This window comes from Salmo salar, chromosome ssa07 (genome assembly GCF_905237065.1).
Source record: "Salmo salar chromosome ssa07, Ssal_v3.1, whole genome shotgun sequence".
Taxonomy (NCBI): domain Eukaryota; kingdom Metazoa; phylum Chordata; class Actinopteri; order Salmoniformes; family Salmonidae; genus Salmo; species Salmo salar.
In genome coordinates this window covers 45,920,380-45,981,327 of record NC_059448.1, presented here as the reverse complement: position 1 = coordinate 45,981,327, position 60,948 = coordinate 45,920,380, and the positions used below count along the sequence as shown (strand labels likewise).

Sequence of the window (60,948 nt, the reverse complement as noted above, 5' to 3'; positions counted from 1 at the left end):
AACTGCTGACACACTCCAGCCACATGAGGTCAAGCATTGTCTTGCATTAGGAGGAACCCAGGGCCAACCGCACCAGCATATGGTCTCACAAGGGGTCTGAGGATCTCATCTCGGTACCTAATGGCAGTCAGGCTACCTCTGGCGAGCACATGGAGGGCTGTGCGGCCCCCCAAAGAAATGCCACCCCACACCATGACTGACCCACCGCCAAACCGGTCATAATGGAGGATGTTGCAGGCAGCAGAACGTTCTCCACGGCGTCTCCAGACTGTCACGTCTGTCACATGTGCTCAGTGTGAACCTGCTTTCATCTGTGAAGAGCACAGGGCGCCAGTGGCGAATTTGCCAATCTTGGTGTTCTCTGGCAAATGCCAAACGTCCTGCACGGTGTTGGGCTGTAAGCACAACCCCCACCTGTGGACGTCGGGCCCTCATACCACCCTCATGGAGTCTGTTTCTGACTGTTTGAGCAGACACATGCACATTTGTGGCCTGCTGGAGGTCATTTTGCAGGGCTCTGGCAGTGCTCCTCCTGCTCCTCCTTGCACAAAGGTGGAGGTAGCGGTCCTGCTGCTGGGTTGTTGCCCTCCTACGGCCTCCTCCACGTCTCCTGATGTACTGGCCTGTCTCCTGGTAGCGCCTCCATGCTCTGGACACTACGCTGACAGACACAGCAAATCTTCTTGCCACAGCTCGCATTGATGTGCCATCCTGGAAAAGCTGCACTACCTGAGCCACTAGTGCGGGTTGTAGACTCCGTCTCATGCTACCACTAGAGTGAAAGCACCGCCAGCATTCAAAAGTGACCAAAACATCAGCCAAGAAGCATAGGAACTGGGAAATGGTCTGTGGTTACCACCTGCAGAACCACTCCTTTATTGGGGGTGTCTTGCTAATTGCCTATAATTTCAAACCTGTTGTCTATTCCATTTGCACAACAGCATGTGAAATGTATTGTCAATCAGTGTTGCTTCCTAAGTGGACAGTTTGATTTCACAGAAGTGTGATTGACTTGGAGTTGCATTGTGTTGTTTAAGTGTTCCCTTTATTTTTTTGAGCAGTATATTTTTTAGCTAAACAGATTTTCAAAGCATGATGATAATGCTGTGTTCATAACAAAGTGGGAAGGTGGTAATTACCAGCTGTGAAATCATAAATACCAGTTGGATGCATTCACGTGCTTCGAACTCATTGAGAAACGTTGATTGGCTAATGGCCAACAAGTTGCGTCAACCATAAGCTATGAGTACAGCTATCATGTTTGTTAAATTATAGTGTTCAAAAACAGATTAATAGATAGATTTTTGTAAAGAATGTTTTGTTGTTGCATTTAACTGCTGAAAATGCTGTTAAAAATGTAATTTCCTTAGTAGGTGAAGTGAGAGGTCAGCATGTGGGAGAAGTCGGAGCTCAGAGAAGATAGACGAGTTTCCCACTAGTAATTACCAGTTGGAGGGGCGTACAAGTGGACTTTTACCAGTCGTATGTGGTAAATACCACCTTCCCACTTGTATTGTCTCTGGTAGGCCTATCTCAGTGTATCAGAAGTCTTTAATCAGATTCTGTATGTTCCAGTGCTGCCCACTGCACTCCTGAATGATGAGCTGGTAGTAAGTGTCCTCCCCTGGGGCAATCTCCAGACATCTCTTTGTCTGTCTGTTCTGGATGGCTTTTCCCTGTAAAATACAGCAAACATTCTACTGTACAGTATCACAATAATTAAAAACAAGAGTCAGACATCTCCGTTGTTTCCAACAATTTATAAGCATCAACTTCCCTAAATCATGTTAGAGTGCTTACCTGTTGAAATTCCCAGAGCATGTGGAATCCCTTCTGCTTGGCCACCTTGCACTCATAAAGTCCTGGGGTTCGACTGCCAGTGTCCACCAGACAGCGATTACTGTTGTACTTGTGAGACTTGATGCCTCCAATGTAGATCTCCCCACTGGCTCGATAATAACAGTTCTGGACAGAGAGTATAGATATTTAGGCTTTCTGAGTCTGTGGTATTGACAGTACATTGCATTGTGGCATGGATTGAATCCCAAGTCTGCCATGGGATGAACCATATTATACATGTAGTTAAATTCTAAGATATTAAGCAATGTTTCTACAAACCTGTGGACCAAAATAATGGCATCCATATAAAACAGGTGTGTTCCCCGGAACTGGGCCTTGATCTATACAAAGATCCGTCTTCTGGTCATTGACCAGCTGTTGATTTTATGTAGAGAGATTAACCGGTTATAAAAGTGCAGATTCCTATCCAGATTTATGACCCTGTATCCTATTGCAAATAGGATGCCATGCATGCCACTAAACACAGTTGGTGAGGAAAAAGTTCCAGAACAACTGTAACATTTTAGCATCACTCACAGCTCCATAACCAAGCAAGTCACCCAGGGGGTCTAACATGGGATACACGTTATCCAGATACCACTGGAAGGGTTTGCAGTTCAGTCTCTCTCTCAACTTCTTCCTCTCTGAAACATCCCCAATGTCTATGCCATGATCCTGTGGTGAGAAAGAGGAAGATTTCTAAATCAGAAACACAGACCATGTGAGCAATCCACCTATTATCCACTTTTGCTTACCGCCATAATTTTATATAGATCCTATGATCTTTATTATGGCATTGAGAAATAGACAATTTTTTGTATAATATTGACTGTCTAGTCAACTTATTTTCAAACTCAAGGCATGCAAAACAGCAATCATTGCTATTCTATATGAGCAGCTGAACTAAACCTACTTTTTTGAATGGTTTGTTGTGTACAGTACCTTCAGTGGGATGTTCCAGGCAATGTTGACATTATGTTTGTAGTCATCCATCCAGACCTCAGCCACTCTCAGAGCATTCCTCTTCATTGTAATGCTCAGGTCGGGGAGATAGGGTTTATGGGCCCTCTCGATGTGGGCTATTTTAGAACAAGGTATGACCTCGACACTTCCACCACAAAGCCACACCTAGACACACCAAACACCAAGAGAGAAGAGAAGGAAGAGTTTATAGATATGTACTGAAGTGTCTGGATGTTGGATGTAGATTGGTTTGTTCAAACTGAATAACTCAAGAACAAAAAGTCTGCTTTGATTTCAAACTTTCATTTAGAAACTGTAGCAGAGGGGCTTACCCGGATACCCAGTTCAACATTTTCGCCTCCATAGATCTTCATACCACCATCCAGAGCACCAATTTCCCCAAAGAACAGGCGATCAACCACTAGTATGCCCATAATGGAGGGGCTCCTGACAAACATACAGTACAAATCATGGTCAATTCCACATTGGGAGAAGTGACATTCATTTTAATGAGTAGATAATGCAAAATAATAATCCAGGTGTAAATATTAGGTAAGATTTTCCTCCGAATGCTGTGCTTTCCTTATCGCCTATTCAAACAGATTTGTGAAACTGGACTACCATCCTATGATGAAATCACGACCAACTCACTTTCCTGGCTGTGTCTCGTCTTTCAAGGCATACCACTCAGGTCTGAAGGACTCATACATACACCACAGGGCCCAGTCAAAGGCATCTGCAGAAGGCCCATAACGTGTGACGGTCAAGTCATCGAAGTGGACTTTGTCAAACACCGGTGTCAACACCAACGTGCGGTCCTCCTTTATCCGCGTTAACAGAGGCTCCGCCCTGTTCACACAAACACAGAGTCAAAACACCATGTTGGGGGGGATTCAAAAAGTCTCACTGAGATATTTCATTTAGACTACCATTCCACATGGACCTCTATGTGGGCATCCAAGATGGCCACCACATCTCCTGTAGCTTCCCTCCACCCTGAGAGGCGGGCCTGTGTGAGACCGAGCTGCTCTTTGTGTCTCACTCTCTTCACCAGGCCCGGACGCTCTTCATGGATGAAGCTGATGTAAGCATCCAACTTCTCCTTTAGATCCTCTGTGAAAGCAGACACTTGCAAATCAGTGGTACCCAACGAAAGTTGAAAGCCACACCTACGTTCAATCTAAATGTTTACAAATGTAATTGCAAATGTTTCTATGTTGAGAGCATTGACCAATTAGGCAAACCATTGGAGCTGTGGTCATCCACCAGTATAATGTCTTTGAGCAGGTGTTGGGGGGTCTTGTCTATGATGCTGCGGACGGCTCTCTTGATGATTGACAGGGCCTCGTCCAAGTAGATCAGCACCACGCTGATGGTGGGCAGGTCATGGGGATACTGGTGCTTAGCACACCTAACAAGCACAACAAACACATTTGGTCCACCTCATATCATTCATTCACTTTACCAAAACTGCTGTTTCACTCTTCAAGTTATTGTCAACTTCAATGTCATTGCGAGAGCTTTGAATTGTAGGTTCTATCTGCATTTTTGTCAAAATGTATTTATTGACATAGCCTTGTTCTGTTCAATGTTTTCTACCTATATAGCACTCTAGACACCCCAATCCATGTTGTTGAGTTTAAAAGAATACATGATACAAATTGCTAGAATCATCGTTTTACAGGTAGAACCTTCTAGTTCTAAGGTCACAATTGCTCAAATTGAATTCACAGTGCTGGAGATGGAATTGACCTCGGATGGCCACAATGCAACAGACTGTGGTTAGAATTCAGAAGTTTTTAGCGGATCCATAATTTGCTGTGTTGAGGTGGCGGAGAGATGAGGAAAATTATTTACTTCGGATCGCGAGTATCAGGGATTTCCCTGTTCAGGGGTAGTCTGTCACTTAGGAAGGCGTTGTATCCATACATCTGAAACAGCCCCTCTGCTTCTTTCTGCTCCTTCTCTGAGAGCTCATCACCCCAGCTTGTAAACAGAGCTGAGTTGGGGTACACCTTCTTCACCACCTTCCTCTCCTTCTTGACCTCGGGAGCCTTCACAGCCTGCCCCTCTTTCAGACTGCTCCCGTCGTTGATTGTCTTCACTGTGGACACACATGACAGCTGTTCATCACATTGTAATAAATGTGTTATGGCTGACAGAATCAACATGTGTCACTCCTTTTTATACAAACAGAGTATGATCTCATTTAAAATCAAATCAAATCAAACTTTATTTGTCACATGCGCCGAATACAACAGGTATGAATACAACAGGTACAGTGAGGGAAAAAAGTATTTGATCCCCTGCTAATTTTGTACGTTTGCCCAATGACAAAGAAATGATCAGTCTATAATTTTAATGGTAGGTTTATTTGAACAGTGAGAGACAGAATAACAACAATAAAATCCAGAAAAACGCATGTCAAAAATGTTAGAAATTGATTTGGGAAAGAAGTATTTGACCCCCCTCTCAATCAGAAAGATTTCTGGCTCCCAGGTGTCTTTTATACAGGTAACGAGCTGAGATTAGGAGCACACTCTTAAAGGGAGTGCTCCTAATCTTAGCTTGTTACCTGTATAAAAGACACCTGTCCACAGAAGCAATCAATCAATCAGATTCCAAACTCTCCACCATGGCCATGACCAAAGAGCTCTCCAAGGATGTCAGGGACAAGATTGTAGACCTACACAAGGCTGGAATGGGCTACAAGACCATCGCCAAGCAGCTTGGTGAGAAGGTGACAACAGTTGGTGCGATTATTCGCAAATGGAAGAAACGCAAAAGAACTGTCAATCTCCTTCCGCCTGGGGCTCAATGCAAGACCTCACGTCGTGGAGTTGCAGTGATCATGAGAACGGTAAGGAATCAGCCCAGAACTACACGGGAGGATCTTGTCAATGATCTCAAGGCAGCTGGGACCATAGCCACCAAGAAAACAATTGGTAACACACTACACCGTGAAGGACTGAAATCCTGCAGTGCCCGCACGTTCCCCCTGCTCAAGAAAGCACATATACATGCCTGTCTGAAGTTTGCCAATGAACATCTGAATGATTCAGAGGACAACTGGGTGAAAGTGTTGTGGTCAGATGAGACCAAAATGGAGCTCTTTTGCATCAACTCAACTCGCCGTGTTTGGAGGAGGAGGAATGCTGCCTATGACCCCAAGAGTACCATCCCCACCGTCAAACATGGAGGTGGAAACATTATGCTTTGGGGGTGTTTTTCTGCTAAGGGGACAGGACAACTTCACCGCATCAAAGGGACGATGGACGGGGCCATGTACCGTCAAATCTTGGGTGAGAACCTCCTTCCCTCAGCCAGGGCATTGAAAATGGGTCGTGGATGGGTATTCCAGCATGACAATAACCCAAAACACACGGCCAAGGCAACAAAGGAGTGGCTCAAGATGAAGCACATTAACCTGTCTGGGCTAGGGGGCAGTATATTCACGGCCGGATGAAAAGCTTATTAAGGTTATTACTCTGGCCCAGAAACTAGAATATGAATTTTATTAGTAGATTTGGATATAAAACCTCTGAAGTTTCTAAAACTGTTTGAATGGTGTCTGTGAGTATAACAGAACTCATATGGCAGGCAAAAACCTGAGAAGATTTCAAGCAGGAAGTGGAAAGTCTGAGAATTGTAGTTCTTCTTTTGGTTCTCTATCGAAGCTACAGTGTCTGTGGGGTGACGTTGCACTTCCTAAGGCTTCCATTGGCTGTCTAAAGCCTTCAGAAAGTGGTTTGAGCATTTTCCGGTCACTGGGCAGATAATAGGAGCTCAGTTACTGAGTGGTCTGCCTGGCAACATAGGGATTGGATATGCTCGGTCCCGCGAGCACGCCCCTCCTTCTTTTTCTTCTTGAATGAATATGCTATTGTCCGGTTGGAATATTATCTCAATTTTACGTAAAAAATACCATAAAGATTGATTTTAAACAGCGTTGGACATGCTTCTAAGTACGGTAATGGAACATTTTGACTTTTTGTCTCTTGTTCCGCGCTCGCGCGTTATGCCTTTGGATAAGTGATCTGTACGCACGAACAAAACTGAGGTATTTGTACATAAATATGGATTATTTCGAACAAAAATAACATTTCTTGAGGAAGTAGGAGTCCTGGGAGTGCATTCTGACGAAGATCAGCAAAGGTAAGAGAATATTTCTAATACTAATTCTGAGTTTAGGTTGCCCCGAACTTGGCGGGTGTCTGAATAGCTCACCGTGATGGCTGAGCTATGTACTCAGAATATTGAAAAATGTGCTTTCTCCGTAAAGCTATTTTAAAATATGACACAGCGGTTGCATCCAGGGGTAGTCTATCTATAATTCTTAAAATAATTGTTATATATTTTGTAAATGTTTATGATGAGTATTTTGGTAAATTGATGTGCGCATTCACCGGACGTTTTGGTGGGAATACATTTTCTGAACATCATGCGCCAATGTAAAATGCTGTTTTTGGATATAAATATGAACTTTATCGAACAAAACATACATGTATTGTGTAACATAATGTCCTAGGAGTGTCATCTGATGAAGATCGTCAAAGGTTAGTGCTTCATTTAGCTGTGTTTTGGGTTTTATTGACACATGTCCTTGCTTGGAAAATGGCTGTGTGATTATTTTTGTCTTTGTACTCTCCTAACATAATCTAATGTTTTGCTTTCACTGTAAAGCCTTTTTGAAATCAGACAATGTGGTTAGATTAACGAGAAGTTTATCTTTAAAATGGTGTAAAATAGTTGTATGTTTGAGAAAGTTGAATTATGACATTTTGTTGTTTTTGAATTTTCCGCCCTGATATTTCACTGGCTGTGTCCCGCATGTGGGACGGTAGCGTCCCACCTAGCCCATAGAAGTTAAAATTATAGACTGATCATTTCTTTGTCAGTGGGCAAACGTACAAAATCAGCAGGGGATCAAATACTTTTTTGCCTCTGTCGTGTCTTTGGGCATCATTAACTTGAAGACATGTTTTTCAAATAACTCTCTGTAATTATTATTACGTGATTAACTGATTAATCGTGTAACTGTAATTAACTAGGAGGTCAGGGCACCAAGGAAAATATTCAGATTACACAGTTATAATTTTCCTAATATAACTGTCAGATATTATAACATTATATATTATATTATAAGATCTGATCTATTATCTTCTTGTTTTAATGATGTGTTATTACCTCGTGTCCAGTCTCATTCCAAACGTCGTAAATTGTTGTTATCTGCACGAACCCAGTCTTCATTAAGTCATCCATACATCAATTGTCTTAAAATCATTTATTTACTAAACTAAGTAATTCACAGAAAGCATACAAAACAGTAGGTATCGTTACAAAGCAATGATAAAGGAATGTTCCCTAGTGGGCTAAACCGGCATGGCGGCTTGTTAAACAAAGGGTGATAAAGGGCAGCTGAGGAGGCACAACAGAGTTGATAAATATTAACAATTGATATGCTAAGCCTTTGCACATGAACGCTCACTCATTCAGAAACAATTGCAATCAATATATATATTTACGCTCAGTGTGTCGTCGTGATCTTTGTTGGAGAGTTTCGTCCTCTCTCTCACTCTCTCTCTTGGTTAGTATGGATCTTTCAAAGTGACATTCATTAATGTCGTTATAGAATGGATGTTTCGTCGGTCTTCACGTTCAATGACACCGAATTTCTAGCTGCAGACTAGTAATTAATATCAAAGACTTGTTGTTATTCTGTCGGTATCGATAGTCTAAAAGTTTAACCACGTGGTATGGTTAAAGTTCAGTAGAGGGATGCATGGTCAAACCTATTGGCCAACTCGTAATGGAGTGGAGGCCTGGTCTGCAGAAAGAAATTCTGGGTGGGGCTTATATACTGAACATAGAAAAGGCTGTCACATGACGCCTTGTCCTGTCTGTGTCCCTGGGGGCGTGCCGATGACTTAGTTAAGCTTTGAACAGACATACAATTCTCTCACATTAACATAAGTACATAGCATCTCAACATATTCCAAATAGCTTTATCCTTATTCATACATTTTATACAACCATTAGATGTAAGTCTCATCGCTGAGGCTAGTATTTAAACCTTAGTATGGTAATATGGCCATATTGTCTCTAATGAGTTTCACAAAATTGTACCAAACGGACCAGTTCGTAGCTGGATTCTTCACCGATCTTTTATACCTTCTCCAGAACCTAAATGTCGTTCGGTTCTCCAATCCTGTGAGGTGGAAGAATCCTTTGTTCTCTATACGAAACCCACTCTGTCTCAAAACTGTGGCCTGTGAGGCAGGACATTCCCTTTGGAATTTACGACCGCCTTCACACAGCCCTGTGTCAGAAGTATAGAGGTCGGGGGATGGTGCATAGTGAACCCAGAGAGCAACGCCATGACACCTCACTGTACTTTAGCGCCTTACGGTCAGATGCCGAGAATATGCGATACCAGGTGGCGATGCAACCGGTCAGGATGCTCGCGATGGTGCAGCTGTAGACATTTTTGATGATCTGGGGACCTATGCCAATGTGACAATCTTTTCAGTCTCCTGAGGGGGAAACAGTGTTGTCGTGCCCTCTTCACGACTGTCTTGGTGTGTTTGGACAATGATAGTTCGTTGGTGATGTGGACACCAAGAAACTTGAAACTCTCGCTCCACTACAGCCCTGTTGATGTAGTCCACGATCAGCTCTTTTGTATTGCTCACATTGAGGGAGAGGTTGTTGTACTGTCACCACACTGCCAGGTCTCTGACCTCCTCCCTATAGGCTGTCTCATCATTGTCGGTAATTAGGCCTACCACTGTTGTATCGTCAGCAAACTTAATGATGGTGTTGGAGTTGTGTTTGGCCACGCAGTTGTGGGTGAACAGGGAGTACAGTAGGGGACGAGGCACACACCCCTGAGAGGCTCCTATATTGAGGATCAGCATGGCAGACGTGTTGTTGCCTACCCTTACCACCTGGGGGCGGCCCATCAGAAAGTCCAGGATCCAGTTGCAGAGGGAGGTGTTTAGTCCCAGGGTCCTTAGCTTAGTGATGAGCTTTGTGAGCACTATGGTGTTGAACGCTGAGTTGTAGTCAATGAACAGCATTCTCACATAGGTCTTCCTTTTGTCCAGATGGGAAAGGGCAGTGTGGAGTGCGATTGAGATTGCGTCATCTGTGGATTTGTTGGGGCGGTATGCAAATTATATTGGGTCTAGGGTATCCGGGATGAGGCTGTTGATGTGAGCTATGACCAGCCTTTCAAAGCACTTCATGGCTACGGACGTGAGTCGATTATAAAAGGCATTTAGCTCGTCTGGTAGGCTCACGGCTGGGTTTCCCTTTGTAGTCCGTAATAGTTTTCAAGCCCTGCCATATCTGACGAGCGTCAGAGCTGGTGTAGTAGGATTCAATCTTAATCCTGTATCGACACTTTGCCTGTTTGATGGTTCGTCTTATTAGTGTCCCGCTCCTTGAAAGTGGCAGCTCTAGCCTTTTGCTCGATGCAGATGTTGCCTTTAAAACCTGTTGGGGATAGGGGGCAGTATTTGCACGGCCGGATAAAAAACGTACCCGATTTAATCTGGTTATTACTACTGCCCAGAAACTAGAATATGCATATAATTATTGGCTTTGGATAGAAAACACCCTAAAGTTTCTAAAACAGTTTGAATGGTGTCTGTGAGTATAACAGAACTCATATGGCAGGCAAAAACCTGAGAAGATTCCTTACAGGAAGTGGCCGGTCTGACCATTTCTTGGGCTTCTACACTCTCTTTATTGAAAACTGAGGATCTCTGCTGTAACGTGACACTTCCTACGGCTCCCATAGGCTCTCAGAAGGCGGCAAACCGGTGAATGATGTCTTTGGAGCCCCTGGCTGAAAAACATTAGCGCATTTGGATGGTGGTCGATCAGAGGACAATGAGACTGAGGCGCGTGCACGAGGCGACACCATGTTTTTATTTTCTCTCTCTTTGAACTTAAACAGGGTTTCCCGGTCAGAATATTATCGTTTTTTTACGAGAAAAATTGCATAAAAATTGTTTTTAAACAGCGGTTGACATGCTTCGAAGTACGGTAATGGAATATTTAGATTTTTTTTGTCACGAAACGCGTCGGGCGCGTCACCCTTCGTCACCCTTCGGATAGTGTCTTGAACGCACGAACAAAACAGAGGATATTTGAACATAACTATGGATTATTTTGAACCAAACCAACATTTGTTATTGAAGTAGAAGTCCTGGGAGTGCATTCTGACGAAGAACAGCAAAGGTAATCCAATTTTTCTTATAGTAAATCTGACTTTGGTGAGGGCTAAACTTGGTGGGTGTCTAAATAGCTAGCCCGTGATGGCTGGGCTATCTACTCAGAATATTGCAAAATGTGCTTTCACCGAAAAGCTATTTTAAAATCGGACATAGCGATTGCATATAGGAGTTCTGTATCTATAATTCTTAAAATAATTGTTATGTTTTTTGTGAACGTTTATCGTGAGTAATCTAGTAAATTCACCGGAAGTTTGCGGTGGGTATGCTAGTTCTGAACGTCACATGCTAATGTAAAAAGCTGGTTTTTGATATAAATATGAACTTGATTGAACAAAACATGCATGTATTGTATAACATAATGTCCTAGGATTGTCATCTGATGAAGATCATCAAAGGTTAGTGCTGCATTTAGCTGTGGTTTGGGTTTATGTGACATATATGCTAGCTTGAAAAATGGGTGTCTGATTATTTCTGGCTGGGTACTCTGCTGACATAATCTAATGTTTTGCTTTCATTGTAAAGCCTTTTTGAAATCGGACAGTGTGGTTAGATTAACGAGAGTCTTGTCTTTAAAATAGTGTAAAATAGTCATATGTTTGAGAAATTGAAGTAATAGCATTTCTAAGGAATTTGAATAACGCGCCACGGGATTCCACTGGCTGTTGAGTAGGTGGGACGATTTCGTCCCACCTACCCTAGAGAGGTTAATCCATGGCTTCTGGTTGGGATATGTACGTACGGTCACTGTGGGTACGACGTCGTCAATGCACTTATTGATGAAGCCGATGACTGAGGTGGTATACTCCTCAATGCCATTGGATGAATCCCGGAACATAATCCAGTCTGTGCTCACAAAATAGTCCTGTAGTGTAGCATCTGCGTCATCTGACCACTTCCATATTGAGCAAGTCACTGGTACTTCCTGCTTTAGTTTTTGCTCATGAGGATAGAATTATGGTCAGATTTGCCAAATGGATGGTGAGGGAGAGCTTTGTATGCGGCTCTGTGTGTGGAGTAAAGGTGGTCTAGAATTATTTTTCCTCTGGTAGCACATGTGACATGCTGGTAGAAATTAGGTAAAACGGATTTAAGTTTGCCTGCATTAAAGTCCCCGGCCACTAGGAGCGCCACATCTGGATGAGCATTTTCTAGTTAAATTATGGCCTTGTACTGCTCGTTGAGTGTGGTCTTAGTGCCAGCATCGGTTTGTGGTGGTAAATAGACGGTAATGAGAACTCTCTTAGTAGATAGTGTGGTCTACAGCTTATCATAAGGTTCTCTACCTCAGGCGAGCAATTCCTTGAGACTTCTTTAATATTAGACATTGCGCAGCAGCAGTTTTGACAAAAAGACACACACCGCTGCCCTTCGTCTTACCTGACGTAAGTTCTCTGTCCTGCCGATGCATTGAAAATCCCGACAGCTCTATATTATCTGTGTCGTCGTTCAGCCATGACTTGGTGAAACATAAGATATTACAGTTTTTAATGTCCTGTTGGTAGGATAGTCTTGATCGTATATCATCCATTTTGTTTTCCAATGATTGCACGTTGGCCAATAGAACAGATGGTAGTGGAGGTTTACTCACTCGCCTACAAATTCACAGAAGGCTGGTCGACCTCGGCCCCCTTTTTCTCCTTTTCTTCACGCAAATTACTGGGATTTGGGCTCGTTCCTGAGAAAGCAGTACATCCTTCGAGTCAGACTTGTTACAGAAAAAAATCTTAGTTCAGTTTGAGGTGAGTAATCACTGTTCTGATATCCAAAAGTTATTTTCGGTCATAAGAGACGGTAGCAGCAACATTATGTACAAAATAAGTTAAAAAATAAGTTACAAACAACCCAAAAATACGAAGAAAATAGCACAGTTGGTTAGGAGCTTCAGTCACTGTTTGCATGTGTGTTTTTTAAAAAGTTGATTAACAATGTTTGATCTGCTTTGGAGAATTACCTTGAAGTAACTGATGTAATAAAAAAAAAAATTCTAGTAAACATTGTGGTAAACTTTGACACACAGAAATTGGTAGATCAAAATGTAACAAATGTTGTTCAGCGAGCAACAGTATACAGGATTAACCTCTATGGGTTAACCTCAATCACCACCTTCCGGAGACACCTGAAACCCCACCTCTTTAAGGAATACCTGGGATAGGATAAAGTAATCCTTCTAACCCCCCCTTAAAAGATTTAGATGCACTATTGTAAAGTGGTTGTTCCACTGGATATTATAAGGTGAATGCACCAATTTGTAAGTCGCTCTGGATAAGAGCGTCTGCTAAATGACTTAAATGTAAATGTAAATGTAAATGGGCTAGGTGGGACGTCACCGTCCCACTCTATTCAACAGCCAGTGGAACAGGGTGGCACAAAATACAAAAACCTCAAAAATGCAATAATTTCAATTTTTCAAACATATGACTATTTTACACAATTTTAAAGATAAGACTCTCGTTAATCTAACCACATTGTCCGATTTCAAAATGGCTTTACAGCGAAAGCAAAACATTAGATTATGTTAGGAGAGTATATAGCCCAAAATAATCACACAGCCATTTTCCAAGCAAGCATATATGTCACAGAAACCCAAAACACAGCTAAATGAAGCACTAACCTTTGATGATCTTCATCAGATGACACTCCTAGGACATTATGTTATACAACACATGCATGTTTTGTTCAATCAAGTTCATATTTATATCAAACAACAGCTTTTCACATTGGCGTGTGATGTTCAGAAAATGTATCCCCACCGAAAACTTCCAGTGAATTTACTAAATTACTCATCATAAACGTTGACAAAATACATAACAATTATTTTAAGAATTATAGATACAGAACTCCTTTATGCAATTGCTATGTCAGATTTTAAAATAGCTTTTCGGCGAAAGCACATTTTACAATATTCTGAGTACATAGCTCAGCCATCATGGCTAGCTATTTTGACACCCGCCAACTTCGGGGCACACTAAACTCAGAATTAGTATTAGAAAAATTGTATTACCTTTGCTGATCTTCGTCAGAATGCACTGCCATGACTGCTACTTCCACAAGAAATGTTGTTTTTGTTCCAAATAATCCATAGTTATGTCCAAATACCTCCGTTTTGTTCATGCGTTCAGGTCACTATCCAAAGGGTAACGCGTGTGCGCATTTCGAGACAAAAAAAATCAAAATGTTCCGTTACCGCACTCAGAAGAATGTCAAACACTGTTTAAAATCAATTTTTATGGTATTTTTCTCGTAAAATAGTGATAATATTCTAACCGGACAATAGTGTATTCATTCAAAGAGGAATATAAAAAATAGCGTGGTCTCGTGAACACGCATATCCAATCTCTTTGTCACCAGGCAGACCACTGAGAAACTGAGCTACTTTACTCTGCCCAGAGACAGGAGACACCTCAATCCGCTTTCTGAAGGCTTTAGAGAGCCAATGGAAGCCTTAGAACATGGGTGTCAAACTCAAATTTGGCCCGCGGGGTAATTATATTTGGCCCGCGAGACAATACCAAATTACTACTAGAGCTGGCCCGCCGGTATTATACAGCGCATTCACCGCTAATACTACGAATCCCATAATGCTCTGCTGTAGTTTTCGCGCACCAATCAGGACAGGACCCAGAAACGCCCTCTCCTCTGTGACAGTAGTCATAGCAACATAGACGCTACAACTGTCAGCGCGCTATCCCTTCCCAAAAATGGCGAAAAGAAAGGCAGAAAACAGGAGCTTTCTGGACAAGTGGGAGGCAGAATATCTGTTTACATATGTAAAAGACAAACCTGTTTGTCTTGTTTGTGGAGTCAACGTGGCTGTAAGTAAGGAGTACAACATTAGACGACACTATGAAACGAAACACCATGACAAATACAAGGACCTGGACATGACTCTGTTGGCATGTGGACTAATATGTTGTTGAATTGTGTTCTTACACTGGTACAGTCATGCCCTATGAGAGATGTATGACTGCGCATGTGCGAAAATAAATAAAGTGCATTTTCCCCCGTTCTGGTTGAAACACCAACATGTGTGTTTATTCCTCCGTTAAGTAAACCGGTATTCCTGTCCTGAAGATGTCAGCACCAACAGGTTAGGGGCCCAGGAGGGAACATGGAAGCCGATGGAATAGATTATATTTCGACGGAGATGAAAAAAACTACGAGTTATGGGAGACAAAGTTTTTGGGGCACTTGCGTTTGCTTGGGCTAAAGGCCGCCATATTGAGCGTGGATGAAGATGAAGAAGACGGAGAGAAAAATGAAGAAGCCTACGCCGAATTGATACAGGTTTTGGATGATAAAAGTCTTTCCCTGATAATGAGAGAAGCAGCAGATGATGGGAGAAAAGCGTTGAAGATATTGAGGGAACATTATGCAGGTAAAGGGAAGCCACGTGTGATTAGCCTCTACACTGAACTAACTTCTCTTCAAAAAGCCGCTGACGAAAGTGTTACGGACTATATCATTCGTGCTGAGACGGCTATTACAGCACTGAGAAATGCTGAAGAGACTTTAAGTGATGGGCTGTTGATTGCAATGATTCTGAAAGGTTTGCCCGAATCATTTAAGCCGTTTGCCATCCACATTACGCAGAGTGACGAGCCGACAACTTTTGGCAAGTTCAAAACCAAGTTGAGGAGCTATGAAAGCACCGAGAAGTTTAGCGCCATTTCCACTGACGACAACGTGATGAAGGCAAGTAACATTAAAGTTAGCTGGCCAAGAGGGAGAGATAAAGGGACCGAGATACCCTGCTTCAACTGTGGCCAGAAAGGGCACAAGGCCCGGGAATGTACCGTTACTGGAGAGCGCAAAGAACGGAGACAGTGGTGTAGTTTTTGCAAGAGATCCACTCATACTGACGCAAATTGCAGACGAAAAAGAAGAGACAATGTGAAACAAGCAACAGATGCTGAAAGCCACACATTTGCATTCAGAATAAGTGACTGTCAGGTTAGTGGACTGAAACAGAAAGGGCTGATGGTTGATACGGGAGCAACGTCACATATAGTCACGGACATCGGGAAGTTTAAGGAGTTTGACGAGACTTTCAAACCGGAAAAACATTCCGTGGAGCTGGCTGACGGAACAAGAACGAATGGTGTCGCGGAGAGGAGAGGTGCAGCGGAGGTTTACCTGAGAGACAACACGGGTCGTCGGGTAAAAACAACGCTGACGAAGGCGCTGTACGTGCCGTCGTTTCCACAGGACATTTTCTCTGTTAAAGCAGCGACAGCCAACGGAGCTTCAGTCAACTTTCGACAGGGGTGTAACAAGCTCATCCACAAGAACGGTACCACTTTTGACATCAAGGAGTACGATAGTTTATCTATCTTAACACTGTAAGTGATGAAAATGATGATGGATGTCATGGGTGCTATGATATTCACACATGGCACAAAATTCTTGGCCACTGTAATTTTGAGGATGTGTCAAAGTTAGAAAATGTGACAGAGGGAATGAAAATCACAGGTAAGATTGACAAATCTACCCTCAACTGTGAAATCTGCACTCAGGGAAAATTTGTTCAGAGCAGAAACAGAGAACCTGATGAAAAGGTAAAAGCGGCTCTTGAGCTTGTGCACACTGATTTGGCTGGCCCTATTGAGCCAGAGGCGAAAGATGGGTTCAGATATACTCTAGCATTTACGGATGATTATTCAGGGGCAGTTTTTGTGTATTTCCTAAAAGCAAAGAGTGATACTGTAAAAGCTACTGAGAAGTTTATTGCTGATGTGGCCCCTTATGGGAAAATAAAGTGTGTCAGGTCAGATAATGGCACAGAATTCACAGCCAAAGAGTTCCAGTCACTGCTCAGTAAGAACGCCATAAGACATGAAACTTCAGCCCCTTACTCACCCCATCAAAATGGGACCGCTGAGAGAAATTGGAGAACACTGTTCGAAATGGCAAGATGCATGCTACTTGAAAGCAACCTACCAAAGAACTTGTGGACATATGCTGTAATGACTGCTGCAGTAATTCGCAATAGGTGTTACAATAAGCGTGTAGGACAGACTCCACACTACATGTTTACTGGGAGAAAGCCTGATCTTTCAAAGATGAAAGAATTTGGATCTGTTTGCTATGCATATAGACAGAACAAGAAAAAGTTAGACTCAAGATGTGAAAAGGGTATTTTTGTCGGGTATGATAAAAATAGTCCAGCATACCTAGTCTACTACCCAGACACTGGGAAAGTTCTTAAAAACAGATTAGTCAAGTGTGTTACAAAAGGTGTAGTCGAACACCAAACTCAGACAGATTTGGAAAACAGTGATGATCTTCATGGGGAGAGATTTGAAAACCCCATGCCGAAAGCCAAGATGGCAGATCAAAACTCAGAAGAGACACAAGATGTGCAAATTGAGACTTCAGATGGTCAGAGTCCACGCTATCCAGACAGAGCGAGGAAGAAACCCCAGTACTTAAAAGACTATGAGTGTAAAGTGAAATGTGATGACCAGATACCACCTAGTGTTGACTACTGCTACAGAGTAATGTGCAATGCACCACAAACCTTCAAAGAAGCAATGATTTCACCAAAATCAGAGATTTGGGCTACTGCTATGAAGGAGGAGATGGATTCCCTTAGGGAAAATGATACATTCACATTAACCACACTGCCAGAGGGTAAAAATGCAGTGGGGGGCAGGTGGGTCTATGCGGTCAAAAACAATTCAGATGAGACTGAGACATACAAGGCAAGATATGTTGCAAAGGGGTATAGTCAAGTGGCAGGAATAGACTATAAGGAGACTTTTTCTCCAACTGCAAATATGACATCAGTACGCTGTTTGATGCAGCTAGCAGCTCAGTATGACTTAGAGTTACATCAGATGGATGTCAAAACAGCATATCTACATGCTCCTATTGACTGTGAAGTGTACATGGAGCAACCAGAGGGTTTCGAAGTCAGGTCAGATACAGGTGAGCAACTAGTCTGTAAACTGAACAAGTCATTGTACGGCCTGAAACAGTCAGGAAGGAACTGGAACAAAATGTTGCATTATCACCTTAGTGAAAATGGTTTTACACAGAACCCAGCTGATCACTGTGTTTATAACAAACAAACTGCAACAGAAAGGATCATTTTGATAATTTGGGTCGATGATCTAATTATCGCTGCTAGTGATAGTGACTCACTCACAAGTGTAAAAGAAATGTTAAGTGAAAAATTTAAGATGAAAGATCTTGGGAGGCTTGGACATTTCCTAGGCATTGATTTTACACAGTGAAGGGAAAATAACGATGAACCAAACAAGGTACATAACAAAGATACTGGAAAGGTTTGGTATGTCAGACTGTAAGACAAGGTCAACACCATGTGAACAAAAACTAAACTTTGATGGTGATGGTGAACTTATTGATTCAAAAAGGTATCGTGAAGTGATAGGCAGCTTGATATATGTGATGACATGTACAAGACCGGATATCAGTTGGATTGTCAGCAAGCTGTCACAATACCTATCAGAACCAAAAGAGCAACACTGGATAACAGCTAAACATGTGTTGAGGTACTTGAAGGGAACAATGAATCAGGAGTTGTGTTACAAAAAAGGGGGTGGAAAAACTCAACCTCGTAGCATATAGTGATGCTGATTGGGCAGCAGATCAAAGTGACAGACGAAGCATAACAGGGTATTGTTTTAGTTTAACTAAATGTGGACCTGTCATTTCATGGAGGTCTAAGAAGCAGCCAACAGTAGCTTTATCTACATGTGAAGCAGAGTACATGGCACTGGCTGCTACTACACAAGAAAGTTTGTACCTTGTACAGTTATTGGGCGAGATGGATAGTGAGTGCCAATATACACCAGTAACAATCTTTGAAGATAACCAAGGTGCAATTGCTCTGTCAAAGAACCCAGTATGTCGTCAGAGATGTAAACATGTCGACATCAGATATCATTTCATTCGATCTGCACTCAGTGATGGTAAAATAAGTATTGAATATTGTCCAACGGCAGACATGGCTGCAGATGTTTTGACTAAACCTGTAACGAAGTTCAAAAATGAAAAATTCTTGGGTTACATGTTTGGAATATAAACTGACATTTGTGAGATGAATAACTGTAAGCTAAATGTGTTGATAAAGTTAGGTTGAATACGACTTGTACAGTATAAGAGCAAGTGGGGGTGTTGGCATGTGGACTAATATGTTGTTGAATTGTGTTCTTACACTGGTACAGTCATGCCCTATGAGAGATGTATGACTGCGCATGTGCGAAAATAAATAAAGTGCATTTTCCCCCGTTCTGGTTGAAACACCAATGATGAACATGTGTGTTTATTCCTCCGTTAAGTAAACCGGTATTCCTGTCCTGAAGATGTCAGCACCAACAGACTCAAAGGAGCCAGAAAGTAGAGGAGATGAAAAGAAGTTTGGTTTCACAACAGAATATGTTCAAAAAAGCCACATCACAAAGTGAGGCTGCTGTAAAGGCTAGTTATATAGTGGCAGCAGAGATCGCAAAATCAGCCCGGCCCTTTAATGAGGGAGAGTTCGTGAAAAAGTGCATGATGAAAGTTTGTGACCTCGTATGCCCAGAGAAAAAGCAAGCATTTTCAAACGTGAGCCTGAGCAGGAACACAGTAGCTGATCGCACGTGATCTTGCCACCAATCTGTATGACCAGCTGATGGAAAAGGGAAAAGATTTCGTTGCGTTCTCCCTCGCTGTGGATGAGAGCTGCGACGCATCTGATACTGCTCAGCTGTCAGTCTTCATCCGTGGAGTATTATCATTTTATTTGTAAAATTATTAGCCAGTGGAAAAAGTTTATTTTGGTATTTAAATCAGAAGGCTGCAAATAGAAAAGAGGCATACGATTTTTATTTAAATTTTATTTATTTAATAAATGAATGCCATTGATGTGTTTTTTCATTTGAAATTCGATTTTGCATGTCTCCACTATTAAATTATATATTGTATGGTAATAAGCGATGCTTGTTCCATATTCAATGTTAAAGCAAAACTTGTTTGGGTCCATATTAAAAGGTTCATTTGTTCAATGTTGGCCCGCGACTTTGTTCAGGTTTTACATTTTGGCCCACTGGGTATTTGAGTTTGACACCCCTGCCTTAGAAAGTGCTACGTAACCCCAGAGATACTGTAGTTTCAATAGAGAATCAAAAGAACTACAAATTCTGACAGGCCACTTCCTGCTTGGAATTTTCTCAGGTTTTTGCCTGCCATATGAGTTCTGTTATACTCACAGACACCATTCAAACAGTTTTAGAAACTTCAGAGTGTTTTATATCCAAATCTACTAATAATATGCATATTCTAATTTCTGGGCAAGAGTAGTAACCAGTTTAAATCGGGTACGTTTTTTATCCGGCCGTGAAAATACTGCCCCCTAGCCAAGACAGGTTAAAGAACAATCAAAAATTATTATGGGCATATTTTATTTAATCCTTTATCAGTTTATTAAACTCTTTATTTAATTAAGAACAGATTCCCTTTTACAATCATCACTCTGAAGTGTGAAATAACATTCTGGGATCAACTCTACATGTAGGTTTAGGCTAGATTCTAATGTGTTCTCTAATCCTCCCCTCTAAATCTGCCCTACCATCTAGAACAGTGGCAGACTGTAGTCCAGATAAAGTACGTGGACAGAGCTACTGCCATTTCCCTTCCAGGTAAGTCACAGGTAAATGAAGGAGATTGAGACTCACCCAGCTTCTCGATGTGAGCCTCCATCTTTTCCAGCCTCTTGAGCATGTCCTGGCCCCTGAACGAGTCATTCTGATGGGCCCTCTGCAGTCTCTCCCCATGAGAAGCAACCTCCCGCTTAATGGATGTGATGTAGAGTATTCCAGCAGCCATAGCCAGCAAAGGGACCAGCCGTCGAACCCAGCCTAGCCTCATCGTCCCTCTGCGTGTGAGCGCTCAGTATGGGGATACAGACAGGATGGCCCTCCTTTCTTACTCTCCCACTAAGATCCAGGCTCACTTGAAAGTATGTACTGTGGTTTGCACAATACCTAGCTGGCACTCAGTCGGTGTGAGTTCCTTGTCCTATTATTCAAATGAGTTTCTGACTAAAAGCACACAGTTACTTTTATTTGACTTTGGCCTATGAACCTTTACCTTGTAACTTGATCGCCTTTTGTCCTGAAAGTACAATGATACGCCAACACCTTTTTTAAATACTTGAGAAAAGATTCAGGATATGTTGTATCCTGTTGAAATGAATTTGCGTTAGTGAACAGGTCAAAAACACGCACCTATTGGATTCAACCATTCATTTGGCATTCAAGTCATTGTTGATTGGAATAAATGCCGAAAGTCACAATACTCCACCTTACAAAGGTGGGGCTCTCTGAAAGTGATGGTCTTGGTTGTCACTAGCACTTTGTCTTGTAATTCAAACTCAAGTCCACAATAAAGAGTATCTGTAGCTCTTCTCCATTCTAGGTTGACCACCTGCTTTTAAGCGGTAAAGGAGTAACCAGGTCTCAGAGCATTTAAAATTATTCTGTATGTCAATCTGAGACACTCCACTTAGTATGAAATGTTACGTTTGCATTAACTTGTGGTTGTCCATCATCCATTTAGTATGATAAAATATGTTCCAAATTGCAATTTGTTCAATACGTTGCGAATTTGCAAGTCGTATGATACTGTATGTTACGAATTCCAATTAGCTAGGTGGCTAATGCTAATGTTAGGTGGTGGCTAACATTAGCTAGGCTGGGGTTAGGGTTTAAGGTCAGTGTTAGGAGTTATGTTAAAGGGATAGGGTCACGAGTTAGGTTAAAGGGTTAGGGTTAGCTAACATGTTAAACAGTTGCAAAGTAGCTAAAAACAGTAGGTAGTTGCAAAGTTGCTAATAAGCTAAAATGCTAAAATTGTCCATGATGAGATTCAAACACACAACCTTTGAGTTGCTAGACGTTTACGTTACACACTCAACTAACCACCCTGCTTTTGTTTTTGCCTTAAGTAACCTTCCGTCTTGTGTAACCATACCAAACGTAACATATCATACCAATGAGTGTCCCGGATTTACATTTACTATGTTGCGTCTAGTCTATGAGAGCAGGCTGAACGGAGCATTGAAGTATATCTCAATTTCCCCCGTGTGAGGGTCTCGATGCACACAGTTAACCACAGTTAACCATTGAGCATAGAATTTATGATGAAAAGAGACAGCCAACAATGATACTTTGTTAACTCTGTGACCACCATACTGTAGCTTCTCTGTTTCTTCTGGCCTGTATGTTCACCCCTCACTCTGCCTGCATGGTAATCATCTATTGTTTCATTAACTAGCTGAATGTTTGTGTTATACAGCATCAAAATGATCTGAAGTCCAATCAAATGGGCAGAGGCAACCAATTTATTAAATTACATGTTCATAAATGTTTTCGTATCAATGTTTAGTTCATCAAGTGGAATGCCCTCTATTAAATTATTTCCAAATAGACCACAATGGCTGATTGTGAAATAATTTGGTTGAAATGAATGCACACACTTTCTTTTTATTGTAGTACAGTACAATAAAATCAACAATGTCCTGGCATGCTATTATACTGACTTATAGAAAGATAGCAAAACAGTAATTCACGTACATCACACAATATCATCATTAAGGGCACCAGCTATTGTCTGTGGGGCTCTCTTAAATAACAATGTTCAGCGAGCACTGAAGAATAAACGAGAAAACCATTAAAATTACAATTGAAACATGGTAAAAAATATATATATTTCATTTTCGACATTGCTAATGTGACCTGGTTATGTATACATACAGTGCTTGAGATAAAAACTCTGCAAAAAAAGAAACTGTCTTTCAAAGATAATTCATAAAAATCCAAAAACCTCACAGATCTTCATTGTAAAGGGTTTAAACACTGTTTCCCATGCCTGTTAAATGAACCATAAACAATTAATGAACATGCACCTGTGGAACGGTCGTTAAGACACTAACAGCTTACTGACGGTAGGCAATTAAGGTCACAGTTATGAAAACTTAAGACACTGAAGAGGCCTTCTACTGACTCTGAAAAAACACCAAAAGAAAGATGCCCAGGGTCCCTGCTCAGCTGTGTGAACGTGCCTTGCATGCTGCAAGGAGGCAGGACTGCAGATGTGGCCGGGGTAATAAATTGCAATGTCCGTACTGTGAGACGCCTAAGACAGTGCTACAGGGAGACAGGATGGACAGCTGATCGTCCTCGCAGTGGCAGACCACGTGTAACAATACCTGCACAGGATCGGTACATCCGAACATCACACCTGCGGGACAGGTACAGGATGGCAACAACAACTGCCTGAGTTACACCAGGAACGCACAATCCCTCCATCAGTGCTCAGACTGTCCGCAATAGGCTCAGAGAGGCTGGACTGAGGGCTTGTAGGCCTGTAGTAAGGCAGGTCCTCACCAGACATCACCGGGAACAATGTTGACTATGGGCACAAACCCACCGTCGCTGGACCAGACAGGACTGGCAAAAAGTGCTCTTCACTGACGAGTCGCAGTTTTGTCTCACCAGGGGTGATGGTCGGATTCGTGTTTATCGATGAAGGAATGAGCATTACACCGAGGCCTGTACTCTGGAGCGGGATCGATTTGGAGGTGGAGGGTCCATCATGGTCTGGGGCGGTGTCACAGCATCATCGGAGTCAGCTTGTTGTCATTGCAGGCAATCTCAACACTGTGCGTTACAGGGAAGACATCCTCCTCCCTCATGTGGTACCCTTCCTGCAGGCTCATCCTGACATGACCCTCCAGCATGACAATGCCACTAGCCATACTGCTCGTTCTGTGTGTGATTTCCTGCAAGACAGGAATGTCAGTGTTCTGCCATGGCCAGCGAAGAGCCCGGATCTCAATCCCATTGAGCACGTCTGGGACCTGTTGGATTGGAGGGTGAGGGCTAGGGCCATTCCCCCCAGAAATGTCCGGGAACCTGCAGGTGCCTTGGTTGAAGAGTGGGGTAACATCTCACAGCAAGAACTGGCAAATCTGGTGCGGTCCATGTGGAGATGCACTGCAGTACCTAATGCAGCTCGTGGCCACACCAGATACTGACTGTTACTTTTGATTTTGACCCCCCCTTTGTTCAGGGACACATTATTCCATTTCTGTTAGTCACATGTCTGTGAAACTTGTTCAGTTTATGTCTCAGTTGTTGAATCTTGTTATGATAATACAAATATTCACACATGTTAAGTTTGCTGAAAATAAACGCAGTTGACAGTGAGAGGACGTTTCTTTTTTTGCTGAGTTTATTAACCCAAATATTTCATATACAGGTCACACCTTAAACCAATAACTTAATCATAACAAAAGTGTAAAATGTACATTAAATTATGTACTGTTAAAAAGAAAATCTATTCCATTTCTGATCATGTTACAAAAATAAAAACACTGTTTTAAAATTACTTTCTCTAACTGGAGCATGTGAAAAGCATCAGCACCAGTTTCCTTAAAGAAGCTTACAGAGAACAAAAAAAAGCTACTCTTCATTTGGCCCAGGTTTTATTGAAGAAAACTCAACATTGTAGCAAATTGTCCTTTTGTCAAGGTAAGAGAAGTTAATTAAAATAGAAATTAAGAGCTTTTTAAAAATGACGTTTGAGTGAGGGGTAAAAAACAGACGATGCATTGTGGGTCAGAGAGAAGTCACTTTGGATGCTGAAAGGCACATTTGAATAACAAGTGGTGAGGATCACTGGTCAGAATATTCCTGTTTTGTAGACACTGGGAAACTTTGTACATGACAATGACGTATAAAGAATATCAAACCATCCAATCCCAGTCCAAGCTTGGCATTTCAGGTCAGGAAAATAACATTCCTTTTCATTGACCACTTGGGTGCCCTGTTTTTGAGCTAACAGTTGTCAGCTCAACAGCCCTTTCACTGACTTACAATTGTCATTTTAAATCAGTAACACCTAGAGTTTTATGAATCTTCATAATAAACTAGTAATGAAACAATACCAATAATACTTTTGGTCAACAACCACAAATGATTGAGTCAAAGTCAAAGTCCATAAACATGGTAAACTCTTGAGTAATCTCTAGATGAGTTTGTGCACACTAGAGCTTAACGTTTTTCCACTATCACCATCATCTCTGTGCATGGGAGATGCTTTGTGCTGCTAAGAGCCTTAAACATCGCATCCATGGCACGGGCAACTCCTTGGGCTTGCCATGCGTATTTCAGTGCAAACAGGTGGCGGGGCTTAACCTAAAGCCAAAACTTCAATGCCAGTAGAAAACGTGCAGGGAATTAGCCTACTCAAAGAGCTTTAAACCTCTGGCAAAATCACAGTAAATGTGGCTCGGCCTAACCTGGCTAGACTGAGAGTGGAAAACAGACAAATCTGGGCATTGATCTGGGTTCTAAGCTGAGGGATCCCACCTCACAGCATCTCACAGCCATTTTAAACCAATGCAAGTGACCTGTGCTACTTTCCAAGCTTATGACAAGTGAATGTGGCCATATTCTAGACGCAGTAAGCCCATGTGTCTACTGCAATACCAGAGAAGACCAACATTTGCTGATACACAGCTCATTTAACTCTACCCAAAGACCCACCGAAGACTCTGTGTTCCAAAGCCCTCTCCTGCAGCTAGACAGAGTCCAAGCGCTAAACATACCGTAGGAAATATATTCTATAGTACAGCACAAATATAACAAAATTGATGACCCACTACATCTACAAAACAGGATACACTCCAACGATGACCCCCGTTTAATGTTATTAATATGTGTCTTGTGTTTGACCTCTGATGATATTAACCCTGATGTGACCTCTGCATCCCCCCCTCCCCTCAACCCCCTCCCAGTCCCAAGCCCTCTGTCCCGGGGCCTTCATGTGATGGGGGAGAGGCCCTGCTGGGGCTCCAGACTGTCCCTGTCTGCATCTGCAGTGTGCTCCAGCGGGGGTCTGATGACGATGTGGACTGATCTCTCCCTAGGTACCTCCTGCTTGCTGCTGCTAACAGCCCTGGTGCTCTTGGTCCTGCCCTCGCCCATCTGGCCCTCAACCGAAGCCCCGATCGGACGCAAGCGCACGGCGGACGCCAGCTTCCCAGAGTTCTCTCTCTTGGGACTGTCTGTGGCGTTGGAGAACGGGCTGGAGAATGCCTTGTCAACTGCGTCAGAGATGGGAAAGTAAGATGACTGTTACTTCATGTCAATCATAGAGATGTGGAGAAAATGTAGTCTTTGTGTCTATCTGCCACTCTCAAAGTCTAAAAAATGCCTAGTGCAAAATATATATATATTTTTTTACATGTAAACACATACATATGAGGGCATGATGGTAGTATGGTAGATGACTGCTCCTCTTACCGATCTTGTTGATGAGGGCTGGTTTGTGGGGAATGTGCTGCACTATCTTGTTGTTCTTGTTGTTCTCCACGTTGCTCAGGCTCTCGCTGGGCCTTCTCACGGTGCGGGTCTTGGGCCGAAACTTGTTGGAGCGGGCCTCCTGGATCCACTCATGTTGCATGGCCTCGTCGGGCGTCATGCGCTTCTTAGGGTCCCACCTGACAGAGAGAAGAGAGCAGAGAGTCAGTCAGAGGGAGAATCTCAATTGCATACACCTCGCGTGCTCTCTGAGGTCCCTCCCCTCTGACTTTCTCCTCCATTGGGTTTTGAGATGGAGGCGAGGAGAGAGAAGAGAGGAGTATGCAAATGAGATTCTCCCAGAGAGAACCAAAGGTAAAACCCCAAACTGGGCTTCCTTGTAGATCTCAATCTCAATGGGCCTCACCTGGAGGAGTAAACGGTAAATAAACTTAAGTCAATAATAATGCGAAAGAAGGCTCGCTTCACATGACTCCTTAGTAATAGTAATGTTTGAGATTGGGTAATTCTATGGCTGTGTTATTGACAGGTGTACAGTATGCACATTACATACGTGAGACAGCGTTTGATGAAGTCCAGAAAGAGAGGATCGTTGGTCTTCAGGACACTGGCCAGATCCTTGGAGTTGGGCCGTCTCTTTCTCCCCCTGCTGCTGGTGATGTTCCTGGGGTTGCCTTTGGAATCTGCACAATCACAACCAGTGATTAATCAACAAGAGGATCTCTTACTAAGAATTATAAACCGGGTAGTTTGAGTGCTGGATGCTGATTGGCTGAAACAGCATTTCAGCCATGTGTATATCAGACTATATACCCTGGTTGTGACATAAACATACTTGTTTACTGTTCCATTTATGTTGGTAACCAGTTTATAATTGCAATAAGGCACCTCGGGGGTTTGTGGTATATGGTCAATATACCACAGCTGAGGGCTGTATCCAGGCACTCCCTTTCACATTGTGCATAAGAACAACCCTCAGCTGTGTTATATGGCCAATATACCACTCCCTCAGGCTTATTGCTTAAACACCCTCTGACACTAAACTGATGCAAATCCCTATGTCAGAAATGTATACATTTAACTGTGATCCTATTTGTACATCAGTAGATGTGAAAGGTCTCAGTTAAACAGAATTTCAATTGAACAGTCAAAGAGAAAACCATGTGACTGTACTAGATCAAAAACGCTTACCAAAAAAATGCCTTTTCCTGGTCGCTGTTGACAAGAAATCATTTGGAGGCATTCCCAGCACCTGAGAACAAATCAGGTGAACACACACAGTGAGTAATACATCAACGTTGCTAGCCAAACCACAAGGTTGAAAGAGCCATTAACAAAGAGAACATGGTATTGTAGGTACTAGGTAGGTACCTCCATGATGCAGGCAATCTGCTCCACCTCACTCTCCCCAGGGAAGAGGGGGAAGCCAGTGTAGAGCTCAGCCAGGATGCAGCCAAAGCTCCACATGTCGATGGCCATGCTGTAGGGATGGCCCAGGAGCACCTCTGGGGAACGGTAGAAGCGGCTCTGGATGTACGTGTACACTGTGGAGGAGGAGAGCCAGGAATTAGTTATGCTATAATGTGATACCATAATGAGTTTGTGCCCCGTTTGCCTACTTGCTCTAACCTTACATTAGGAAACCTACAAACTAAGACACTCGCCTCTCTGCTGCTCGTAGCAGCTGGAGCCAAAGTCAATGACCTTGATGTTGCCTTGGCCTTTGTGTGACAGAAGGATGTTTTCCTGGAAAATAAATACCCAAGTATGAGCATATCCTCTCCATCTCCTGTGGCACCATTATACTGAACCAACAATGAATATGTGTGCAAATATGCTTCACTTTTCATTATGTAATGTCAAGGTTGTTAGGGGTTAAACGTCATGGCTAGGGGTCATACCGGTTTTAGGTCACAGTGGATGATCTTCTCTTTGTGCAGCATCTGCAGGCACTTGAGGAGGGAGTAGGCAAAGCGGCGCACCAGGATCTGGCTGAAGCCCTGGAAGTTGTTCTTTTTGATGAGTTCGTACAGGTTCACTCTGCACGGTCAAAGATAAGCAAACATCCTTTAGATTTAAATGCCCAAATAATCTTCATACTACATGTTTCCCTCCTGTGGATGAACTATAGCAGAAGTATTCTCTCTTGAACTAAATAAACAAATAACAAAAAGGTATTATTGTATTTCTGAATTTAATCTTATATTTGGCCCTACAGCAGGGGTGTCAAACTCAAATACCCAGTGGGCCAAAATGTAAAACCTGAACAAAGTCGCGGGCCAACATTGAACAAATGAACCTTTTAATATGGACCCAAACAAGTTTTGCTTTAACATTGAATATGGAACAAGCATTGCTTATTACCATACAATATATAATTTAATAGTGGAGACATGCAAAATCGAATTTCAAATGAAAAAACACATCAATGGCATTCATTTATTAAATAAATAAAATTTAAATAAAAATCGTATGCCTCTTTTCTATTTGCAGCCTTCTGATTTAAATACCAAAATAAACTTTTTCCACTGGCTAATAATTTTACAAATAAAATGATAATACTCCACGGATGAAGACTGACAGCTGAGCAGTATCAGATGCGTCGCAGCTCTCATCCACAGCGAGGGAGAAAGCAACGAAATCTTTTCCCTTTTCCATCAGCTGGTCATACAGATTGGTGGCAAGATCACATGTGCGATCAGCTACTGTGTTCCTGCTCAGGCTCACGTTTGAAAATGCTTGCTTTTTCTCTGGGCATACGAGGTCACAAACTTTCATCATGCACTTTTTCACGAACTCTCCCTCATTAAAGGGCCGGGCTGATTTTGCGATCTCTGCTGCCACTATATAACTAGCCTTTACAGCAGCCTCACTTTGTGATGTGGCTTTTTTGAACATATTCTGTTGTGAAACCAAACTTCTTTTCATCTCCTCTACTTTCTGGCTCCTTTGAGTCATGTCCAGGTCCTTGTATTTGTCATGGTGTTTCGTTTCATAGTGTCGTCTAATGTTGTACTCCTTACTTACAGCCACGTTGACTCCACAAACAAGACAAACAGGTTTGTCTTTTACATATGTAAACAGATATTCTGCCTCCCACTTGTCCAGAAAGCTCCTGTTTTCTGCCTACTTTTCGCCATTTTTGGGAAGGGATAGCGCGCTGACAGTTGTAGCGTCTATGTTGCTATGACTACTGTCACAGAGGAGAGGGCGTTTCTGGGTCCTGTCCTGATTGGCGCGCGAAAACTACAGCAGAGCATTATGGGATTCGTAGTATTAGCGGTGAATGCGCTGTATAATACCGGCGGGCCAGCTCTAGTAGTAATTTGGTATTGTCTCGCGGGCCAAATATAATTACCCCGCGGGCCAGAGTTTGACACCCATGCCCTACAGTGTCTGTGTCCGTCAATCCTACCCCAGGAGCTCGAAGGAGATGCAGAGATGGTTCCGGAAGTAGAAGTGCTCCTTCATGTGAATGACGTTGTGTTGGTTGTCTCTGTCCTTCCTTCTCAACGCATCCAGGATCTTCAACTCCACCATGGCCTGGTGGTGGAACCTGCAGCCAATCATAAGAGAGAAGCAGTGTTATAACATGTTATTAGTGAAAGGTTGGTATTTGACAACCCAGCTGTGCTACGATATGCTAGCTAGTGGTGTTAGTCACCTTTTCTTGTTGCGAATGACCTTGATGGCGACAAGTTCATTGGTCTTGTGATCTAGGCACTTCAGGACCTGTCCGAAGGATCCTTTCCCGATCACCTCCAGCACCTCAAACCGGAAGCCTATGTGGTCATGCGCGACCTGCAGAAAAAAGGGCATCATTTACTTAAAAGCAATACTGCAAAAACTTAAACTCTATATGGCACTAAAAATGGTTCTGAAATTCAGAGCTTCTTTACTGCCATCTTTGTGCCCATTTTTATGTTACCTTCAGATAGCCTCCGCTCTCATCATCGTAGCCAGAGTTATGGGGCAGGCTGGGGGAACCCTCCATCTTCTTGGCATCCAGGCCCAGGTACCAGACCTTGGAGTAGTCCATGATCTCCTCCTGCTCATGCTCAGTCAGACGATCTTTGAACGCCTTCAGGACCTCTGTATAGGAGGGAAAGGAAATTCCTGTCAGCAAATCCCAGTGTGCATTTGTTTCTTCCTGATTAAATAAGACCAAGGAACAGAAAACTCTTTCTCCTTTAGAATTGCCAATACTAAATCGCCAACTCCTACTCAGACCTAGTCCTACCCTTAGCCCACAAGCACACCTGCAGGAGACATGGGAAGATTGTGTCCCTCAATATTCCTCTCCTGCTCCTGATTGTTCTTCCTGTTGATGGACTCTGGCAGACTCTCCACTGTGGAGCTCTGTGATCTCTCATCCTGTCAATTGTAAAACATACAGGAAATGACCTAGTTGCAGAGGTTTTGCATGGTAACAATTTAACACTTATAATTTCTCAGGAGAATGTTTCATTGCTTCAATATACTAGGGTCTAAGTACATAATACCAAGAGATTAGCCGAATTGTAACAAGGACTCACCTGGAAGCTTTCCTGATGCCTAGTTCCTGAAAGCTGCCTATCACAGGTGTTCTGCAGGCCCTTGCTGGTGATGTTGGGCAGGATGCTTTCGGACAGGTGATGGTACTTGACATTGTTTACAACCAAGGGCTTAGTATCCAGCTTGGGCAGGGTGCCTTTGCCCGAGCCACAGTTCTACAGCCAGAACAAGAGAGAGAGGGAGAGAGCGAGAGAGGGAGGCAGAGAGAGAAGGACCCACATTTAGAGGGTCATCCAGGTTAAATCTACAGAGATAATACAGGTGTTGTTACATAACGAGGTTTGCGGCACTGGGTGTTTCTAGTTTTCCTGCTGATTCAGTAATGAGGCAGCAAGTAGCCTGTGGTGCCCAGAAAGGGCATAGAGTTACCTGCAAGGGCGAGAGTGAAGCAGGGTCTAAAGCCTTGGAGGTCTGCTTTTCGACAGAAGCTTTCACTGCAGCCTGACTCGGAGTCTCTCTCTCCATTTATTTTTCCTTCACTCTCTCTTTGTTTATAGGCTGCTAGTCTTTCTCAGTACTCTATGTAACACATCCTCTCAAAAGCTGCCCAAAAGGCTAGGTTATACCAGGGCACTACCTCTGACTGAAGGATAAAGCTGTGCTGTAGTTACAGTAGTATGGCTCTCGTGGCCTTATTGATTTGAACTGAAACAGAGCTACCAAATCGAGAGGGGAATTTCTATTAATAGAACGCACGGTTTCATATCCAGGGCTTTACTGCAGTATCTGCAAGATTAATTATTCATAAAAGAGCTATATATAGCAACATGGTACCGAAGACAGTTACCTCTGCACACGGCCGGCACATTTTCACACTGTTATTTAGGCCATTGAATCCTTTGGGGTAAGGCAAATGACTTTTAATCTTAAAACTCAGGATCCAATCAGCAGGGACTAACTGGTGATAACTACCCTGCTCTGTCTTTTCAGAGGAGCGGGCTGAGCTGTTCCGTCATACAGTATTCCCCCACAGCTCACACTAGTCATAGTACTCCCCCACACGACCAGATCATGACACAGTCATCGTATTCCCCACCCACCCACAGACAAGAGCAGAATACTGGAGGACCAGGGAGTAGGTTTACCTGCTGCTGCTGGTAGGCCCGGCTGGACCCAAGGCATGTGCATTCAGGCTGGAGTTTGTGTTGCTGGGAGAAGGCATCTGTCTGTGGGGTTGGATGAGAAAAGGATGTCATATAATATGCGCTAGCTGAAGACGAATACACACGTGTACACACCTACACATAGGCACACATTATTTTTCTTGGCCCCAGCACTCACACGTGCGCGCACACACACACACACACACACACACACACACACACCGACTGCATATAGAAAATCTATGAAGGCCAACGTCCTAATTAAATTACAATGTATTTTTAGGACTAGCGATGATTCTCAAATGTGGTTCATATGCAGCTGTAGTCAATACTGCACAAATGCATGGGGGGGGGTGTATTCCACTATGGCTACAGTAGATACAGTAAGCACATTTTTGAATACTGCAATATAAAAATGTGCAGGAGCCCAAATACATTGTGAATCAAGTGCTGACACCAGCTAGGTGTTAGCACTGACATACAGATCATATTAACCCAGTAGACCCCAGGAAGCCAATGATCCATTCCTGAGCACACCAAGCTGTAGATCATGGGGATTGAAGTGAGGTTAGTCCATCTGAAGGTCAGTGGAACCATGAAACCATGGGAGTAATTCTGTCAATGCATTGACATCTGATTCTGAAAACAGTTGGAAAGTGTTTTCAGACCTAATTACTGTCTGTCTGTCCAGTACAGTCTGTACAGTACAGTACACTTAAAGTTAGTGATGAAAGTGCAGAGGTTCCAAATACAGTACTGTGAACTAAACCAAAATGCAAAAAAGACCATGTGGAATTTGTATCCAATGAGCTACATAAAACAAAGCAATAGCATTATTTAAACCTCAACTTGATATGAATTTCTGGAAACATTGCGTTATAACCCGGGTGAATTCCAATTATCATCGAGAATCACTCATAGTTGGTCCACGTGAGCGCACAGCTTGAAAACATTCCCAGGCTCAATTTTATTCCCGAGTAAGCGCAGAAACCAATATTCCGTTTCGCGTCAAAACGATGCTGGGGCTGGGTGGTAACTGCAGAGTAGTACTGCTGAATAGTAATGAACGGACTGTAGATGCAGAAAAAAAGCTTTGTCGGCCGAAGATTATGGAGAGTGTGCACGCTGTTGTTAGACTGACGCGCATATCGAAGGAGAGCCACCTGTTAGGGTATTCTACGGTCACGGTTTATTCCACATCGACAAGCGACACCTTGGACTCCCGGTATAGATTGTTTGTCAATTCATTCAACTGTCCAACTCCACACAGACTCCTCGGGGACCACATACACAACTTTCCAAGCATGAGAATCAACATTGCGCGTAAAACCATTATGTATCTGGTAGCCTATAGAACCATGTACAGTATTTGCCAAGTCCCCCAGCAAAACAAAATCCATCGACCGTTTGTGACCAAGCTCAAACAACAAATCCCCTCTCTAGCCCGTGTATGACACCATTTTTTCTTAAATCCCCAAAATCCTTGGGTTCAGTCTTCGCGGTTTTTATCTCGCCGTGTAGGCCTACTGAAGAGAATGAGATGCACCTACACTGGTTCAGTGCTCAGGTGTCAGACTCACTGTCCGGGAACTGAAAACACACATCTGAGGCTAATGATCACTAACTACTTCACTATAGTCTCCCACGAAGGTACCATCAAAATAACCACATTAAACATGGAATATTGAATGATATCACAGCAACTTTACAGTTGTAAAGATCTTTAGGTTGTAAAAATGCAACTGTCAAAAAACAGTACTAAATCATCAAATGTTTAATCATTGGATCAGTTTTTAATCACACACACACACACACACCGCTGTGTCTTACTATACTTGTGAGGACTTTTAGGAGGACCAACAATTGATTGCCATTCAAAATCCTGTTTTCCCTAACCCTTAACCTAAAACAGCCTTTTTATAAGTGAGGACCGGCATGTCCTCACTTCTCAAAATTGTTGTTGGTTTACCATTCTTTTGAGGACTTCTGGTACAGGTATTGTAAAAAAACGAATGCACGCACACCTTCTAATTGAAAGTGAATTACACATGAAGGCAAACCATGTGCTTGCTCATCCAGAGTGGAGAATCCTTTGAGATGTGGAGGAGAGGCATCTACACTTTCACATGATTCATCCTACATACCCCACGGGTGAAGTGGGTGGTACAGTATGTTCTACTGAAGCCTACGTCGGCATGGTCAGTCATCTCGGGGGTAGACACGACTACATAAGTGGTTGTTTCATAACAACATGTTTTTTTACCAGTGCTAACAGAAAATAGCTGTTTTCTTTCCATTGCTACCCATTGTATTTCTCTCACCTTTGACATACCATCCATATATGTTTATTTTTTGCCATTTCACAAGCTGCAGTCTCCATGGTGATATGATTTCCAGCTTCAGTCCACAATATTGAAGAAGCCTATAGTCACAACCACTCACTAGTAAGCCTCCAGCCTTAATCTGTTCATGGCTATAGGCTAAGCCCACTAATTTTTATGAAGACTGACTTCTTAATGCAGTGTAACAGTTATACCCAACAGTGCAGTTGAGGTAATTGGGCAAAGGTTCATTGTCCACAGTGCATAAAATCCCATTGATTATTTGACAATATTTTTTGCCTTATAACACTAGACTAACTGGAAACAATTGTGCAAAGGTAAAGGATAGCCCTTTTTATTTTCTAGTGGAAACAAAGGTATGTTTTTCCTGCAGCATGATGGAGTGCACCAGTAGACCTGTGTTGTTGTAGGTGGGTGTTTATTCTCTAACTTTAGTAGTAGGAGGCATCCAAGGCTAGGGAGTAAGGAGGGACCACCCACTGGTCTAATCCAGATCTGGCTAAATCCCATTAGTAGCCTGCCCTGGACTGACTGTCACAGAGACACAGAGAGGAAAACCACTCCGGAAGGAGCAGAGCTAGGAGCATAAGCACTGTAGTGGACATCAATTGCTACACAACCCTGAGAGCACACAATGCAGTGTTAACTATAGCAATAGAACTAAAACACAGTGGCCAAGCCTACATCTCTATTGTTTAGACCTTCACACACACACACCAACCAAATGCACTTCATGCAGTTTGAATTTCTATGATCAAGTCCAAGGTAAATCCGACAATAACTAATAGCATTCAATAACAACCATCTCTTCACTGCTGATCCAGAGAACGTCATAACAGGCATTAGTAATCAGCCCTGTTTGGAGTCTTACCTTGTCACCATCCTCGTGTCCCAGAAAAGGCCGGGGACAGACAGGTTTGGCCTGTGTAGCTGGCCTTTCCCAAGGACCCATATTTTAACACAGATTGTATCCACTTCAATCTGCGTTCAGAGACAGCTAGACACAATATTGTCTTGAGTAGACTAATCAGGCGCTGCTGGCTTTACCCTAAACAGTGCTGTCTGTCTGTCTGTCAGGGGTAAGAACCGGTCTAACCTTGCTGGTCAGAGTGAACTCTATCCTTTTGACTGAGCAGTGGTGGTGACACAACTGTCCCAGACAGACACCTCAGGCAGGCAGTGGCTGAGGAATGTGAAGTGAATGATAGAGTGGGCTACCTTTGAAGTTCATTCCACTGGGAATTTGTGGGTTATTTGACTTAGCTACAAGGGGTCAGAGAATGCACATACTTCCTTTTCTTTGTGCTGTAACGTAGAGATTTAACTCCATACATAAAATGAGGGGGGGACTTTAAAGAATAAAATGTAGCCTTCATGATTAGAAGATGATGCTTCATTTCCAATTTCCAACTAAATAGTTTGTTGAGAATGCCTCCAACAAGACCAGGAAAACACCGGACACTCACCATAGACAAATCAACAGAAATGTCCATTGCCATGCATTAAAAGACTGCTCAGTGGACTGTCTATATAGCATGTATAACATGTTGTAGAGCACCCAACACTTTTGGCATATCACTCCCCCCTGAACACGGTGTAAGCGACCTGTCTGCATTGTCTACCACTCTGAGCCATCTGTCGGCACATCCGCCACGTGGTGGGGTGAGCTGCACTGTCTGTTCCCCCGTTTGCTGTCCATGGTGCTGGAGATGAGACAGGCAGTCTGGCTCCATGTCAGCCAGGTAAGCCAAGACAGGTTTACGTCACCTCCTACACTCCCTGCCGAGAGCAATGGACTTGTGCTCTAACAAGCCATTTTTGGTTGCCACCGTTAGCAACCACATATGGGCACAATGTACAGCCATGAGCAATTTACCTGAAACAAAATATATAATGTGATGTTTCTTTTGAGTCCAATAGGGACCAATGAAAGAAAGCTTCTATCAAGCTAGATTCATTATACAATGTCAAAATGAAATTCCTAGGCCTTTTTTTTGCATTTCTTCTAGGCATTGCAGTGCTGATGTAGCCGCAACGCTCGTGTCTTTTTCTTCGCTTTCAACATCAGCCCTGGCTGAGTTCTGATAGTACATGTTCCAGAGTTTGAGGTAGATCGTGCCGCAGTCAGCAGCCCTAAATAGACATTTGATCAGAGGAGCAGTCTGTATAACGACATCTCTAGTAGCACCGAGATGTTTCCTGGGTGCATGGCATGTAGAGGGAATTCATCATCTCTCACTATTTCATATTCCTGCCTTTGGTTTCAGGCGTCCTCTCACTGGTATTCTACAGGAAATGAATTAGCACCACTGGATCAGGGAGTCTCCCACTCTCCTTTTCTTGTTAATTTTATGTGGTGGCTTTTTTTTCCCCATTCCACATTTTTTTATCCTGTCCTCCAGTGGTCCTGCTATTTTTATCCCAAATCCCAGGTGGCCTACAGCAGATCCCAGTCACAGACTATTGCTTAATTTATTTTGGATTGCAGCTTTGCACATAGAATTCAGCCTGTGCAGAGACAAAGACTGTGTTACTCAGGTATCAATCAATGTGCTTTTTTATTTGCCAGAGGATTGCGATGTAGCTGGGAGTAGGGCTTCAGATTGATGGTAAGCTTACCTTCTTCCTGTGGTAGGCCTGGTTGGATCCAAGGCTGGAGTTTTGTTAGGCAAATGTGACTGTTGAATTCTGGGCTTTTCTCAGGTGATCTAAGAGTGTCTGCTAAATGTATATATTGTAAATGTCAAGAGAAATACAGTACCTTTATCAACAACGGGAGATGTTGGTTCCTGTTTTCGATAAGTCTCTTCAACTTCTTTTTCATTTCTTTCCTATTGAAAACAGAAAGGTCATCAACTTGAGAGGTTTATGGAGACTCTGGAGATTTTTGACATACATAGCTTTTTTTTTTAAATAGTGGAATTATCTTTTGTGAGCGAGTTTTTTTTAATCATATTTGTCCATTATCTCTTTAGATATTTGCATAGTAGATTTGAGAAAATAACACAGCAATAGACTGAAAAAATAGGAAATGCACTAGAAAATTTGGCAAATTCATGATAAAAAAAGATTGATAAACAAAATCGGAAATGGAAGTCATAACTAATTCACACTTACTTTCGCTCATTGGATGGATTTACTTCGCTCATGTCCGGTGTTTACTGCTGCAAGGTAACGGAGTAAACTAAATATTGAACTCAGTCAAACGCAATGGTCAAACTGACTATGCATACATACGCATCATGTCATTGTGATTTCATGATGTCGTAATGGAGATACATTCGGACTGACGGCGGCGCGCTGTTGACTGATCAGCACTAAAAGTGAAATCAACACGTAAAACAACGCATTATGTAACGCCAAAAAAATCATGATAATGTTTGGTGATTCACTTTCCATTTCTGGTTTTGGGAGCAATGAGAATTATCATTCACTCAAAAAGCAGCTGTCCACAATGTTCCATAACAGACGGAGATGCTGAACAAACTCATTATACCTATACAGGCTATACTGGAAACATGCTCACTACATAAAAAGTTAGTTTCTATTGAATCTTTAATGTTTTATATTTACACATTGTACAAAGATTTCGCTAAACAACAAAATCCACAAAACCTTAAACACAAATAGAACACGTACATAGCCTATTCTACTAGATGTTCATAAAATCAAGGTAAAACGTTATATAAAAGGGGCATTCTGCAGTTGCTACATCCATTGTTTTACTTTTAAAATTAATGATATTGGCCCATTGATTCTTGAAGAATATAACATATAAATGGCTCATGAGGTTAGTTCAATGGTCATACCCCATCAGACCCCAAAATATAAGCTGTTTTACTCCCAATGTTTGTTAATACATTAAATGCAAACAAACACTAGCCACAGCCTTCAGTTCAACTTCTCGTTTTGATTTACATTTAGTTTAGTTGTCAACTAACGTGAATTTAACATGAAATTAACAACAAATGTCATCTCGTTTTAGGTTAAAAGTTGGGTGAAAAATAAAATGAAATACCCTTACCTTGACTTTTTGAAAATCCAATCAGTTTTCCACGTTGATTCAACTTCATCACATAGATTTTTTTGGGGTTGAAATGGCGTGAAAATAAAGTTGATTCAACCTGTTTTTGCACTTTGGGTATATAGCCTCAAAACATGGTAAAAACTATAGTTTTTACTATATGGTCAGTCCTTGCATCCACAGCTCTATCTATGAATTTCAGAGTGGTTACATTTCTCCAGCCTCATCCCTCAGCTTCTTACCGAAACAGGGGCAGGGTCTCAGTCCCTTTAACAATGATCATTTAGCATTTTAAGATTATTGTATCCAGCAGAGTGCGCCATTGCACCATTTCTTTTACATGTTTGAGTGAAAACTAAACAGACAGAAGACAAAAACCTCTCTGAAATAATAAAAGACACAAAGGGTTTGAAATCTAAAGGCTTTGCTGTAGGCCTAATAACAGTAAAAGTTGGGAACTGACCTTTGTTAATTCAAATGGTCCAAAAGATGAGCTGCTATAAAATGAGCGCATGTATGACACCAGACAAATACTAATTAACAGTACAATTTGAATGCCTCTTATTAAAATAGACAGATCTAGAGGATTACAAAAGGAATCCTGAAAGTTAACTGTCAATTACGCAGAGGCACAGCGCTCCTCTTTAATAGATAGGTGGGGTCAGTGACTAGCAACACTGGGGTGTAGGGGTTTAACCCGCACCATGCGAGACAGTCCAAGTCTTAGACCCTGCCCTGGAGACTTCACTGGGGCACTCTGTGATGAGCCGGGACTTCTTCCAACATGACCTGATGACAAGTTGAATGAGAAAAATAATGGGTGAACTGGGTCTTAAAATGCCTGAATACAAGGCACAACCTTGTTTCCAAACATGCAGTCCTACACCTGCTTATGATTAAGAGATTACGATGACCTCCTTGACCTTTCAGTCAGTCTTACCTGGAGGATTCCACTTGGGTATTCTGCCCCCTGCTGGACTACCAGAGACTGCAGGTCTGCCAGAGACTGCAGGTCTGGAGACAGGAGAAGCGGCAGGAGACCTCTTGGGCACGGAAGCAGGCTTAGCAGTTGGACTTCTACCTAAGGTGGGAGTTTTTAGACTGGGAGTCCCTGTAAGGCACAGAAGGACAATTTGATTGAAACTCTACAGGTTGGGAGCATAAAGAGATTGAGTTATTAGAATGGCAGTTCTACTACATCCAGCGTAAAAGTAGTTCCTAAAGCTATTAAGTACCTGTCAAATGTGGTTTGGTTTTTGATGGTTTTGAAGGCTGCTTTTCTTCCTTTGAGGCCGCCTGAGGTTTAGCTTTTGGTTGCTCCTTCTTAGCTGTCTTCTCTTTTGTGTTTTTCTTCTTTTTCTCTGGTTTCTTTATTGTGAACTCATCATCATCACCACTTTCAGCTGGATCACTGAAATCAGCATCACTCTCTGAATCTGAATAGAATGGAATATTCAGTATACAGTACACAACAAATGTGTGTCATGAAATACACCTGGAATGTAGAAAAACAAAGAGCCTATGCCATTTTGTTGCTATGACAACCTGGTGTCCCTTTGGGATTGTAGTCCTCATCGCCATCCTTCAGCATGCTCCTTTGCTGCTCTGTAGCCTTGGAGGCTGCCTTCCTCTGTCTGGAGGGGGCGCAAGGGGATCCCCGATCATTCGTGATCTGGTCAAGGCCTAAGGGAGGAGATGATCTAATCACAAAGGGATCACTAGTGTCTGTGACATGCAAAAGCATGGGATCCAATAATATTAAAGAGATTTGTCAGTGGTGGGCATTTGTAGCATCACCACACATGCATTTTAGATATAAAAAATAAATACCCAAATGATTGATGTCCACACTGCAGTTAGAAAGGCGTAATGATGGATCCAGATTTTCACCATCTTTTTGCGGTTGATTCTTGACACATCTTTCTAAAAATAAATAGAATAAAACTCAATTAAATTGCAAATAATTGTTGACAGTAGGTGAGACATGTGTGTCATCTATTCTCTACTCTATGTAATGTGCACATTGTGATAAATCTACCAATGAGCCAAACCCCTCCAAATTGCTGTTTTGCTGTTGAACAGCAATGTTTCAAACACCAGTTGTAAAGAATCAACAGTCCAATGCAAACCTGGATTATAAGAACATTGTTCCTCATTTATCTCGGTGGTTTTAAGCAACGACAAAGTAAGAGCTGCTTCCAAATCTCTGTCATACAGCTTCTCATCCAATGGTTTCCTGAAAAACAACAGGTACAATTCTGATACATTAAAGGCCTTCTCAAAGGGACATGTGACAAAAGTGTGACAAAGTTGACATGTAACACGTGATACGTGTAGGTGAATTCTGGTCATCCTGAGCTGCAGTTTCACAGACAATACTGATCAACATAGAGCAGATTGATCACAAGGTTACATTCAGAGTGACTGTCACTCTGTGTCACCATGACACATCAAAACACCCTTACTGCCACTGGCCTCAGAGACCTTGCCAATGATTCACCACACATTGTGTCTTTTTGTGATTTGATGCATGGCAGATCACAAGCAACGCGTCTGGCTAAAAGACTCATTTGAGTTTGAGCACTGATTTATGGAGTTCTCTGGGCCAGTGGTCAGCCTGATGTCATTACATACACCATCTAGACACAGTGTCTCTAATACTGCCTGCAACTGGGTATTTGTTATTGTTTATCTGTCACTATGCAGAATAAGGTGAAGGGGCACTGACAGAGGGCAACAAGGACATTCAGTGTGTTTGTGTTCTGCATGCATGCTTCTGTATACATAGGCGCCGTCACACACTACAAAACTGTTAAGAATGTTTCATACCTTTTGTCTCCACAACATATTTATTGAGGAACAAAGAAACAACAATAAATTCTATTGAATATATGGTGTTGTTTAGTAAAGCTTTTAAGGGTGGTTTCTGCTTGTTTCTGATTCAACTTCCTACCTGTCCTTGTGGCTTATGGGCTGTGAGCCAGTCTCTTGACTGGAGGTCTTGTTTGAGGGTTTCTTGCTTTTCTCCTGTGCTGGTTCTTTCACACTCTCCTTGGCTTTTTTGCTGGGTGGTGCTTTCACAGAGGCAAAATCATCATCTGTTTCACATGATCAGAAACAGTGGAACACATGATTACATACAAACCATAAAAGGAGAAGGGAATTGCAACACCAACTTGCTATTTACACCATAAATGTATGAAATACATTGGATTTGACATACCATCATCCAATTCCTGGAAATCGGAATAATTTACAAGCTTTGTCTTCCTGTAAAAAAAAAAGAATAATAAATCAATAAAAACCAACCAACCACACACACACACACACACACACACACACACACACGCCTTATAAGTGACAAGATTTGGCAAGACCTAGACAGACAGACGGGTTGCCACCTACAATGTCCCAATGTAGGTCTGGGATTTCCGAGACTAAAGATCAAGCAAAGCAATACATTTCTCTAGTCTGTGCTGTCAGCTCGTACTACTGGCTAACGTTACGTTAGCAAGTTACTGTAATAGCTAGCGAGGCTTAGGTAATAAAGAAGGTAAGCTTTGGTTACAAACCTCGATGGTCGCTCCATATCAGTTCTTTTCATTTAGCGATGGTCAAAATTATATTATTGCTCAAATGTTTTACTGATCGTATCATAAAAGTAGCCATAAAACATACTATGCAGATTTTCAACAGTGGTCACTGATCCACGAAAACAAACTTTCAATCATCCCGCCCGAAAATGTGATTACAAATCTGACGATTCAGATTCGATGATTCGTCGTTTGTTCTTCACTTGTGTGAGACAAAGGGAGATTTCAATTTCAAAATCGTTGCGTCCTATCTCCTCTCTCTTCGTCTCCTTCTCAAAACCGAATGAAGAAGAATGTCACAGGGGCGGGACCTCTGGCTTTCTCATTCAATGTGTGACGAGGACAGAGGACGCAACGAGAAACAATGGACATCTTCGCAAAGATTTTTATAACCAACCCTCCTTGTTCCATCTGTGTGAGCTGGTGAGAAGAGGCGAATCTGCTGAGAAGAAATACAACTTTCACGAATCTATAACCCCATGTCTAGGATCAGATTATACCAAAGTATCTTTAAAGATGAATCAACAATCATTAATCAATTAACAGTTCGAGAGGTTTTGTGTGGTACAAACATGTTTGGTGCTTTAAAAAAAATTGATTTGTAAATTATGTAATTGAACTTGTAGATGTAGCAAGTGTTATTTGTGGCCTCTGTTTCAGGGCTAAAAATCGACAAAATTGGATGAGCTAAATTTGTTTTTGTTGTTGTGTGAATTAACGATATCAATTTAATTAATTTAATAAGAGTTGTACAGGTTTAGCAACATAAATATACATTTTAAGAAAGATACATTTTAAGAAAGTGCAATATAACAGCAATGGTGTAAGTACTTAAGTAAAAATAGTTTAAAGAACTACTTAAGCCATTTTTGGGGGTATCCGTACTTTACTTTACTTTCCTTTTGGACAACTTTTACTTCTACTTCACTACATTCATAAAGAAAATACTGTACTTGTTACTCTATACATTTTCATTGACACCCAAAAGTACTCATTACAAGTTGAATGCTTAGCAGGAAACAAAAATTGTCAAATTCACTGCACTTATCAAGAGAAAATCCCTGGTCATCCCTACTGCCTCTGAACTGGTGGACTCACTGAACAGGAATGCTTTTGTAGCTTTTTTTTGGTAAATATTATTTTATTTATTTATTTTTTAGAGGGGGCTTTGTTTGTAAATTATGTCAGTGTTTAAAACACATAAATTAAAACATTGTGCCACCTGGCTTTATTAATTTGAAATGATTTATACTTTAACTTTCACTTTTGATATTTAAGTGTATTTTAGAAATTACATTTACTTTTGATCCTTAAGTATATTTAAACCAAATACTTTTAGACTTTTACTCAAATAGAATTTTACTCGGTGGCTTTCACTTTTACTTGAGTCATTTTCTATAAAGGTATCTTTGCTTTTACTCAAGTATGACAATTTACATCGGCTGACGTAAAAAGGGCTTTATAAATACATTTGATTGCTTGTTTGGGTACTTTTTCCATCACTGTATAAAATGTTAGTGCTGGCGGAAATGTTTGAGGTGGTTATTGGTAAAGTAGCCCTGGCAGATGGCACTATTATTTATTTTATGTCGTTTGTCATGTGTGTCCAACTGGAATGTATGCAGCTGGCTATACACTTGTGTCTCCTGGCGACCGGCTTGTACATAAAACATCCTCCATTCAGGATGCAAGGGTGTCGATTTCCTTCTTAACTAGCTTTAATGGCGAGCATCCGGAAAATAAACTGGAAAAATGATGCATACAGTGTTCATAAAAAATACACGCCGTTCAGCCAGGGGTAAACAACAGACTGCTGCAACCGGATCGGCTGAGCATCAAGAAGTAGCGTTAGCCGCTCTAGCATGCTGGTGGAACATTGTGTTTAATTATTACGACATTAAGCATATTTTTCCAGCTTTTTCCTGGCAACTTTCCATTAAAGCTGTACATCAATCTAAGTAACAATAAAAAAATCCCTGTCAAAATTTGTCAGTTTAAACTAGAGATTTCTGTTTTTTGCGTGGCCTGCGTCTCAATCCGCAGCATCCACATATGTCGGCTTTTCGCAATTGCTGTAAAGAGGCCAACCATGAGTGTCAGACCATGAGACAATCCCCAAAATCAGTCTTCTCACAAAAACGTTAGTAGTGTTTGAACGGTTTGGGCTACAAACTAATGTGACCACTTTATGGAAAGATGAGACTCTCACTCATCTGAAAGTAACCTCAATCGCACTGCACACTACCCTTTCCCACCTGGACAAAAGGAAAACCTTCAGTACATTCGTAAAGTATTCAGGCCACTCGACTTTTTCAAAATTTTGTTAATTTACAGCCTTATTCTAAAATTGATTAAATTGTCCCCCCCATCTATCTACATAGAATACCCCATAATGACGAAGCAAAAACAGGTTTTTAGAAATTTTAGCAAATGTATATATTTTTTTATTTTTAAATATCACATTTATATAACTATTCAGACCCTTTACTCAGCACTTTGTTGAAGCACCTTTGGCATTGATTACAGCCTCGAGTCTTCTTGGGTATGACACTACAAGCATGGCACACCTGTATTTGGGGAGTTTCTCCCATTCTTCTCTGCAGATCCTCTTAAGCTCTGTGAGGTTGGTGGTGAGCGTCGCTGCACAGCTATTTTCAAGTCTCTCCAGAGATGTTCAATCGGGTTCAAGTCTTTGGCCTCTGGCTGGCCACTCAAGGACATTCAGAGACTTGTCCCGAAGCCACTCCTGCATTGTCTTGGCTGTGTGCTTAGGGTCGTTGTCCTGTTGGAAGGTGAACCGTCAATCCAGTCTGAGGTCTTGAGCGCTCTGGAGCAGGTTTTCATCAACGATCTCTCTGTACTTTACTCCGTTCATCTTTCCTCTGATCCTGACTAGTGTCCCAGTCCCTTCTGCTGAAAAACATCCCCACAGCTTGATGCTGCCACCCCCATGCTTCACCGTAGGGTTGGTGCCAGGTTTCCTCCAGACGTGACGCTTGGCATTCAGGCCAAAGAGTTCAATCTTGGTTTCATCAGACCAGAGAATCTTGTTTCTCATTGTGTGAGAGTCTTTTAGGTGCCTTTTGGCAAACTCCAAGCAGGCTGTCATGTGCATTTTACTGAGGAGTAGCTTCCGTCTGGCCACTCTACCATAAAGGCCTGACTGGTGGAGTGCTGCAGAGATGGTTGTATCAGGAATCAGGTAAGACCCAGATGCAGACTATGTCGAAGTAACAATGTTTATTAGAGCAACAGTGGCAAAGGTACAGGAAGGCAGGCAGGCTCAGGGTCAGGTCAGGCAGAGGTCGATAATCCAGAGGTGGGGCAAAGGTACAGGACGGCAGGCAGGCTCAGGGGCAGGCAGAGTGGTCAGGAGGACGAGCTCAAGGTCAGGACAGGCAGGGGTCAAAACCAGGAGTATGAGAAAAGAGAGACAGGGGGAAAAGCAGAAGCTGATACAAAAAACGCTGGTAGGCTTGAACAAACAAGACGAACTGGCAACAGACAGACAGAGAACACAGGTATAAGTACACAGGGGATGATGGGGAAGATGGGTGACACCTGGAGGGGGGTGGAGAGAATCACAAAGACAGGTGAAACAGATCAGGGTGTGACAGGTTGTCCCTCTGGAAGGTTCTCCCATCTCCACAGAGGACCTCTAGAGCTCTGTCAGAGTGACCATTGGGTTCTTGGTCACCTCCCTGACCAAGGCCCTTCTCCCCCGATTGCTCAGTTTGGCTGGGCTGCCAGCATTAGGAAGAGTCTTGGTGGTTTCAAACTTCTTCCATTTAAGAATGATGGAGAACACTGTGTTCTTTGGGACCGTCAATGCTGCTGACATTTTTTGGTACCCTTCCCCAGATCTGTGCCTCGACACAATCCTATCTCGGAGCTCTACGAGATAGGATTGCACTGTCAACTTTGGGACCTTATATAGACAGGTGTGTGCCTTTCGAAATCACGTCCAATCAATTGAATTTACCATAGATGGACTCCAATCAAGTTATAAAAACATCTCAAGGATGAGCAATGGAAACAGGATGTACCTGGGGATCTGAATACTTACAATACCGGTCAAAAGTTTGGACACACCTACTCATTCAAGGGTTTTTCTTTATTTTTAATATTCTCTACATTCTAGAATAATAGTGAAGACATCAAAACTATGAAATAACACATATGGAAACATGTAGTGACCAAACAAGTGTTAAATAAATAAGAATATATTCCATATTTGAGATTCTTCAAAGTAGCCAGCATTTGCTTTGATGACAGTTTTGCACACTCTTGGCATTCTCTCAACCAGCTTCACCTGGAATGATTTTTCAACAATCTTAAAGGAGTTCCCACATACGTTGGGCACTTGTTGGCTGATCTTCCTCACTCTGCAGTCCAACTCATCCCAAACCACCTCAATTGGGTTGAGGTTCGGTGATTGTGGATGCCAGGTCATCCGATGCAGCAATCTATCACTCTCCTTCTTGGTCAAATAGCCCTTACACAGTCTGGAGGTGTCAGTTCATTGTCCTGTTGAAAAAACAAATGATAAGCCCACTAAGCGCAAACCAGATGGGATGGCGTATCGCTGCAGAATGCTGTGGTAGCCATGCTGGTTAACTGTGCCTTGAATACTAAATAAATCACAGACAGTGTCACCAGCAAAGCACCCCCACACCATCACACCTCCTTCATGCTTCACGGTGGGAACCATACATGCGGAGATCATCCGTTCACCTACTGTGTATTTCACAAAGACACGGTGGTTGACTAACCTTCATGACTAACCTTCATGTCTTAAAGTAATGATGGACTGTTGTTTCTCTTTGCTTATTTGACCTGTTCTTGCCATAATATGGTATTTTACCAAATAGGGCTATTTTCTGTATACGATCCCAATCACCCGACCTCAACCCAATTGAGAATGTTTGGGATGAGTTGGACTGCAGGGTGATGGAAAAGCAGCCAACAAGTGCTCAGCGTATGTGGGAACTCCTTCAAGATTGTTGTAAATGTATTCCAGGTGAAACTGGTTGAGAGAATGCTAAGAGTGTGCAAAGCTGTCATCAAGGTAAAGGGCGGCTACTTTAAAGAATCTCAAATGTAAAATATATTTTGATGTTTAACACTTTTTTGGTTACTACATGTTTCCATATGTGTTATTTCATAGTTTTGATGCCTTCACCATTATTCTACAATGTAGAATATAGTAAAAATAAATAAAGAAAAACCCTGGAATGAGTAGGTGTGACCAAATTTTTGACTGGTACTTTTTGTAAATAAGGTCTTTTTTTTAGCAAACATTTCTAAAAACCTGTTTTCACTTTGTCATTATGGGGTATTTTGTGTAGATTGATGAGAACATATTTTTATTTAGTCAATTTTAGAATAAGGCTGTAATGTAACAAAATATGGAAAAAGGGAAGGGGTCTGAATACTTTCCTAATGGACTGTATGTGAGAATCCTGTTAATTGACTACAGCTCAGCACTCAACAGCATAGTGCCCACAAAGCTCATCACTAAGCTAAGGACCCTGGGACTAAACACCTCCCTCTGCAATTGGATCCTGGACTTCCTGACGGGCCGCCCCTAGGTGGTAAAGGTAGACAACAACACATCTGCCACACTGATCCTCAACACGGGGGCCCCTCAGGGGTGCGTGCTTAGTCCCCTACTGTACTCCCTGTTCACCCACGACTGCGTGGCCAAGCACGACTCCAACACCATCATTAAGTTTGCTGACGACTCAACAGTGGTAGGCCTGATCCCTGACAACGACGAGAAAGCCTATATGGAGGAGTGTGGTGCCAGGACAACAACCTCTCCGTCAACGTGAGCAAGACAAAGCAGCTGATCGTGGACTACAGGAAAAGGAGGGCCTAATACACCCCCATTCACATCGACGCGGCTGTAGTGGATCGGGTCGAGAGTTTCAAGTTCCTTGGTGTCCACATCACCAACAAACTATCATGATCCAAACACATCAAGACAGTCATGAAGAGGGTACGACAATGCCTTTTCCCCCTCAGGAGACTGAAAAGATTTGGCATTGGTCCCCAGATCCTCAAAAAGTTCTACAGCTGCACCATTGAGAGCATCCTGACTGGTTGCATCACCGCCTGGTATGGCAAATACTCGGGATCCGACTGTAAGGCGCTACAGAGGGTCGTGCGTACGGCCCAGTACATCACTTGGGCCGAGCTTCCTGCCATCCAGGACCTATATACTAGGCGTGTCAGAGGAAGGCCCAAAAAATTGTCAAAGACTCCAGTCACCCAAGTCAAAGACTGTTCTCTCTGCTACCGTATGGCAAGCGGTACAGGAGCACCGAGTCTAGGTCCAAAAGGCTCATTAACAGCTTCTACCCTCAAGCCATAAGACTGCTGAACATTAATCAAATGGCAACCCGGACTATTTACATTGACACCCCCCTTGTTTTTACACTGCTGCTACTCACTGTTTATTATCTATGCATAGTCACTTTACCCCTACCTACATGTTCAATATACCTTGACTAACCTGTACCCCTGCACATTGACTCGGCACTGGCACTGGTATATAGCTTCGATATTGTTATTTTATTGTGTTACTTTCTATTTTATTTTTTACTTTAGTTTATTTAGTCAATATTTTATTAACTCTATCTCTTGAACTGCAATGTTGGTTAAGGGCGTGTAAGTAAGCATTTCATGGTAAGGTCTATAACTGTTGTATTCAGCGCATGTGACAAATACAATTTGATTTGATTTGAATCCATTCAAATTAATGGAAGTATGGAGGTAGTTTTGTGCCAACAAAAATAAGGGGGTAAATATGTGTCCAAAAAAAACAAATATTTCCAGAGCTTTCGTATATCTCCTAGATATAGGACAGACACTTCAAATCCTTATTCCTTAATTATTTGAATGTCTTTTTTTATATATATACCTAAAGGAGTCCTAAAATAAAAAAAATCTAAGAGCAAAATGATCCATGGTATGACCATCTTAAAAAACGTCATATGTTAGCTTACTACCCCTCCTGGTTTCCATGTTTGAACTGTTGTGAAATAATTAGAATTTGTTCAATTTCTTTTGTGAAGGACTGACACTAGAGGGAGCTCCTGCATCATGATCATCATTCATAACATGCAACTTGGAGGAGGCTGGTGGGAGGCGCTATAGGAGAACAGGCTCATTGTAATTGCTGGAATGGTATATATGGAACAGTATCAAAAACATCAAACATGTGGAAATCACATGTTGGACTCCGTTCCATTTATTATATTATTACAATGAGCCTGTTCTCCCATAGCTCATCCCACCAGCCCCCACTAATGCGCATCAGGGTCTAGGGTGAGAAGAAATAGCTATTTTCACATGACCAGAGCAGTACGTAGGGTACTGATACCTTCGATCACTGTTGCAGGCCCAGACTTGGGTGACATCCACAATTCCACAGAAGCCAGTGATCCAGCAGGTGGCACTATGTGACTTATCCTACTGGGTAAGTTTCAGACAACCTGGTGACCTGGCGAGTGACATGAACGTGACACGTCCCCAGCCCGCCCACACGCCGGCTGGAAGCAATCACAACTCACTCATTTTCTCTTACAACGAGACTTCTGAACGAGCACCACTTTGGAGGGTTGTCATTTTCCAGTTTGTGGGTGGCAGACAGTCGGCTGTGGTTTGTCACGCAGTGGACCTTTCTATTGATGGTCCATAACCCTGGACCCAGACTTAGGACGGAATGCTTTTGCAGCAATGAGGCTAAAGGGCTTGCGGTCACATTCCTCTACTCCTACAACACTGCCTACAGTTCAGACTAAAATATCAGCCCCGGCCATCTCGCGGTCATAACATCACACTCTTTCACAGGTAAAGGTGTTTCAATAGCATACAGAATGCAAAACGTTGATCGTTGGTGTCATATGCCACAGACCAGACAGTCTGACAGTCTGAGGATAGAGGGACAAGACTATGCTAAACTGATCTAGGACATACCCATCAGAAATTTGCATTGGCACTTATCCATACAGACTTCTAGCTCTTTTTAACTTGGTACAAGAAAGGGGAAATAGCACACTCCCTGACCACTATATGTACCCAAACAAAGTCAATCATAATATTTTGGGCAGTAAGAGCAAACATCACTGTTGTTTCTGCTAAGGCAGGCAGCTAATGGGTTTTGCAAATAAATACACTATATTGCACTACATTTACAATTTAATCAATAACTGGAGATTATGGGTATTAAACACAATAAATTACAGTTTAATTAAAGAGTGAATGTCTAATGAATAGATTTCCATTGTAATTACCCATTCAAAACATTCTGTGACAAGGTAGGCTAATTACATGTGACAATGTAATTACCTGCCTAGTGCCGGAGTAACCACCATGTAAATCATCTACCAGAGGTAGGGTATTTGCTGACAAATTCAACAAATAATTCAGTCTTATGACTGAGTGTTTATCTACTTGGCATTGCAGCAGTGTGGTTATCTGTGTGCTACTTACTGTGAACATGTAGTAGAAAATAATGGATTTTTTTAATTTTTATCTTTAAACCACTAACATAACTCCTATCATTATGCATAAGACTAATGACTGTCAGTTTGAGTGGGTTTCCTAGTATAGACAGGCTGTCCTTATGTAGAAGTTCCGCAGCCTTTGATGTTGTTATTTACATTCTTTACACTGGAATAACATTTAAAAAATCCCCTAAAAAACATATATTTAAATATCTAGGTCTGTTGCTAGATATTGACGTTGTTACTGGTCACAGTCTCATTGAACCCTACTTTACATGGGTTTGGTTTGGCTGTCTGACCACACAGATTTTAGTTGTTTGACTTGTCCCCTTTAATAGAGGCTCAGACGACAGGAAGATGCTTTCACAGGGGCACTACCTGCGTTTATCTACCGCATGCATCCACTACCTGCGTTTATCTACCGCATGCATCCACTACCCGTGTTTATCTACCGCATGCATCCACTACCCGCGTTTATCTACCTCATGCATCCACTACCTGCGTTTATCTACCGCATGCATCCACTACCTGCGTTTATCTACCGCATGCATCCACTACCCGTGTTTATCTACCGCATGCATCCACTACCCGCGTTTATCTACCTCATGCATCCACTACCTGCGTTTATCTACCGCATGCAACCACTACCCGTGTTTATCTACCGCATGCATCCACTACCCGCGTTTATCTACCTCATGCGTCCACTACCTGCATTTATCTACCGCATGCATCGACTACCCGCGTTTATCTACCGCATGCGTCCACTACCCTTGTTTATCTACCGCATGCATCCACTACCCGCGTTTATCTACCTCATGCGTCCACTACCTGCATTTATCTACCGCATGCATCGACTACCCGCGTTTATCTACCGCATGCGTCCACTACCCTTGTTTATCTACCGCATGCATCCACTACCCGCATTTATCTACCGCATGCGTCCACTACCCGTGTTTATCTACCGCATGCGTCCACTACCCGCGTTTATCTACCGCATGCATCCACTACCCGCGTTTATCTACCGCATGCATCTACTACCCGCGTTTATCTACCGCATGCAACCACTACCCGCGTTTATCTACCGCATGCATCCACTACCTGCGTTTATCTACCGCATGCATCCAGTGCATGTATTTTTTAGTATTCACATTAAGAATATCCTTGGAAACCACAAGTTTAAGGCATGTCTACTTTTTAAAGTTAAGTTTCGCTAAATAATTTGCATAAGGATGCTTGTCCAAAGGTTTTCACCATTTGTTTTACGGAGGCACAACCCTGATGATCGCACAGCAATCACACCAATATATTGGATTGAATATTGAAATCGTTGAATTTAATTGATTGTTTACCAGTTAATTCAGTACTACTAGACCGGATAGTGTAATTTGTACTCTATAGGTGGCGCTGTATATATGCACACACAACCCTCTGCTAAATATGGATTGTCTGGCTCATAAGTGTTTCGGATATCCGCCGGTACTGAGGTTGTGTCAGCGTGGTGTTGTTGTAACTCAGAAATGGCCTTAGGTCTGATGTCTTTGGCCACCAAACAGTTCTGACCACAGCAGCCACCGCTCCAGCCCTCAGGCAGACCAAAGTGGGCCAGACCAGTCACTCGATCAGTGTGTTCCGGAGTTTGTTGTCTATGACTCCTCTTCATAAGTGTACGCTTTCAGTTACTTTATTTGTGCACTCACCAGGCAGCCACAATGCTAATTGCTGGGGGGATGTGAGGCGGTAGAAAAACAATCACAAAGGGTCTCACCACAGACTCAAGTTCATCAGTGCTTCTTTGAGTGAGGTAGGCATATTCCAGTCCCAGAACTGAGCTGGCCTTGTGTGTAAATATCTGTGATATAGCCTAGCAGACACGGTGAAACATTGTATCCAAATTGTAAATGTTTTGTACAGGAAGTATATTGAAAACACCCGAATTCAGTTGCAGCTCTATAGTACATCAGCAATGGCATATTATTCTGTAACCTTTGCGCAGATCTCAGTCCTCAAACACTCCAGAACAGAATAGAACAAAAATACAGAGTTCTATGTTTGATGATGGAGCACTATCAGAATAGTGCATATTAATAAATATCAATTCTGTTGTATCATTCATATGCTGAATCATTCTTGGGGAGGAATGTAGGCACTTGAGTTCTGGGGAAGGGGATGTGGGGGGTTGTTGCCAGTGTCAGTCCTGGGTCATGCATCTGCAGTATGATTGCAAGTGTTGACAGACTTAGGGGATATAAACAGCATCTGAAGGGCCTCGCAGCATTCAGTGCTGCCAGTCTTACACTCTGACACCATTCAAAATAGCATCTTTAAAACAGCATAGTTTTCTACACTCCGGCGTGGCACTTGAAGGGCACCCGGGATCAGCCTCATTAGGACTACTTCTCCCCCAGAGGAAGCGTCTGGCTGAAAGACTTGAGGACTACTTCTCCCCAAGGGAAGTGTCTGGCTGATAGACACAAGCACTAACAATCCCATCTTGATAGCCAGCGTTCCTATGTAGGAGTCAAATGTATGTAACTATGTAACTGGCTGTATGGAAAATAATTATGAACATTTAACTGGAGAAGATGACACACCTTCAAGTCCTTTTGTACTTTTTTCCAAATAACCTTGTCCCCACCCAGGCTAATTCTTACTGTATAGAAAGCCGGCTGGTGAACGAGACTACTTGCAAACTAATTTCATATTCTTTGTACAATATGTGTGTTTTGTTTCTCGTTAAAATCTGTAAATGACTCTATAAACACAGTTTTGCTGGGATTCATGTAGCAATAGGTGTATTGCGTGTGTGTTAACTGTGCAGCTGTCTGTATCAGACCCTCCCTGTCATCCTTAGTCTCAGACTCTCCTCCTCTGTGCTGATGTAGAGAGACAAGCCCAGCTTGCAGACCAATCAGAGTCCCCACAAACCCACATACACAGCACTCATCGCTTCCGATATAATCAATGAATTTGGTTGCTGCACAAGGGATGACTCCAGTCCAATCCTTCTCAATTAATTATTCACAGTCCATTTCATTAGCAACATTTCTACAACTTATCCATGTAATATCAAATGGAAGAGATAAATGAGTTATCCTTAGGGAGGGAACAACAGTTACAGCAATTAAACTGCCGTATTAAAAAGATTTAGGCCTAACGTAGCTCCCTCTTGTAGATGCTCCTGGGCAGTTTTTTCCTGTTTTCTATTCCACTGAGACTCACTGCCTGCAATGCAGGGGCTGACACAGTGTCCTCTTACTAAAACAATGCATGATGCATTGGCTTGATAAAGTAAATCTGCTTATGTTCGTGCTCCAAATACGGGAAGATTGTCTGTGAAAACAATGCAGATGTACAGTTCTTAAAAAATATATTTTTTAATGTCCTTTTTAAAAAAAAAAAGACAGAGTTGATGCTTAGTCAAGACGTGTGCTGGTGGTGGCCCAATGAATGCTGCAATGCAGTGAATTATTATCTGTTGGACAAGGTGGGTTGTCTTTCCACCTGTTTCACACCAGATGGCGATGTTCACAACAGTGACTCACGCAGCCCAGAATGGAAGCTCCTTTCACAGTGCTACCCCAAGTCTTTTTCATCAATGTAAAGCATTTTGACTGTTATCCAACAGTGCTTTCTAACAAATATGCTACCTACCATTTAAAAAAAAAATATCCTATGAGTTCTATCTGGACGACAAGGTGGAGTATGAATTTGATTACTTGTTGTAATATGTGGACTGTCAAGAGCTTGAACTGAATTTTAAGAATGTCACCAAAAATAACAGATTTTGATCCAATAAATTAACTTTCCAAACTAAAACTAAAATGGTAAAACACTATTATTTATATAAAGACCAGGGTCTGTATCCCAAAGGCCTCTCAGTGTAGGAGTGCTGATCTAGGATCAGTTTAGCCTTTTAGATCACAATAAATATGATTGTAAAGACATATGAGGACCTGATCCTAGATCAGCACTCTTACTCTGAGACGCTTTGTGGATGCGGGCTTTGATTAGCATTATTGAACATTTTGAGACGTTTTCAGCAGGCCTTGATCACTGTCAACTTTATTCAATTCATTACATTTATCCCCTCAGTTCTGTTTGATAAGTTCAGTGAATGCGGACATCCTGTCTGTTCTGTAGAGGCCATGATAGACAGAGACTATGTCAACTTTGGTCTGCTGGCACAATGACAGAATCGGTGTATCGATGACTCACACCCACAGCGATGTGCCATCCCTGAGCATCTCCATCAGCATGATTACCTTTATGGATGCCTATGGCATCACAAATCACTCTGCGGAGGCTAGGTGGTCACACCCTCACACCGCGCTCAAAGCCGGTGGCACAGTTTACGTTGTGTGGGGGTGAGAACGTGCGAAGCGGTGAGTGAATATGTCACAGAATTCCTTACATTCCCGGGATAGGTCTGGGGGCGTCTGGCTCGGTGTTGGGTTCCTGGGGGTAAGGAAAGAGGAGCCAGGGGAATAGGGTGCCGACTCAGCAGCTGACACCTCCTCTGATCTCTCTCACTCTCTCCGTCCTCCACCCTTAACTAAAGCCACACTGTAAAACAATAATCTAGCTGTTTCAACTAAATATTATTATGTAACTGGTTCCACAGCCTTTTTTTCTGTTTACTCAGCTTAAGTGTTACCTGAATTCTACACGTTGCACTTTAAATTAAATTTCAGCTCTGTTAAAAGTACACTCAAGAAAAACTATTTTATTTATCATAGTGATTAAGGAGTAACATTAAAACAGAGTAATATGCCCCACCAACATTAGACAAAAAAATTATACTTATAACATGCTTATAGGGAAGGCCACTCAACATGCTCGACACTGACACAAATTACTGATGATTGGCTGAAAGAAATGTGTAATAAGAAGATTGTGTGAGCTGTTTTGGAGGGACTTCAGTGCAGCCTTTGGTATCATTGAGCATAACATATTGCTGAAAAAACGTAGGTGTTATGGATTAACATCTTCTGCCTTATCATGGATGGACAGATACCTATCCAATAGAAAGCAGAGGGTTTTCTTTAATGGAAGCCTTTCTAATGCAAATTCGGTTGAGTGTGGTGTACCGCAGGGCAGCCAGCTTGGACCATTATTGTTTTCTGTGTTTACTAATGACCTTCCACTGACCTTGAATAAAGCCTGTGTGTCCCTGTACGCTGACAACTCAACACTATATACGTCATCTGTAACAGTAAAATAAATAACTGACACCCTTAACATAGAGCTACAGTCAGTTTTTGAATGGGTAACTAGCAATAGGCTGGTGCTAAATATCTCAAAAACAAAACACATACGGGCCTCCCAAGTGATGCAGCGGTCTTGTGGCATCACTACAGATCCGTGTTCAATCCTGTGCTGTGTCGCAGCCGGCCGCAACCGGGAGACCCATGAGGGGGCGCACAATTGGCCCAGCGTCGTCCGGGTTAGGGGAGGGTTTGGCTGGCCTGGATGTCCTTGTCCCATTGCGCTCTAGTGACTCCTGTGGCAGGCCAGGCGCATACACGCTGACATGGTTGCCAGAAAAAGGGGTAAAAATAAACAATAAAAAAATAAAAATAAATAAAAGCATAATATTTGGGACAAATCACTCGCTCAACCTTAAACCTCATCTGAATCTGTTATTGAATAATGTGGCTACGAAGCAAGTTGAAGAGACTAAACTGCTGGGTGTTACCCTAGATAGCAAGCTATCATGGTCAAAACATATAGACAATGGGTGCTAAAATGGGAAGAGGTCTGTCCAAGAAAAGGGGTTGCTCTGCTTTCTTGATATCTCAGTCAACCAGACAGGTCTTACAGGCTCTAGTTTCATCGCACCTGGACTACTGTCCAGTTGTGTGGTCAGGAAGGACATAGGCAAATTGCAGTTGGTAAGAAACAGAGCAGCCCGTATTGCATTTAGATGTACACGGAGCGCGAATGTCAATGACATGCATGTCAATCTCTCCTGGCTCAAAGTTGAGGAGAGATTGACTGCATCACTATTGGTCTTTGTGTGAGGTGTGATGTGTTGAAGGTACCGAACTGTCTGTTCAAGCAGTTGGCACATAGTTCGGATACTCATGGGTACAACACAAGACATGAAACCAGAGGTGTCTTCACAGTCCCCAGGTCCAGAACAAAGGCTGGGAAACTCACAGTACTAAATAGAGCAATGACTACATGGACCTCTCTGCCACCACATGTAACTCAAACTGGCAACAAAAAAAAACATATAAAAGAACACCTTACGGCACGACAGGGACAGTGAAGAGACACACAGACATTTTTATGTATTTTGCATTGTATTATGTATTGTATTATGTATGTGATACGTGTTTGGGATACAACTGTGATATGTGGTTGTCTCGCCTGGCTATCTTAAGATGAATGCAATAGCTGTGGGTCGCTCTGGATGAGAGTGTCTGCTGAATGGCTAAATTATAATGTAAATGAAGTGCTATGTATGTATATTTATGTATATTATGTATTTTATTTGTTGGGTTGTTCCTGTTTGGAACCCAGGAAGAAGCTAACTGTGGATCCTAATAAAAACGAAATACTAAATGATGAGAGAATAGTCAGATTAACTGAAAATGTACACAGAAACGGTGGTGTAGCAGGAAGATTGGAATGCCCTGAACCAAGAGGTTGTGATTTCAAATCCCAGGTAAGTACATGTTGAATAATAATCACTGTAGAAATTAACATGCACAATGTAATCATGTGTGTCAAATATACATATTTACATAGTTGAACACATTGTATGTTAAAAGCACTGTTTGTGTGTGTGTAACCATTTGCACAGCCCAAATAATAATAATAATATATAGTTGAATGAACATGTGAGACAATTTGAGCAAATGCATCATTTTAAATTGACTGCATTTTGTTTTCTCAAGTTGGAGTAAGGGCCAACTAAATGTTTTTATTCGGGTAACACTTGGACGGAAAAATTGAGTAAACCAAAAAAAAACCTGTGGAACCAGTTGCTTAATAATAATTAGTTTAAACAACTATATATTATTATTTAAAAAATGTACACTGCAGATGACTATGACACACAAATCCTTAATCGGTGCCAACTATGTCAGTAGAGCTGAGCAAGCACATTGGAAAGTACACATGTTAACCATTTTGCCATGTAAGGCCTTGTAATCTGTTTGATCACATTTCATTGAAGAGGCATTGCTGTTCCCCTCACCTCTCCCGGGGTGAATCAATGTCCATGTCCATTGTGAAGCATCCTGTTGTCATTTGGAGTGAAAGCAAGTCTATGACTTAGCCTACAAGTGATGTGGCTCGGCAGGAATTGCTTTTCACCACTCAAGCCAGATGAGGAGAAAATGCTCACATGGTCAACATTCTCCAATTCATTTTGTCCATTGAATTTGCAACCTTGTGATCAAAATGAGAGTAAATACAGTATCTAAAGACTTCATATCAGATTCTGCTTAATGTGTGTTGACTGGATTTAAATGCACAATTGAGTTTGGCTGGCAATTTATCGGCATTGGGTTACATTGTTGTCAAACATGGTGTATTGTATTTATAGACTGAGAAACCTCTTAGGAGATACTGGAGAAGTATCATATCCTTCCGACTACAGCCCTCTTCTAAGACAGTTTGCTAGTGGTTCCTGTTTAAATTGTATTTTTGACTCAAGTAAAATGCTAATGATTTCTGCTGTGTCATCGATGACTGTGGACCTTCAGAAAGGTCACCTCTGCCCTGGTACATTTCCCCTCAAACACTTATGCCCATTTGAGAATTTCTGTGACACTTGTGTACCAGATGCACTTTTCCTTTCTCTACAGAGGCTGTATCCTTGAAAACTGCTCTCTCCACTCTGAACACTCCCGTCTGCCAAGCTACACTTACCCAAATCAATGCCGCCGAAAGGTCGCACTGAGCATGCCATTTGAACCAGGGTTTTATTATTGATTACGTTCAGTGGGCCCTCTGTGGAAGCCTGTCTGTTTAGTAGTGTATTTCGTTTTTTTGTTAGGCTAGTGAATGTAGGCTACTGTGTTGTGTGGCGTGCTCACTGCTGTTCAGTAGCTTACTCCCAATCTCTCCCATACACCTCTGACTCTTTCACGTGTTTATTCCTGTCAGAATGTTATGTATGCACATGTTATCCACAGTACATAACTTAGGCTATCAGTTACGTTTCTGAGTAAGCGGCATGCATAAGTATGTGAACATAGTATCATGCATGTACAAGCACATGCTCCATCAAACAGAATGAATAAATAAATACAACACTGCCGGTTCCTGCAGTCGTAGGAAACGCCAAACGGCAAAGTCATACTGCTTCTTTTTCTGCTGATGAATTATGGATCGGCTGCATCAGCAAGAAAATAGTCCCCAGTCCCCACGTTGTATCCAGTCCCCACGTTGTATCCAGTCCCCACGTTGTATCCAGTCCCCACGTTGTATCCAGTCCCCACGTTGTATCCAGTCCCCACGTTGTATTCAGTCCCCACATTGTATTCAGTCCCCTTTGACTTGACTGGCCTATATTCCTTCCAAATGAAATCCAATGCTTTTCATTTCAAGTCTGCCCCATATTGATTACTGGGTTTCTTAATTGTCACCATATCACTGAAGTGAATGCTTGTCCACTTTGTTTTTGTGAGTTTTATTGCTTGCTTTCAGTAAGATGGAAATTCAGCTTTGTAGTCTGAATGAGCTCGTGCAACATAGTTACTGCTAGTTTGGGGTTCAAGTTGAAATGTGAATTGCTCATCCCATGGGAATAAACAGGTTGAATCAACATTGTTTCCAAGTAATTTCAACAACAACAAAAATCTACGTTATGACATTGAATCAACGTGCAAAACGACATGGTCACATTTTTGTTCGTTTCACGCTGAACTCCCGTTAGTTGACAACATAACCAAATCTAAATCAAAACTAGACGCTGAAATTACGTCTGAGCCCAGTGGGAATGTCAATTCTTGAAATGTAATAGTCAGGAATGTTAGTACTGAAAGGGCTAGTTGCTAGACTTTTATTTTTATTTTTATTTTTTAGTTTTTTTATTTCACCTTTATTTAACCAGGTAGGCAAGTTGAGAACAAGTTCTCATTTACAATTGCGACCTGGCCAAGATAAAGCAAAGCAGTTCGACACATACAACAACACAGAGTTACACATGGAGTAAAACAAACATACAGTCAATAATACAGTAGAAAAATAAGTCTATATACAATGTGAGCAAATGAGGTGACATAAGGGAGGTAAAGGCAAAAAAGGCCATGGTGGCAAATTAAATACAATATAGCAAGTAAAACACTGGAATGGTAGATTTGTAGTGGAAGAAAGTGCAAAGTAGAAATAGATATAATGGGGTGCAATGGAGCAAAATAAATAAATAAATACAGTAGGGGAAGAGGTAGTTGTATGGGCTAAATTATAGATGGGCTATGTACAGGTGCAGTGATCTGTGAGCTGCTCTGACAGCTGGTGCTTAAAGCTAGTGAGGGAGATAAGTGTTTCCAGTTTCAGAGATTTTTGTAGTTCGTTCCAGTCATTGGCAGCAGAGAACTGGAAGGAGAGACGGCCAAAGGAGGAATTGGCTTTGGGGGTGACCAGAGAGATATACCTGCTGGAGCACGTGCTACAGGTGGGTGCTGCTATGGTGACCAGTGAGCGGAGATAAGGGGGGACTTTACCTAGCAGGGTCTTGTAGATGACCTGGAGCCAGTGGGTTTGGCGACGAGTATGAAGCGAGGGCCAGCCAACGAGAGTGTACAGGTCGCAGTGGTGGGTAGTATATGGGGCTTTGGTGACAAAACGGATGGCACTGTAATAGACTGCATCCAGTTTATTGAGTAGGGTATTGGAGGCTATTTTGTAAATGACATTGCCGAAGTCAAGGATCGGTAGGATGGTCAGTTTTACGAGGGTATGTTTGGCAGCATGAGTGAAGGATGCTTTGTTGCGAAATAGGAAGCCAATTCTAGATTTATCTTTGGATTGGAGATGTTTGATGTGAGTCTGGAAGGAGAGCTTACAGTCTAACCAGACACCTAGGTATTTGTAGTTGTCCACATATCCTAAGTCAGAACCGTCCAGAGTAGTGATGCTGGACGGGCGGGCAGGTGCAGGCAGCGATCGGTTGAAGAGCATACATTTAGTTTTACTTGTATTTAAGAGCAGTTGGAGGCCACGGAAGGAGAGTTGTATGGCATTGAAGCTCGTCTGGAGGGTTGTTAACAGAGATGAGCAGACATGCAGTCGTACAACAATTGTTAAGTACAGTATTGACTTTCAACACAATGTTTCTCATAGCAACCTATGTTTAAAGAATGCTGTTGGCATCAATATCATATAGGCTACACTAACAGTGCTGGTTGGGCTAGTTGCTTGAAGATAGCTGTGCTGAATACACTGCTGGGGGTATGCTAGTGGTTCTGATGTCATCCTTGAACAAT

The 60,948-nt window shown here is 42.2% G+C and overlaps 3 protein-coding genes across 3 annotated transcripts; all 3 read right to left on the bottom strand.

The window, feature by feature from the left end:
* Positions 1 to 810: 810 nt before the first annotated feature.
* Positions 811 to 21,048, bottom strand: LOC106609392 (probable polypeptide N-acetylgalactosaminyltransferase 8). Its single transcript, XM_014208174.2, has 11 exons — positions 20,726 to 21,048; positions 4,660 to 4,906; positions 4,047 to 4,213; positions 3,732 to 3,915; positions 3,454 to 3,651; positions 3,135 to 3,249; positions 2,782 to 2,967; positions 2,377 to 2,514; positions 2,119 to 2,214; positions 1,801 to 1,965; positions 811 to 1,676 (listed from the first exon to the last, which is right to left on the bottom strand). The coding sequence occupies exons 1-11, from the start codon at positions 20,916 to 20,918 to the stop codon at positions 1,542 to 1,544; spliced, it is 1,824 nt and encodes a 607-aa protein (XP_014063649.1). The 5' UTR covers positions 20,919 to 21,048; the 3' UTR covers positions 811 to 1,541.
* A 3,208-nt stretch (positions 21,049 to 24,256) lies between these two features.
* On the bottom strand, positions 24,257 to 37,625 carry LOC106609440 (dual specificity tyrosine-phosphorylation-regulated kinase 4). The gene is made up of 15 exons (XM_014208284.2): positions 37,494 to 37,625; positions 37,138 to 37,207; positions 32,017 to 32,097; positions 30,913 to 31,086; positions 30,637 to 30,751; positions 30,306 to 30,469; positions 30,042 to 30,178; positions 29,793 to 29,933; positions 28,279 to 28,417; positions 28,042 to 28,123; positions 27,749 to 27,921; positions 27,569 to 27,629; positions 26,931 to 27,060; positions 26,360 to 26,556; positions 24,257 to 26,160 (listed from the first exon to the last, which is right to left on the bottom strand). Exons 1-15 carry the CDS (start codon positions 37,523 to 37,525, stop codon positions 25,877 to 25,879), a joined length of 1,980 nt encoding a protein of 659 aa, XP_014063759.1. The 5' UTR covers positions 37,526 to 37,625; the 3' UTR covers positions 24,257 to 25,876.
* A 288-nt stretch (positions 37,626 to 37,913) lies between these two features.
* On the bottom strand, positions 37,914 to 42,413 carry LOC106609453 (RAD51-associated protein 1-like). The gene is given in 10 exon segments (XM_014208306.2): positions 37,914 to 39,189; positions 39,341 to 39,511; positions 39,636 to 39,836; positions 39,946 to 40,083; positions 40,231 to 40,323; positions 40,530 to 40,636; positions 41,354 to 41,498; positions 41,624 to 41,670; positions 41,973 to 42,003; positions 42,006 to 42,413. Coding segments are annotated over 10 exon segments (1,125 nt in total). The 5' UTR covers positions 42,070 to 42,413; the 3' UTR covers positions 37,914 to 39,061.
* Positions 42,414 to 60,948: the final 18,535 nt, after the last annotated feature.

Coding starts and splice junctions, on each gene's coding strand:
- LOC106609392 (XM_014208174.2), bottom strand. CDS start 20,918: ATGAGGCTAGGCTGGGTTCGACGGCTGGTCCCTTTGCTGGCTATGGCT. Junction 4,214..4,659: donor CCTGATACTCGCGATCCGAA/GTAAATAATTTT, acceptor TGTGCTTGTTAG/GTGTGCTAAGCACCAGTATC. Junction 1,966..2,118: donor GCCATTATTTTGGTCCACAG/GTTTGTAGAAAC, acceptor CTCTCTGTCCAG/AACTGTTATTATCGAGCCAG.
- LOC106609440 (XM_014208284.2), bottom strand. CDS start 37,525: ATGAGCGAAGTAAATCCATCCAATGAGCGAAA. Junction 30,179..30,305: donor AGAGCGGAGGCTATCTGAAG/GTAACATAAAAA, acceptor TTTTTTCTGCAG/GTCGCGCATGACCACATAGG. Junction 26,161..26,359: donor AGCCCTCATCAACAAGATCG/GTAAGAGGAGCA, acceptor TCTCTGACGCAG/TTGACAAGGCATTCTCCAGC.